The 72,089-nt window shown below is 38.8% G+C and overlaps 3 protein-coding genes across 5 annotated transcripts in view; 2 read left to right on the plus strand and 1 right to left on the minus strand.

The window, feature by feature from the left end:
• Window positions 1-22,999: 22,999 nt before the first annotated feature.
• Window positions 23,000-24,770, minus strand: LOC124258597 (DNA-directed RNA polymerase II subunit RPB1-like). The gene is made up of 2 exons (XM_046692662.1): window positions 24,642-24,770; window positions 23,000-24,547 (listed from the first exon to the last, which is right to left on the minus strand). Exons 1-2 carry the CDS (start codon window positions 24,768-24,770, stop codon window positions 23,000-23,002), a joined length of 1,677 nt encoding a protein of 558 aa, XP_046548618.1.
• Window positions 24,771-26,647: 1,877 nt separating this feature from the next.
• On the plus strand, window positions 26,648-27,139 carry LOC124258598. The gene has a single exon (XM_046692663.1). It carries the CDS (start codon window positions 26,648-26,650, stop codon window positions 27,137-27,139), a length of 492 nt encoding a protein of 163 aa, XP_046548619.1.
• A 32,797-nt stretch (window positions 27,140-59,936) lies between these two features.
• LOC124258721 (YY1-associated factor 2-like) overlaps window positions 59,937-72,089 on the plus strand; it is a 39,897-nt gene continuing 27,744 nt past the window's right edge. For all 3 annotated transcript variants that reach the window (XM_046692798.1, XM_046692799.1, XM_046692800.1), the window contains exons 1-2: window positions 59,937-60,036; window positions 60,229-60,354. In XM_046692798.1, the coding sequence (XP_046548754.1) occupies window positions 60,011-60,036; window positions 60,229-60,354 (152 nt within the window). In that variant the 5' untranslated portion in view covers window positions 59,937-60,010. The remainder of the gene's footprint in view (window positions 60,037-60,228; window positions 60,355-72,089) is intronic.

The raw sequence follows: 72,089 nt of genomic DNA on the forward strand, positions 1-72,089 counted from the left end.
ACGACAATAATAGAATAGAATTGACGAAAACGTACATTGTCAAAAAATAAATTACACGAGGAAATAACAAAAGTCTCAAAAGCTGACAGCGGCTATAAATAAACCACCCATACATTACGCGAATTCTTCAGACCGAGTTAAAACGACCGTACGATTTTTGACACGCCCCCTAGGTAATTACAGGTAGTCCAGGTGTGATACCCCGCTTTATTTAGCTATGGGTTGGTATTTGCCCGATAAATCCAAACTTCAAAGCTAATAAGTATTTCTTGAATAGACGAAACTGACACTACCACCCAAGATTCAGATGAGACTTTCATGTTAGCAATCACTTGCAACCTTAATTAATTTTGAGTGGTATAAAAGACTCAGTCACAAAACCCAGTCGCGAGTGAAATCACAACCATAAAAAGCTTAATTTTACGATGTACTATAATAAAGACGACACATTTAGCAATTTCCTCCACCTGTGCTCTTTTTCAGTCATTCATTTCAGTTGTGTGATCCATCTCAAAATGTATTAGTTCGAGGCGTGTACAAAACTCTTCATAGAAAGAAGTTCGTGATAACATACATGTAGGTATAATGTACATGTCTTTGTTAGATTTAGCAGAGCATCTGAGAAATACAGTCTCTATTAACTACCATGGGAAGTGGGGCGGTGGGGTAGCTCAGTGGTTGAGGCGTTCGCTAGTCACGCCAAAGACCCGGGTTCGATTCCCCACATGGGTACATTGTGTGAAGTCCATTTCTGGGGTCCCCCGCCGTGATATTGCTGGAATATTTCTAAAAGCGTTGTACAACTCATTCACTCACTCAAGTGTGAAGTCCGTTTCTGGGGTCTCCCGTCGTGATTTTGCTGGAATATTTCTAAAAGTGTTGTACAACTCACTCACTCACTCACTCGGCCACCCACTCACCCACCCACCAAGGGAAGTAGTCAGCATCATTGACCGGAATATCTTTCTTCATTCCAGTCTTTTCTTTTGTCTCTTTCTTTGAATGCATCATTTGAAAAAAATAAGGAACGGCGTGAACAGTCAGTGAACTGGCATTTCAACCACGTGATTCATGTAACCGCGATAAGTAATTTTATATTTTACTTCTGGGTAGGATTACTTGTGGGTAGGATCGCGGATATACATGCAACCATGTTGCAGATACACGCCAATGTTTCGTGGGACATAACACGCGCTATGAGATGTAATCTCTGTCTCACTATCGTCACATTTCACTTAAATAGAAGAACAAGATGAAAAGTTTAAAGATATTTGATCGTTTTCAATCCTTTTTAAAGACTTTTTAGAAATGTATACTCGTTGCGGAGAGTGTGGGGAATGCATGATCTGGGTAAAGGTTTACCCTTGTTTGTGTTTTTAAGAAGAAAAAGAAAAAAAGAATAGTATTTTATTAGGGTGTCACTTGTCCTATTTACTAGATATTCAACATGGAGTTAGTTTATGTCATGTATAAAAAACTCCCTAGAAAACACACTGATAGTTTAGAGGATGAGTCAGATATATATGTGTGTGCATGTTGATATTTATGTGTATGCATATACATGTATGTATGTGTGCGCATGTGTGTCTACATGTGTGTGTGTGTGTGTGCGTGTGTGTGCATGCATGTATATTTGCAGGGAGGGAGAGGGAACAAGGGAGGGATGTCATTGTTCTGTATCCGACCCTGAATGGCATCCCATTGAATGACCAGGCTTGAACCAGCATCCAATTGAATGTCCAGGATGGAACTAGCATCCCGTTAAATGACCAGGCTAGAACTGCCATCCCATTGAATGGCCAGGCTGGAACTGGCATCCTATTGAATGACCAGGCTGAAACTGGCATCCCATTGAATCTCCAGGATGAAACTGGCATCCCATTGAATGGCCAGGCTGGAATTGGTATCCCATTGAATCTTCAGGCTGGAACTAGCATCCCATTGAATGGCCAGGCTAAAAGGGGTATCCAATTGAATCTTCAGGCTGGAACTAGCATCCCATTGAATGGCCAGGCTGGAACTGACATCACATTGAATGGCCAGGCTGGAACTAGCATCCCATTGAATGTCCAGGATGGAACTAGCATCCCGTTAAATGACCAGGCTAGAACTGCCATCCCATTGAATGGCCAGGCTGGAACTGGCATCCTATTGAATGGCCAGGCTGAAACTGGCATCCCATTGAATCTCCAGGATGAAACTGGCATCCCATTGAATGGCCAGGCTGGAATTGGTATTCCATTGAATCTTCAGGCTGGAACTAGCATCCCATTGAATGGCCAGGCTGGAACTGGCATCCAATTGAATGACCAGGCTGAAACTGGCATCCCATTGAATGGCCAGGCTGGAAGTGGTATCCCATTGAATGACCAGGCTTGAACCAGCATCCCATTGAATGTCCAGGATGGAACTGGCATCCAATTGAATGACCAGGCTGAAACTGGCATCCCATTGAATGGCCAGGCTGGAAGTGGTATCCCATTGAATGACCAGGCTTGAACCAGCATCCCATTGAATGTCCAGGATGGAACTGGCATCCCATTGAATGACCAGGCTGAAACTGGCATCCCATTGAATGACCAGGCTGAAACTGGCATCCCATTGAATGGCCAGGCTGGAAGTGGTATCCCATTGAATGACCAGGCTGGAACTGGCATCCCACTGAATGGACAGACTGGAACTGGCATCCCATTGAATGACCAGGCTGGAACTGGCATCCCACTGAATGGACAGACTGGAAATGGTATCCCATTGAATCTCCAGGATGAAACTGGCCTCCCATTAAATGGTCATACTAGAACTTTCATTAGTTCATTAGTTAACTATTGACACCACTTATGGAACTAACAATACTGTGAATCAAACACGTTAGAGACCAGTATAGCTGAACTAACAATACTGTGAATCAAACACGTTAGAGACCAGTATAGCTTAGCGAAGACATTAAACTGTTTGAAATGCTTGAAAATATATTTTATAATGTTTCAGGCTGAAAACAAATATACAAATTGTCGTCCACCTAGATCCTATTGTGGAATCCTGATTAAAGAATAAGAAAACATTCAGACTCATTTTGTTGTTTTTTTAATATCTCGTTTTGTAGGGATAGTTGAAAAATATATCCAGTCTCCATACATAATCCTGCAAGCAGAATAGAGGATTTGGTGATAGCTTGTCATCGTGTCGTATACTTCAAGGAGTGAGTGAGTGAGTATGGTTTTACTCCGCTTTTAGCAATATTCCAGCAACATCACGCGGGGGACACCAGAAATTGGCTTCACACATTGTACCCATGTGAGGAACCGAACCCGGGTCTTCGGCGTGACGAGGGGACATTTTAACCACTAGGCTACTTCAAGGAAATGTGTTGATAGGCAGTTGGCACTTTCTGGTACTATATATCATTACAATTCACATCACGACCCTTGTCTTCAGCAAACAGACTAAAGGAGACTTACAGAGTCGGATTGTTCGCTGACTTGGTTAACACATGTCACCATATCCCTGTTGTGTGGGAAGACGCTCACGATATAAATCACTAGATTGTCTGGTCCAGACTCGATTTTTAACAGTCCGCCGTCATATAGCTATATGACATATTGAAGAGCGGAATAAATTTAAAACATGACAACAAAAAAACAACAACAAAAACGGAAGACAAACAAACCCAGTCACATTTACACATTCACGGTAATACGACCAGTTCAGACTTTACCCCCTTTACGCTCCCGGAGTTGAGCAAGTCACTACACACTACAACCAATCTGTCCGACTCGTACCCATCCCCGGACATAGAGGAGGATATAACCCACCGCAACACTGCTCTTGATTGGCTTAATGGAGATAAACCTGGAGGTGGCCTCTCGCCGTTTTAGAGGAAGACCGGGGAGTGATTCGAGAAAAACTTCGTTTTGATGACGTAATGATTTACTCCGAGGTATTCTTTCTTATTTAATAAGGTGTGTATACCAACGCTTAAATTTCGTCACTTAACTGAATTATTTAGCTACCCCCAGAAAAGCGGATGTGACGATATCCGCATACCGCTGGTAATGCATGCAGGCGGTTAACTGCGTGGGGTATACATACGATATGTGAGTTATGTAAATAAACACGTCCGATAGTGTTTTTTGTTCTAACAGATGTGTATGCCACGTAACAGTTACTGCAGATTGTCGACAGCAAATCTGTCAGTATCCAGATGACACTTATCCTCAATTGTGAACACGACTATTTCGTATATACACCTGGGAAAAGGTTAAGCGTTGTGTATTATACATGATTCCACATTAAACTGTATCCTTTTCAGGAGCTATGACAAAGCGCATTTCTTTGTTTACAAAATGACGTACTCGGATTGAGATGCAGAAATTGTAATCTGTTACCTGCTGTATGTATGATGTGATCAATGATGTTGATGAACTGTTTTAGGGTTGAAAGTCGCTTGCTTTATATTGTAATCATTTCTAGATATTTCTAGAGAGAGAGAGAGAGAAAGAAATATATAGAGAGAAATAGAGAGAGAGAAAGAAATAGAGAGAGAAAAATAAGAGAGAGAGTGAGAGAGAAATAGGGGAGAGAGAGGCGGGGGAGAGAGAGAGGGGGGGATATATGCAAGTGTGGGTATCGATACCCGAGAGGAACACTTGTTCTTATTGGTGTTCATATTTTCAATGTAACCTCTCCAATGTAACCTTTTCAATGTTTCCTCAGACAGTTACATGTGTTTTGCTTCTGAAAGACTTTAGTCTCTCGTGAGTTATATGGGTTGGCATAGCAAAACTCCACCTGAAATCCTGTGTTTTTGTTTCAAACATAAGGTTATATCATCAAATCGATATTTAAAGGGGCGCTAGACTCAGTGGACTGGCGGTCCCAGTCTGTTTAACTGAAGTGAGACCCCACCTTATATTGTTGCAGCTATCTAGAGTTCTAGCTCTCTTTGCTGCCTAATTACATAGAAAGGGGAATTTATCAAAATGTCTTGACCTAGGAAAACATTGCTACCGTATGTTTGGCACCAAGTTTTGGTCCTTCGTTGATTTCCTAACAGTATCGGAATTATTCTGCAGCGTGTTTCGTCCTCATCTAAATCTCACCTTTCAGGTGATTGCTTTTTCTGGTTATAAACTGGTCGTTGTTTGTCTTCAAATCCATCATTCGCGTTTCAGTAAAATTCGCTTCATCAATGTTTAATGTCATCGTGATTCATGCCGTAGCAGTCCTGTTGGCCGTTGAATGTCATGAACTCCAGCTGGCGGCTCCGGGGACATCATCCTCCAGAATGTATGCGAATATTTGTCATGTGATGCCATTACGGAATAAAACAAAAACTGTTGGACACTGGATCAACACCTCAGTTTCCAGGTTATTGTCTACCTAATACATGGACTGTGACGGAAACTGGTGGTTGTACCTGATTGTAAAACTCACTCACTCACCCACGGACAGCCAAGCTCGCTCACTCACACACATACTCACTCACTCACTCACTCTCACTCACTCACTCACTCACTCACTCACTCACTCACTCACTCATGTATATACCAATTACTTTGTAACTGCATCTTTTAATTCCGTCTGTTGCTGTCTTCGCTTTTTCCGAAACGGTCACCTCTACCGAGATGCTATCACAACTCAAACTACAGTGTTTTGTTAGCTAATACAAAGTAGCCGGAATCTGACAGCGATGAAGACGTATTGGCACCTCTGACTGTTAAATGTGTATAATAGCGAGGAGAGACCCATTGAGCCAGTTCATTCACAACTCTAAACCTGTTTCCAGGAATCAATTTCATTAACCGTAATGCATTATTTCTTAACACGATTAGCAATTCACCCTTCTTCGGAAATCTGTCATGACTTAGACTGACTTTCACACCTGTCAGCCAGAACAGAGAGCATCAACACGTCTAAGACGACAATTTCTTATAAATAATTATTCCGTAAAGGAACCCGTCTTTAACTATGTTTCAATTACGAATCTTTTCATCGTATCCCATGGTTCTCTGTGTGTTGATAGACGGCATACAGATTGCCATTTCAAGTCAATAACCCCGTGTCAGACCAACCGCCTGCCTGAAGCCCCACTTCACACCCTCAGCGTTTAGTTGACGAGGTGGCATTGTCTGTCTTTTCCCCCTATCACAATAACTCTTTATCCCGCTGTGCCATAAGCTAAGGCGATTGAGCGCAGTAAGTCGGAAAGTGTCGTATTATTCTAACACCTCGACCATTATATGAGGTGTACACTGAGTCAGTCCACCCTAGATCTCACAAATTTAAATTGTCCGAAATAAATCCTTTCTAATCCGATTTTATAGGCGGACACTCATCAGACCCATGTTAAACTATTATAGGTGTTTCGCAGGGGGACTCTCTTGGTCCCGCTGTTTTCATTGTTTTATATCGTCAACGCCGGCGGTAGAGGCAGGTAAGAGGGCCGCTCTCATAGTCCTGCCGCATGTAGTTACCAGAATCCTCCATACTTATTCATCTTGTTTCGTTCTACAGATAGTCTTAATGCTTTACATAGGAGCGCAAGGTGGAGACACTCTCCATGTTTAGAAAACAGTATATTTTATTGACATAATTTACAAGGGCCGAATTTCCAAAGCTAGGAAAAAACTCCATGGGAGGCGTATGGGCGTCAGCTTGGAAGGCGCGACTAAAATATACAGTATATTGTCTAATTATTCATTGACAGGATTGAAATTACTTCTTTGAGTCGCGTTGATTGCTTGATGACGGTGTCAGCAGCTACACTGAAACGTCGCACCCATTGCAATAAAGAAGTCGTATATCCATAAAAAATCATTCCTGTTCAGGATTGAAATTATCAAATTGAATTTTTTTCACACCACGTCTTGAAAGACGATCTTTTTACGTTTCTATAGATCATTGTAAAGATATTAACCATGTTTAGATTGGATATAGAGTCTACTTCCAACTTTCGAACATCTACATCGGGTTTTTAATTAAATAGGAATATCTACATCGGGTTTTTAATTAAATAGAAATTGTAGCATGATATTCGTTTTGATAACTATATTATGTGAGTGAGTGAGTGACGTTTTAGGCCGCTTTTAGCAATATTCCAGCAATATCACGGCGGGGGACACCAGAAATGGGTTTCACACATTGTACCGATGTGGGGAATCGAACTCGGATCTTCGACGTGACGAGCGAACGCTTTAACCATTTAGGCTTGTTATTAATTTTTGGACTCGTAGTAATATAATGATTTATTTATCATATGATCACAATACATATGTATCATGACATAACATAGGGGCACAATGTGTGCAGCTCATTTCTGGGGTTCCCCGCCGTGATATTGCTGGAATATTGCTAAAAGCGGCGTAAAACTAAACTCACTCACTCACATAATATAGGCAGTGGGTGGATCATGAGGTAATACATTGTACGTAAGTGTCAAATGTGTTATGTGTGATGTGGAGTCTGTTTATCTGTTTACGCATAACCGTTAGATGGTGTTAGAATAGGGGAAAACGGACACTGTCAACAGACTGTTGTGAGGCGATGCTAGGGCGCAAGGCCCACTGCCGATACTGTCCACACAGACTGTTGTCCTTCAGGTGTTAGGCGACTACTGTCCATAGACTTGTGAGGTGGTGTTAGGGCGCAAGGACGGTTACGGGTACTGTCCATAGGTTTCTGTAAATCGGTTGATAGAAGTTAAAGAGGTATACATTACTTTTAGAAGATGATGATTATCACAATAATAATAGTAATAATGACACTTGTAAAGCCCTAGACTCCATACACAACTGATTCAAACGTAATGACAAACTGAATGTTTTGGCTTCAAATTCAACTTTCTTTCAAAGTCACGAGATTTGGACACGTTCATAGTTCATCGGAGAAAAAATGTCATTTCAATACAGCCTGCACAACAACCAAATATTTTCAATTTCTATAAATGTGAATAGTCGGACCATATTAAAGTATTTTATGTTAATGTACCATATATTGAAAAACATATATTTTGATCATTACCAAACCAGAAACTAAATTTCAAACTATCCACTTGCTAGGTAACTGATTTAAGTCTACCGCTCCATGGTACAATGTTTACTATTGTACAAAATCGGACAGAAACTGATTGTCCTGCCAAACCTTCACAAAGAACGTGTTTTATTATACATGTGTGTGTGTCTGTGCTGCGACAACACGCCGAGAGACTGTCTACAGTGCCAAGTGATTATCAAGCAAGGGCGCGTGGTGACCCTTATGTGTTCCAAAAGCCTTTATCCCAGGATAAGTCTCATTCCGAATGGAGTTTGTAATCCCTGATCCCTTTTCAGACAAACAGCGACTCGAGAACCAACAGAAATAGGGGTGGAATTCCAAACACCAAATGAGCTCATGGCAGACACGACTCGCATGTGCCCTGTTCCATTAAAAACCAATAAAGTCATTTTGAATAAGGAACGGTGTGAATGACTTCTGAATGTAGGATTGGGGTAAACATCATTTCCCTTTCTGAATTCCGGGAGGTCCCAACGGCATCACAATACTATTGTCCAACAACAACACCCAGCCAGCGGGAGATCATTGTACCCTCAACCACATTACCGCTTCAAATGAAGGGAATTCAATTCAGAAATTACAGAATGTTCTCTCAGAGATTTTATTCTTGTGACTCTTACAGTTGTCATACAGATGTTGAAAGGGTTCGTCAACTTCTGTGGTGGTCTGCGACAAGGAGATGTTCACAGGCGTTGCCTAATCGTACCCTTGCTTCCGTAAAGGAGTTACGTGTATCTCGGCTCCCAGTGGTAGCTCCCTATTAGCTTAAGTCGTTTTAGAAGAAACACGGCTTTCAAGCATATGTGCTTATAAAAACAGCAAAAGGATTTTCTCGCTTCATAAACTCTATTACAGGTGAGACTGTATAGCTTTCTCGGCTCTCAAACCGATCCTGAAGGATGTGATGCGTTTGGGGTTGATAGCACACAGAGGGGAGATCCCTCAATGAGCAAATAAGCCAGTTAATACACGAATGAATTGGTGTAATATATGTCGCTAACAATGCCAAGCCGGAGGTTAAATTACCATGGGTTCTAAAAAGGGTGATATATAAGCCAAAACTAATTGAATGTTGTGTCATATTAAAAATATTGCGCCCTGCTCAGTGGCTTCAGGTGAGGGGTGGGTCCATTACCACCCGCCATACACAGGGTACAGGTGATGTAGCTTTCTTCTGCATCACCCCAGCCACTGGGGCCCGGGAATTACATACGACCTATTGTGTATCCCTGGGGTCGGAATATAAAGGAAGAGAAATATTTCCCCGTCGCACCTGCCTAAGTAGTGAAACGTCACCTATTGATGAGATTTAATGGTTACAAAGTATGTATCAAAGGCCTAGTCCTCGCATGCTCCTGTACTAGTAAATCAGAGAACTACACCCATTTGTATATGGTCTGTGATCCTGGTCTGTCGTATCGACTTCCTGGGGGTCCAGTGAACTGTGTCCTCTGACATATTATAACCCGACGAGACAACAACCAGGTGATCCACATGATGATTGCTGTAGCGTGCAGCACGTTGTATTTGTGTTCTTGTAACAACCCAATCACGAAAACATTCCTTGCAACAACCTTCACCTGCACATTCCTTGCAACAACCATCACCTAAATATTCCTTGCAGCAACCATCGCCTAAATAGTCCGTGCAACAACCTTCACCTACATATTCCTTGCAACAACCATCACCTAAATATTCCTTGCAACAACCTTCACCTAAATATTCCTTGCAACAACCATCACCTAAATATCCCTTGCAACAACCTTCACCTTAATATTCCTTGCAACAACCTTCATCTAAATATTCCTTGCAGCAAACATCACCTAAATATTCCTTGCAACAACCATCACCTAAATATTCCTTGCAACAACCATCACCTAAATAGTCCGTGCAACAACCTTCACCTTAATATTCCTTGCAACAACCTTCATCTAAATATTCCTTGCAGCAAACATCACCTAAATATTCCTTGCAACAACCATCACCTAAATATTCCTTGCAGCAACCATCGCCTAAATAGTCCGTGCAACAACCTTCACCTACATATTCCTTGCAACAACCATCACCTAAATATTCCTTGCAACAACCTTCACCTAAATATTCCTTGCAACAACCATCACCTAAATATCCCTTGCAACAACCATCGCCTAAATAGTCCGTGCAACAACCTTCACCTTAATATTCCTTGCAACAATCTTCATCTAAATATTCCTTGCAGCAAACATCACCTAAATATTCCTTGCAACAAACATCACCTACATATTCCTTGCAACAACCTTCACCTAACTCTTGCAACAACCATCACCTAAATATTCCTCGCAACAACCATCACCTAAATATCCCTTGCAACAACCTTCACCTAAATATCCCTTGCAACAACCTTCACCTAAATATTCCTTGCAACAAACATCACCTACATATGTCTTGCAACAACCTTCACCTAACTCTTGCAACAACCATCACCTAAATATTCCTTGCAACAACCATCACCTAAATATCCCTTGCAACCACCTTCACCTAAATATCCCTTGCAACAACCTTCACCTAAATATCCCTTGCAACAACCTTCACCTAAATATTCCTTGCAACAACCATCACCTAAATATCCCTTGCAACAAACTTCACCTAAATAGTCCTTGCAACAACCATCACCTAAATATCCCTTGCAACAACCATCACCTAAATATTCCTTGCAGCAAACATCACCTAAATATCCCTTGCAACAACCTTCACCTAAATATCCCTTGCAACAACCATCACCTAAATATTCCTTGCAGCAAACATCACCTAAATATTCCTTGCAACAACCTTCACCTAAATATTCCTTGCAACAAACATCACCTACATATTCCTTGCAACAACCTTCACCTAACTCTTGCAACAACCATCACCTAAATATCCCTTGCAACAACCATCACCTAAATATTCCTTGCAGCAAACATCACCTAAATATCCCTTGCAACAACCTTCACCTAAATATTCCTTGCAACAACCTTCACCTAAATATTCCTTGCAGCAAACATCACCTAAATATTCCTTGCAACAACCATCACCTAAATATTCCTTGCAACAACCATCGCCTAAATAGTCCGTGCAACAACCTTCACCTACATATTCCTTGCAACAACCATCACCTAAATATTCCTTGCAACAACCTTCACCTAAATATTCCTTGCAACAACCTTCACCTAACTCTTACAACAACCATCACCTAAATATTCCTCGCAACAACCATCACCTAAATATCCCTTGCAACAACCTTCACCTAAATATTCCTTGCAGCAAACATCACCTAAATATCCCTTGCAACAACCTCCACCTAAATATCCCTTGCAACAACCTTCACCTAAATATCCTCTGCAACAACCTTCATCTAAATAGTCCTTGCAACAACCTTCACCTAAATATTCCTTGCAATGACCTTAATCTAAATATTCCTTGCAACAACCATCACCTAAATATTCCTTGCAGCAAACATCACCTAAATATTCCTTGCAGCAAACATCACCTAAATATTCCTTGCAGCAAACATCACCTAAATAGTCCTTGCAACAACCTTCACCTAAATATTCCTTGCAACAACCTTCACCTAAATATTCCTTGCAACAACCATCACCTAAATATTCCTTGCAATGACCTTAATCTAAATATTCCTTGCAACAACCATCACCTAAATATTCCTTGCAGCAAACATCACCTTAATATCCCTTGCAACAACCATAACCTTAATCTCCCTTGCAACAACCTTCACCTACATATTCCTTGCAACAACCTTCACCTAAATATTCCTTGCAGCAAACATCACCTAAATATTCCTTGCAGCAAACATCACCTAAATAGTCCTTGCAACAACCTTCACCTAAATAGTCCTTGCAACAACCATCACCTAAATATTCCTTGCAATGACCTTAATCTAAATATTCCTTGCAACAACCATCACCTAAATATTCCTTGCAGCAAACATCACCTAAATATCCCTTGCAACAACCTTCACCTAAATATTCCTTGCAGCAAACATCACCTAAATATCCCTTGCAACAAACATCACCTAAATATCCCTTGCAACAACCTTCATCTAAATATTCCTTGCAGCAAACATCACCTAAATATCCCTTGCAACAACCTTCATCTAAATAGTCCTTGCAACAACCTTCACCTAAATATTCCTTGCAACAACCTTCACCTAAATATTCCTTGCAATGACCTTAATCTAAATATTCCTTGCAACAACCATCACCTAAATATTCCTTGCAGCAAACATCACCTAAATATCCCTTGCAACAACCATCACCTAAATATTCCTTGCAGCAAACATCACCTAAATATCCCTTGCAACAACCTTCACCTAAATATTCCTTGCAACAAACATCACCTAAATATCCCTTGCAACAACCTTCACCTAAATATTCCTTGCAGCAAACATCACCTAACTCTTGCAACAACCATCACCTAAATATTCCTTGCAACAACCATCACCTAAATATTCCTTGCAGCAAACATCACCTAAATATCCCTTGCAACAACCTTCACCTAAATATTCCTTGCAGCAACCATCACCTAAATATTCCTTGCAACAACCTTCACCTCTATATTCACTGCAAAAATCTTCACCTGCATGTTCCTTACCGTAACTGGATTGTTATTGGCAAAAACCGTCAGCTTGGTGGATTTTCGATCACTTTAGGTGGCAATATCCCAATGCAATCATCTATTTATCCAAATAGTATTGTCTCTTACGTGCTTTGTAACATTTTAGGAGCATTTAAGTGTTGAGTGTCAGTAACTGTCTGTGAGATTCCAACTGTCTTAAGTTACAACGAGCTCCTTTACAGTTTTACGCGAGACGCGCTGCTTGCTTCTAACGCTGCATCCACCTTGTAGGACATGTGGCGCGTTCTTAAGGGGGTAACCACCCGATAAAACTGTCTTGATGGTGACATATCCAATTGAGAATGCGATAAACGCATTGTTTCTTGTATTTTGATATAACATTTACAGTCAACAAATTAAATTGCTTCAAAAAACCACATCGCATGTCAGCTTTATCTCAAATAAGAACATAGTTCGGTGATTAGTCATTTCACATTTATTTAAGACATATGCATGACAGGTGCAGGTGACTGGAACAGCCTTCTGCTGGTCAAGTGGACGAAGGAGTCTACTGGCGGATCCAAAGGGTGTGCGTGTGTGTGCTCGCGCACGCGCGCGTGCGCGTGTGTGTGCATGCGTGCGCGCGCGCACCCCTTTTGTCCTGAAACTTTATTAAATGTGAAAAATGAACTGTCTTTCTCTCACTCTCACACACACACACGCATACACACGCACACACTCACTCACTCACTCCCCCTTCTCAAAAAGCTGCTTGTGCCCCTGGAGTACGTGGTGTCTGGTAACATATGACATATAATTGTGTAAGTCGGCTGAATTTTTTATTGCCTAGAATGACGTCTGTGGTTTTGAGACGTCTTCTATGGAAAAGTGTATGTTTAACTTGTTGGCTACAGGTTCCGGTATTATAGGGTGTTGTCAAGTCCTTCTATCGGTAATGGTTTCGAGCCTAATTCAACAAGGTCATATCTTACGTAAACTGTAACCGTTCTATTCACAGACAATAATCACAAAAGCATCAAATTAGCGCTCCGCTAACGTAGAAAGATTGTTCACTGACCAATCAAAGTTATCGAGACCTAGGCGACAACGTGAGCTGGTCGTGTCCTTTAAACCCCGTCATGCGGTGTGTCCTTTATAGCTCGTCATGCTCCATAAGTCTCTCTGACAGTCTCAGGGAAACGGCGGAGATGAAACAATATATCATTCCCTAGTCTGTCTCACAGTCCCTGAACTACATTATTTTCACTACTGCCAAGTCCTCTCTGCAGTGCTAAAGCCCTAAATAAAGCAAGTCTAGATTTCCTCAGGTTCAGGAATCTGTCGTCTCCCTGGGGCTCCTTTTCAATTTAAATGGGCTAGTTTGTTACTATCAAAATTATATATATTCAGAGACTTAGCATTAGTCTAATCATTCCCTATCATCACACTGCATGTTTCTAATACTGACCTGAAATAAACACTCAGCAGCGCTTGTGAACATTAAGCTGCTCGTGACTCATGTTTTATATCTGTTACGTCTGACCCGGGTTATTTGTGTTAATGTTTTATATGTCAAGTTTATGTGATTGCGGTTGTTCTTTTTGATTTTTTCGGTGACAGACTTTTCACTCACTCACTCACATTTGCCGAACACAAAGCAAGTCAGCGCCGTTCCAGTGTAACTCGATTTCCCGTTGTTAGCCCTAAAAAAGGCTTCCCCTTTATAGAATGCATGCCTATATTACTTTATACATGACTTAAATATAGGCTATATGTTTACACAGTCCCCACCTTCGTCAGAGTTCAAAGTTCTGGTCCCCACACGGGTTCTATACTGAGAGAAACAAATAAAGGATCACAGGAACATTCAAGTGTTCCTTAATTATGTTCCAGTTTTCATCACCAAAGCGCTATTCAAAGCTGGTGGTGGCATGTCCACTGTAATTAAATAACTGTGTTATTTATATACTGTATGATAATTTACTCATCTGATCGTAAGGCATTATATAAGTATAAAAAATATGTATAAATTCTTACAATGAAATTTTAGTGAATATCTCACCACATTACAGAATTTACTACGTTGTCTTCATGCCAAGAAGGGGACCCTACTGTTTCAACGTTAATCAACGATTTAATGCATGCAACTCAAACGCATATAAGGATCAGCTGTAGTGGTATGGAAGAAGTGGGTCGTCCTTAACATATTTTGAGCGGTATTGTAAGACATGTCGTGTGTTTCATAGATTTCATATCGTGTTCCGTGTGGCTGATGTATCATTTTTAATATTATTCACAACCTATTTTAAGTATTCTGACATTTTCAAACAGGATCATAATATTGTGTTTTTTGTTTAATAATGCTGAAATTATGTCATATTTCTGTAGTCAGAAGCTTCTGTTTCTATTTCATAATGCTAAATGATTTTATATTTTATTTTGTATCTCTGTAGTCGGTGTTTATTAGAATATCACCCCTGACATGTATATTCACCGTCGAGGATGTTGTGGACCACACCGGCGATGTGTTAGTGTAACGGTTGGGCGTAGGACCCCGCCAATAATCTCCAGGTATACTTTTGCTTGTGTGTTGGTATATAAGCTCAGCGACACATTCCCTTCAAGCGTTACGTTACCCGCTGAGATGCTAACACTTCCCTTTCTTATTCTCTATAGTATTTACCCTTTTCACCATTTAGCACTGTTGCTAGTCAATTCGCTTTAATAGCCCGACACCTACCTTCAACTGTCGGTTGCATTTTTGCCTCGGGGCTCGAGAGTTTAAGCTTCTTTGGCCGTAGTTTACGATACAAAGGTTGTGTTTGATCGAGAAATATTACGCTTACTTCCCCTTCTTTGTACAACAAGAGCAAATTAATCATATAAAGTACAACAACGCAAGCCCAAACAGAACGGGCTGTCCACGAATAGCGTGTAAAGGTTTAAAGCTTGGTGGTGGGCGCCCGTCACAATACGTACCAGTTCTTGGCCGACTCATCGTCAACTCTTCGACGTCGGAGGCAAAAATGCACATGTGTTTTTGTCCCTCCTTCAGAGAAGAGTGACAGAAGATCTCGTGATGCTGTTCCCGTCACTGTTTGTTCCGTCATGGGACAGGTGTGTTGTAGAAGCGCTGTAGACTACAGATAGCAAGGGGGGTCGGAGATGTAAGTCCTTCAGCTGCAGCTAAGTTAAAGAGTGTTTGTATTAAATACATTATGCGTGGTGTTTGTAGTGTATTATTTGTGTAAATCACCAATACGTTTCCCCGCACCTGTAACCATCTAACCGGTAGGTCTCTATTAACTTGTACCCTACTTCTAAATGGATTGAGATTTATTTAAGATGTTTTAACTAATGCTCTCCAAGGAAACGACATTATGACAAATGTAAATATTTGCATGAGCTCTTGAAAACATCAATTAAATACAGCGTGGCAATGTGTAAAGGTTGTCTGGCATACTGCAATACATTCTGCTACAGAGTCCCCGCCGTCCCGCCGAGGGAATGCACACGTTCAGATTGTAGTCATTTGGAAAGTGTTTGACCCGCTGTCAATAAATCGGGTGATATTAGTGTTTACGCTTTCTAAAAATAAATTCTTGTTATTCTAGGCACTCGAGGGTCTCATTCGCGTCTTAATTATGCATACACTGAAGTGTGTGTCGCAAAGCTTATGAGATCACACGCATTTATTAAAACAAATTCTAAAGTATGCCTTTTTTCGGGGTGTAGGAATTTCACGCGTGCATGGCATGTGGTCCTAGGTGTCTAATTAGCTTTACAACATCTGTTGTATTGACACGTGAACTACTCAATTGCAGCTTTCATCAACACTCGTAAAAGCAATTCCACTTTCAAAAAATATTTTAAATATGTTTCAAACCTTGGCCTTAATACACACTGTTTACATTGAAGGTACGTGTTACCAGAGACCCATACGTCTGGGATATTAAATTGAAGCTTACAAGGAGAAATGAGATTGGGTTTTTTCAGTCTTTGTCATCTTGTATTTTGCCTGAATTTCTATCATGATGAAAGCCCTTAACCCAGTTGCTTCCTTTCCGAAGTGATATCATTATGAATCGAACTATCAGTAACTTCCCATAAACCTCTTTCGCACATGAATATACATGTATGTTTATGTCGTATTTGTGTCGTATTCTAAACGTAGCGAACAGGCTCAGTGTAGTTTCCACTTTAGAATAGAGATAAAATACCCTGCATGGTAGGGGGTGGATCAGTAAGGTGACGTCACATCACACCATGTCCCCTTGATCAGAAAACAAAGGTGACTGGGGTTAACATTAACAACTAGCATTAGTATGATTTGTTGTATTGTAATTACAATTAAGGAATAAATATCGTCCTATCATGTTAAAGTAGGACACTAGTCTGCTCAGTGAAGGCGGTAGCTCTATGTTTATGGTAGTTTGTTGACGGTTGGAGTAGGAGAGTAGAGTAGACTCTGGTCTCAGTGTGGAGGGCGAGTAAGAGTATAAAGAGTAGACCCTGATCTTAGTGTAAAGGGCGAGTAAGAGTATATAGAGTAGACCCTGATCTTAGTGTGAAGGGTGAGTAAGAGTATATAGAGTAGACCCTGATCTTAGTGTGGAGGGCGAGTAAGAGTATATAGAGTAGACCCTGATCTTAGTGTGAAGGGTGAGTAAGAGTATAAAGAGTAGACCCTGATCTTAGTGTAAAGGGCGAGTAAGAGTATAAAGAGTAGACCCTGATCTTAGTGTGAAGGGCGACTAAGAGTATAAAGAGTAGACCCTGATCTTAGTGTGGAGGGCGAGTAAGAGTATATAGAGTAGACCCTGATCTTAGTGTGAAGGGTGAGTAAGAGTATAAAGAGTAGACCCTGCTCTTAGTGTAAAGGGTGAGTAAGAGTATAAAGAGTAGACCCTGATCTTAGTGTAAAGGGCGAGTAAGAGTATAAAGAGTAGACCCTGATCTTAGTGTAAAGGGCGAGTAAGAGTATATAGAGTAGACTCTGGTCTCAGTGTGGAGGGCGAGTAAGAGTATAAAGAGTAGACCCTGATCTTAGTGTGGAGGGCGAGTAAGAGTATAAAGAGTAGACCCTGATCTTAGTGTAAAGGGTGAGTAAGAGTATAAAGAGTAGACCCTGTAAGGGCGAGTATAAAAGAGTAGACCCTGATCTTAGTGTGGAGGGCGAGTAAGAGTATAAAGAGTAGACCCTGGTCTTAGTGTGAAGGGCGAGTAAGAGTATAAAGAGTAGACCCTGATCTTAGTGTGGAGGGCGAGTAAGAGTATAAAGAGTAGACCCTGATCTTAGTGTGAAGGGCAGTAAGAGTATAAAGAGTAGACCCTGATCTTAGTGTGAAGGGGCGAGTAAGAGTATAAAGAGTAGACCCTGATCTTAGTGTGAAGGGCGAGTAAGAGTATAAAGAGTAGACCCTGATCTTAGTGTGGAAGGGCGAGTAAGAGTATATAAAGAGTAGACCCTGATCTTAGTGTGGAAGGGAGTATAAAGAGTAGACCCTGATCTTGGTGAGTATAAAGAGTAGACCCTGATCTTAGTGTAAAGGGCAGAGTAAGAGTATAAAGAGTAGACCCTGATCTTAGTGTGAAGGGCGAGTAAGAGTATAAAGAGTAGACCCTGATCTTAGTGTGAAGGGCGAGTAAGAGTATAAAGAGTAGACCCTGATCTTAGTGTGAAGGGCGAGTAAGAGTATAAAGAGTAGACCCTGATCTTAGTGTGAAGGGCGAGTAAGAGTATAAAGAGTAGACCCTGATCTTAGTGTGAAGGGCGAGTAAGAGTATAAAGAGTAGACCCTGATCTTAGTGTGGAGGGCGAGTAAGAGTATATAGAGTAGACCCTGATCTTAGTGTGAAGGGTGAGTAAGAGTATAAAGAGTAGACCCTGATCTTAGTGTAAAGGGCGAGTAAGAGTATAAAGAGTAGACCCTGATCTTAGTGTAAAGGGCGAGTAAGAGTATATAGAGTAGACTCTGGTCTCAGTGTGGAGGGCGAGTAAGAGTATAAAGAGTAGACCCTGATCTTAGTGTGGAGGGCGAGTAAGAGTATAAAGAGTAGACCCTGATCTTAGTGTAAAGGGTGAGTAAGAGTATAAAGAGTAGACCCTGATCTTAGTGTAAAGGGCGAGTAAGAGTATAAAGAGTAGACCCTGATCTTAGTGTGGAGGGCGAGTAAGAGTATATAGAGTAGACCCTGATCTTAGTGTAAAGGGTGAGTAAGAGTATAAAGAGTAGACCCTGATCTTAGTGTGAAGGGCGAGTAAGAGTATAAAGAGTAGACCCTGATCTTAGTGTAAAGGGCGAGTAAGAGTATAAAGAGTAGACCCTGATCTTAGTGTGGAGGGCGAGTAAGAGTATAAAGAGTAGACCCTGATCTTAGTGTAAAGGGTGAGTAAGAGTATAAAGAGTAGACCCTGATCTTAGTGTAAAGGGCGACTAAGAGTATATAGAGTAGACCCTGATCTTAGTGTGGAGGGCGAGTAAGAGTATAAAGAGTAGACCCTGATCTTAGTGTAAAGGGTGAGTAAGAGTATAAAGAGTAGACCCTGATCTTAGTGTAAAGGGCGAGTAAGAGTATATAGAGTAGACCCTGGTCTCAGTGTGGAGGGCGAGTAAGAGTATAAAGAGTAGACCCTGATCTTAGTGTGAAGGGCGAGTAAGAGTATAAAGAGTAGACCCTGATCTTAGTGTGAAGGGCGAGTAAGAGTATAAAGAGTAGACCCTGATCTTAGTGTGAAGGGCGAGTAAGAGTATAAAGAGTAGACCCTGATCTTAGTGTGAAGGGCGAGTAAGAGTATAAAGAGTAGACCCTGATCTTAGTGTGAAGGGCGAGTAAGAGTATAAAGAGTAGACCCTGATCTTAGTGTGAAGGGCGAGTAAGAGTATATAGAGTAGACCCTGATCTTAGTGTGGAGGGCGAGTAAGAGTATAAAGAGTAGACCCTGATCTTAGTGTGAAGGGCGAGTAAGAGTATAAAGAGTAGACCCTGATCTTAGTGTGAAGGGTGACTAAGAGTATAAAGAGTAGACCCTGATCTTAGTGTGAAGGGCGAGTAAGAGTATTTTGAGTAGACCCTGATCTTAGTGTGGAGGGCGAGTAAGAGTATAAAGAGTAGACCCTGATCTTAGTGTGAAGGGCGAGTAAGAGTATAAAGAGTAGACCCTGATCTTAGTGTAAAGGGCGAGTAAGAGTATAAAGAGTAGACTCTGGTCTCAGTGTGAAGGGCGAGTAAGAGTATAAAGAGTAGACCCTGATCTTAGTGTGAAGGGCGAGTAAGAGTATAAAGAGTAGACCCTGATCTTAGTGTGAAGGGCGAGTAAGAGTATAAAGAGTAGACCCTGATCTTAGTGTGGAGGGCGAGTAAGAGTATAAAGAGTAGACCCTGATCTTAGTGTGAAGGGTGACTAAGAGTATAAAGAGTAGACCCTGATCTTAGTGTGAAGGGCGAGTAAGAGTATAAAGAGTAGACCCTGATCTTAGTGTGGAGGGCGAGTAAGAGTATCAAGAGTAGACCCTGATCTTAGTGTGAAGGGCGAGTAAGAGTATAAAGAGTAGACCCTGATCTTAGTGTAAAGGGCGAGTAAGAGTATAAAGAGTAGACCCTGATCTTAGTGTGAAGGGTGAGTAAGAGTATCAAGAGTAGACCCTGATCTTAGTGTGAAGGGTGAGTAAGAGTATATAGAGTAGACCCTGATCTTAGTGTAAAGGGCGAGTAAGAGTATAAAGAGTAGACCCTGATCTTAGTGCAAAGGGTGAGTAAGAGTATAAAGAGTAGACCCTGATCTTAGTGTAAAGGGCGAGTAAGAGTATATAGAGTAGACCCTGATCTTAGTGTAAAGGGCGAGTAAGAGTATAAAGAGTAGACCCTGATCTTAGTGCAAAGGGTGAGTAAGAGTATATAGAGTAGACCCTGATCTTAGTGTGAAGGGTGACTAAGAGTATAAAGAGTAGACCCTGATCTTAGTGTAAAGGGCGACTAAGAGTATAAAGAGTAGACCCTGATCTTAGTGTAAAGGGCGAGTAAGAGTATATAGAGTAGACCCTGATCTTAGTGTGAAGGGCGACTAAGAGTATAAAGAGTAGACCCTGATCTTAGTGTAAAGGGTGAGTAAGAGTATGAAGAGTAGACCCTGATCTTAGTGTGAAGGGTGAGTAAGAGTATATAGAGTAGACCCTGATCTTAGTGTGAAGGGCGAGTAAGAGTATAAAGAGTAGACCCTGATCTTAGTGTGAAGGGTGACTAAGAGTATAAAGAGTAGACCCTGATCTTAGTGTGAAGGGTGAGTAAGAGTATATAGAGTAGACCCTGATCTTAGTGTAAAGGGCGAGTAAGAGTATAAAGAGTAGACCCTGATCTTAGTGCAAAGGGTGAGTAAGAGTATATAGAGTAGACCCTGATCTTAGTGTGAAGGGTGAGTAAGAGTATATAGAGTAGACCCTGATCTTAGTGTAAAGGGCGACTAAGAGTATAAAGAGTAGACCCTGATCTTAGTGTGGAGGGCGAGTAAGAGTATATAGAGTAGACCCTGATCTTAGTGTGAAGGGCGACTAAGAGTATAAAGAGTAGACCCTGATCTTAGTGTAAAGGGTGAGTAAGAGTATGAAGAGTAGACCCTGATCTTAGTGTGAAGGGTGAGTAAGAGTATATAGAGTAGACCCTGATCTTAGTGTGAAGGGCGAGTAAGAGTATAAAGAGTAGACCCTGATCTTAGTGTGAAGGGTGACTAAGAGTATAAAGAGTAGACCCTGATCTTAGTGTGAAGGGTGAGTAAGAGTATATAGAGTAGACCCTGATCTTAGTGTAAAGGGCGAGTAAGAGTATGAAGAGTAGACCCTGATCTTAGTGCAAAGGGTGAGTAAGAGTATATAGAGTAGACCCTGATCTTAGTGTGAAGGGTGAGTAAGAGTATCAAGAGTAGACCCTGATCTTAGTGTAAAGGGCGACTAAGAGTATAAAGAGTAGACCCTGATCTTAGTGTAAAGGGCGAGTAAGAGTATATAGAGTAGACCCTGATCTTAGTGTGAAGGGCGACTAAGAGTATAAAGAGTATACCCTGATCTTAGTGTAAAGGGTGAGTAAGAGTATAAAGAGTAGACCCTGATCTTAGTGTGAAGGGCGAGTAAGAGTATCAAGAGTAGACCCTGATCTTACTGTAAAGGGCGAGTAAGAGTATGAAGAGTAGACCCTGATCTTAGTGTGAAGGGTGAGTAAGAGTATATAGAGTAGACCCTGATCTTAGTGTGAAGGGCGAGTAAGAGTATATAGAGTAGACCCTGATCTTAGTGTGAAGGGCGAGTAAGTATAAAGAGTAGACCCTCCTCGTCTTAGTGTTGAGGGCGAGTAGACTCCATAGAGTGGACCCTAGTCTAAGTGTGGAGGGCGAGATCTCTAGAAATATCAGGGAATATCAAATCAGACCTTTGTGTTAATGTGGATGGCGAGTGGGAGAACATATAGCAGACCATGGTCAACGAATGCATCTGTTCTATGGACGAGACGGGAACATATGCTATTTCCCCCACTATGACAACTCGTCCCACAATGAACAGCGCACCTGCAGGCAATATCAAACTATCAAACTAAACAAAATATAAAACAATTGTATTCGTGAATCAATCTAAGCCAACAGATTGACAGAGCTGAAAAAACTGATGCGACACAAAAATGTGAGGGATGTGATTGCCGACGAATCACACAACAAGTACTCAGCGCAAACACTAGTCTTCCAGTTCAGTGTTTACAAGAGTTTTCGTTTTTAATCTAGGGTTTTGACCTACTTGTAGGCCGTCTATACTTACTGGTGTAGCCTTGAATTCCTCGGCATAATTAGGACAATTACACACCCCGCGCACATCCTACATAGGTATGCGTTTACCTACCTGGAGGCCCGACGATATCGGACCGTCGCTCGATGGGGCAGACAGAAGCTGGCGAGAGTCAATAGACGCTCGTCATCAACATGTACTTTCAACCTCAACAAGCCGTTTGCTGTGTTTGAATATAATTTGGGGGTAGCAAGAAACACTCTTGAGAAAATTGCTTGTAAAAGAACCGTTTTGTAGTTTTGTTCACCCACTGTGTATTTGAGAATAAGATCGCACACCTTAATTTCTGTAACGTGAGGAGACCGACCTACTATTGTGTGACATTTGCATGTGCAGACAATGGAGGGTAAAAGTGAAAATAAGTTGCAGATAGAAACAGAACATTAAACTTTATCTGTTCAATAAAATAATTTCAAATCATCATATCTGAATGACGGACATCAGGAGCGTAGACGGAACACTTCTTTCTTATCCAGATGAAGAAATATTGGTTTTACAAGAGAGGGTTATGTAGAGATAATGTTCACAGATTAAGCGATAAGTTTGTAATACGTTGATTTGTAACCCAAACTTGAACCAGTCGTATTTAAATATGGTCGAACTGGACGACCAGCTTCTAAGGGGAAACTGGGCTGCAGAACTAGATACGGTGGGGACACTGGGTTGCAGAACTGGATACGGTGGGGACACCGGGCTGCAGAACTGGATACGGTGGGGACACTGGGTTGCAGAACTAAATACGGTGGGGACACTGGGCTGGAAGACTGGATACGGTGGGGACTCTGGGCTGCAGGACTGGATACGGTGGGGACTCCGGGCTGGAAGACTGGATACGGTGTGGACACTGGGCTGCAGGACTGGATACGGTGGGGACACTGGGCTGCAGGACTGGATACGGTGGGGACACCGGGCTGGAAGACTGGATACGGTGGGGACACCGGGCTGGAAGACTGGATACGGTGGGGACACTGGGCTGCAGGACTGGATACGGTGGGGACACTGGGCTGGAAGACTGGATACGGTGGGGACACTTGTCTGGAAGACTGGATACGGTGGGGACACTGGGCTGCAGGACTGGATACGGTGGGGACACTTGTCTGGAAGACTGGATACGGTGGGGACACCGGGCTGCAGGACTGGATACGGTGGGGACACTTGTCTGGAAGACTGGATACGGTGGGGACACTTGTCTGGAAGACTGGATACGGTGGGGACACTGGGCTGCAGGACTGGATACGGTGGGGACACTTGTCTGGAAGACAGGATACGGTGGGGACACTGGGCTGCAGGACTGGATACGGTGGGGACACTTGTCTGGAAGACTGGAAACGGTGGGGACACCGGGCTGCAGAACTGGATACGGTGGGGACACTGGGTTGCAGAACTAAATACGGTGGGGACACTTGTCTGGAGGACTGGATACGGTGGGGACACCGGGCTGGAAGACTGGATACGGTGGGGAACACTGGGCTGCAGGACTGGATACGGTGGGGACACTTGTCTGGAAGACTGGATACGGTGGGGACACTGGGCTGCAGGACTGGATACGGTGGGGACACCGGGCTGGAAGACTGGATACGGTTGGGACACTTGTCTGGAAGACTGGATACGGTGGGGACACTGGGCTGCAGGACTGGATACGGTGGGGACACCGGGCTGGAAGACTGGATACGGTGGGGACACTTGTCTGGAAGACTGGATACGGTGGGGACACTGGGCTGCAGGACTGGATACAGTGGGGACACTTGTCTGGAAGACTGGATACGGTGGGGACACCGGGCTGGGACTGGATACGGTGGGGACACTGGGCTGCAGGACTGGATACGGTGGGGACACTGGGCTGCAGGACTGGATACGGTGGGGACACTTGTCTGGAAGACTTGATACGGTGGGGACACTTGTCTGGAAGACTGGATACGGTGGGGACACTGGGCTGCAGGACTGGATACGGTTGGGACACTGGGCTGCAGGACTGGATACGGTGGGGACACTTGTCTGGAAGACTGGATACGGAGGGGACACTGATGAGGTTGAGAGGGGAGATTGACTAGTGAGGGGAGGTTGAGAGGGGAGTCTGACTAGTGAGGGGAGGTTGAGAGGGGAGACTGACTAGTGAGGGGAGGTTGAGAGGGGAGACTGACTAGTGAGGGGAGGTTGAGTGGGGAGACTGACTAGTGAGGGTAGATTGAGGGGAATATTGACCACCATGGGAAAATTGGCAATTGTGGGGAGGTTCAGTGTGAAGACTACTGAAGGTGCTTGAATGTCGGAGGATGGCCAGTAGTCTGTAGAGCTCACCATGTTGGTATCTAAAGAAACATTTACAACAAGCCTCGGACATCGTGCACCTGACAGGTTTCATTGTATACCATATAGCCATGTAACTGTACCTTGTCACAAACAAGGGTATTACCTGTAAACTCTATGAGTAAATTCAACGTTTTAATACTTTACAGTGTGCCGCTTCGCAAAGCAATAGTAGCTCTACGACGGCCTTAAGTCAGTGTTAGAGCGATGCTATTATGTGAGCTACGATAGTCGTAACGCTACGTTCGCTTTGTGAAGTGGGCCCCAGGCATTTCTGATCTGATGCACCTAACTCTCCTCGACAGGAGGTAATCTTACTCAGCATCATATAATCGTGTAAAGATGCTCGCTAAGCTTCGTAAAACAATTATTCAGTGTCGTTGGATACGCGGTTCAATATTTTTTGTTGTTGTGTAGCTACCTATTACTTTGTTTCAACACACTGCAGGATCTAGGGAATTTCACAAGGTCAGAGGTAAATATATTTCAACTATAAACAAGTGTCTACGTGATTTACAACATGTACAACACACGCCCATTCCAGTAGTGTCCAACATGTAGTAGTCAGTGATGATTACGTCAGTCGGGAATAACACATGACATTATTATCAATAACACACCACAACACGGGGATGTTATTATGATCATAAGCCTAATAAGGTATTTGGGGGGTAATTGTCTGAGAACCTAAGCTGGTTTCACTGACAATCATATGTATGTCGCTATGCCCTACTTTTGACGGTGAAGTAAAACGTTGTCATCAATATTTGAAACCAGGGCTTATGACTGTGCTGTGATCATTGCTGGTGAAAGTAGGCTTAATGACAAATTTACTGTGAGAACCCATGCGAACAATGTCGGACAGAACGTCCTAATGGCTTCCCAATACTCAGAACATTCAGTTTCAAGTCATAAATCTTGAACTGTCCTCCGTATCATGTACATCAGCGCGATGAAGGCAGAATTCGGGATCCACGGCGATATAAGAGATACAGGCCAATACACCTTAACAGCGAATTCCAAACAGATGTTTCCATAATGCAACGTGATGGTGTTGATAGGTCAACCAACAGACCACCTAGCGTATGATCTGGTCTCAAGTGTAGTGTGTGCAGGGACCAGAAGGGTATGACAGGGGTACTGCACTAGTATGGGCTACTGCAAGGGTGTTGTGAGATCAGGCAAGGGTGTTGTGAGATCAGGCAAGGGTGTTGTGAGATCAGGCAAGGGTGTTGTGAGATCAGGCAAGGGTGTTGTGAGATCAGGCAAGGGTGTTGTGAGATCAGGCAAGGATGTTGTGAGATCAGGCAAGGGTGTTGTGAGATCAGGCAAGGGTGTTGTGAGATCAGGCAAGGGTGTTGTGAGATCAGGCAAGGATCAGGCAAGGATGAAATCAGGCAAGGGTGTTGTGAGATCAGGCAAGGATGTTGTGGGATCAGGCAAGGGTGTTGTGAGATCAGGCAAGGGTGTTGTGAGATCAGGCAAGGGTGTTGTGAGATCAGGCAAGGGTGATGTGAGATCAGGCAAGGGTGTTGTAGGGATGTTGTAACGGTGTTGGTGAAGCATGTCAGTGTGTTCATACGTTCGGCAATGGTATTGAGTTGTACTGGATTGGTATTTTGCTGTACTGTAAGGGATTTGTGATGTACTGCGAGGTACATGCAGGGGTATTACGGGGAACTGCAAGGGTATTACGGGGAACTGCAAGGGTATTACGGGGAACTGCAAGGGTATTACGGAGAACTGCAAGGGTATTACGGGGAACTGCAAAGGTATTACGGGGAACTGCAAGGGTATTACGGGGAACTGCAAGGACAATTTGAGGAACTTCGGGGTACTGCAAGAGATTACAGGGAACTTGCCAGGATATTATGGGCAACTACAGTGGTATTATGGGGAACCACAAGGGTATTATGGGGAACCACATGGGTATTATGGGGAACTGCAGGGGTATTGTGGGGAACTGCAGGGGTATTATGGGGAACCACATGGGTATTATTGGGAGCCACAAGGGTATTACGGGGAACCACAAGGGAATTTTGGGGAACTGCAGGGGTATTGTGGGGAACTGCAGGGGTATTATGGGGAACCACATGGGTATTATGAGGAACCACAAGGGAATTTTGGGGAACTGCAGGGGTATTGTGGGGAACTGCAGGGGTATTATGGGGAACCACATGGGTATTATGAGGAACCACAAGGGAATTTTGGGGAACTGCAGGGGTATTGTGGGGAACTGCAGGGGTATTATGGGGAACTGCCTGGATATTATAGGGAGCTGCATGGGTATTGGGGGAAACTGCAAGAGTATCTGGGGGAACTGTTGGGAGTTGCAGGGGTATTATAGGGTGCTGCATGGGTAATGGGGGAAACTGCAAGAGTATCTGGTGGAGCGAGCTATTGGGAACTGCATGGTCATCGTGGTTTAAGCGCAGGTACCAAATGCATCGTATTGTATAGTGCACGCATGTCAATAATTATAACAGTTATATACAACAGGGTATATATTTCGGGTGTGGTAGACAGGCGTATTGAAGTTGTATAGTAGAGGAGTAATACCAGATAAATCTAGGACATTGAATGTCATGTGTATAGATGGCGTGTTCAAGGCTATTGGATGATACGTGTTGCAGCTGGTCGTCGGCGTTGTTGGGACTCCCTCTGTGACGTCCCCCCACCCCAACTCCCCCCTCACAAGCCTGCTACAGTCAGGGATGCCACCCAAATATGTCAGCTATGCGATGTACAGCAGTGGTAGACCTACTATTCAAAACATGGACGCTGAACATTTCAATATTTTGCTTCTGGCTTTAACGTTTCCCGGCATTATTTGACATGGTGTGACATTTGACACTATTTGGTGGCACCATTTGTGACTTCATCATTCAGACAAACACATATGACGGATTATCCTTCACTAGTGGTTCCATTACAAGTGACCATGTCGACACGAGAATGTGACCCCTGAACCTTGACCTCGAACAACACGACACACCTGGGTAGCTGGTTTCACCTCTGACACTTTTAATGTCTACGCACATCTACTGACAGCCTTGAAAAAATCATTTCAAGGACAGCGTCATTATTAAATAGAAATAGCCTCGACTGATTTCGAAAGGGGGTGATGTGAGCATAATCTCGTCACGCCACTGATCTTGAAATCCTATGCATGTAAAATATACGGGATAGAAGCAGCTCAACTAATGATTGTTGCAATTGAGATTCACAATGGCCAACATGATTATACATTTACTGTGTTGATGAAATTATGAAACGATAAGAAGGCAATATTTACGTAACAAATTGAAGTCAACCTGCATATTGCATGAAACGTCGTAAAAACTCACTCACTTCAAAAAAGAAAGCAAATACCCATTAAAGGTAACCTGAAGAGACCATTGCGCTTTGGTTTCGTGTGTGTAGTCTCAAGTGAAGGTCTAGAATGAATTGGCTGTCTGAAAGATTGAACATTAAAAGGGTTGTCCAATTAAATAAAAACTTATAAAAGCGTTCATCGAGCATGTATTTGTGTCTATATGAACATCAGCATGCCCGGTGTTCCGTCAAAAGTCCTTCCTACGTAACACATAAAACACAAGTGTCCTCATCAAAGCGGTTCTAGATAATCTCAAGGTACGATTTAGGAGCACTGCGTGTGTGGATGTGTTAGATTTACCCCTTACAAGACTATTACCCCACCATACCCGCAACTCTAAATCAGCCCTCCAGACAAGCACTCAAACGACGCAAATCCCGTCTAGTCGAATTCTCTCACGTGCTGATTGCTCTGTGCTGTTTAGCCTGAGCGGGTAAAGCGCGAGTATTTGGCCCCACTTAACGTGCACTCAACTCTGACGGTATATGGCCTTTGAGCCTTACTACTGGGGTGGATGTGACGAGGCTGAATTGAATTATTAAGTACCAATTGGTTTTGCATTTGGGGCATTTGTTGTTATGTAATCGTTTGACAGTACATCTTAAGAAGACCTTTCACTGCCATCCAAATCAGGTCAGAACATGATGTTTATCGACGGGTTCACATGGAAAATATCTACTGAAACAAACGGTTTTGATATGGCGGACATGTAGCTTAAGACTGCAGCTTGTTCCAAAAACAAACCTACAGTTATCTTTGTATGGAATCCTATCAGGGCCAAAGTCTAAAATATATTTTATCTACCTAGAAGTAGAGTATCACCTACGTAGATTTAAGTATTTTCTACCTAAATGTAAGTATTTTGTATCCAAATGTTAGTATCATCTACGCAGAGGTAAGTATTTTCTACCTAAATGTAAGTATTTTCTACCTAAATGTAAGTATTTTCTACGTAGATGTAAGTATTTTCTACGTAGATGTAAGCATCATCTACATAAATGTAAGTATTTTCTATTGAAATGTAAGTATTTTCAACTAAAACGTAAGTATTTTCTACGCAGTTCTACCATCTCCGTAGTTGTATCATCTATCTAAATGTATTTTCTATCTAAATGTAAGTATTTTCTACGTAAATGTAAGTATTTTCTATGTTGTTGTAAGTATAATTTACGTAAATGTAAGTATTTTTTACTAAAATGTAGGTATTTTCTACTAAAATGTAAGTATTTACTACGCAGTTCTACCATCTCCGTAGTTGTATCATCTATCTAAATGTATTTTCTATCTAAATATAAGTATTTTCTACTTAAATGTAAGTATTTCCTAGGTTGTTGTAAGTATAATTTACATAGATGTAAGTATTTTTTACTAAAATGTAGGTATTTTCTACTTAAATGAAAGTATTTTCTACGCAGTTTTATCTTCTACGTAGATGTTATTTGTTTTAGATTGTGGCACTTCATTTTTTACGCTTCCATATGTTTGGCTGCAATTCACAAGGAACCTTTACGCAAAGACCGTCATATATATATATATAGTTTAACATAGACTTAAGACTGTCATTCGCTGTACGAACGGTTTATGGATCGGTGTGGATCAACGAGGAACGTTTTCAATACCCAACATGCTACCTTGCCCTCATACTTGTATATGTGTACCAGTATTTTGGGGTATCTTCTGTCGGTTAGTAGGTGCAGCGTGTACTCTTCGTCGTTCCAGGTTTGGATCACCATGTGGGTACAATGTGTGAAGCCCATTCCTGAGTGACCCACTTAGCTATTGCTTGAATATTGTTTATAGCGTCTTAAAAGTACATTCACTCATTCACACACTCACTCATTCCAACATGTCGTTACCAACTAGGTTTACCATTCAGCAGCTGTAAAACAATTACCTGGTTAATTGTCTACAGCTGCAGTTGTGTTGTATTCACAGCTGGTTCGTCAACAAAGCGACTCTAGTTCCGACTCTGTTACATTAACGACATTAAGACTGAACGTTAACATTTTGTTATATTTCAATCCAGCCGTTAGGTTAATGAAAATTCTTTAAAACGCATATCTTTCAAGTACATCATTACCTATTTCATGGTGAGATAGCCTAGTTTGATAAATTAGTTCGTATGTCTCAGTAAAGGGCTGGGTTCGATTCCCATATGGGTTTGATGAGTGAAGTCTAGTTCTGGGGTTTTCCGCTGATAGCTTGGAGTATTGCAGAAAACAGCATACAGCCCAGCTCACTCACTCACTCACTCACTCACACTCACACTCACTCACACTCACTCACTCACTCACCAACTCCATTCTAAGCCAGTGAGAAACATGAACACATATGGTGCGCTCTTGTACTAGTCCGGACGTATGTCGGTTTCACTGTGCTAACCCTCTGATGTATAATCTTGTAGTATGATATGGATATGCTTCTGAGAAAGAGTTTACCGACTCCGACCAGTCCTTGTTTTATTCTCTTAGTGCCGCGCGCCAGGCAGGGAAACAACAAATATCATCTGTCAGCTTCTTTTGGTTTCGCTCGACCAGGAATCGAACCCCAAACCGCTCACGGGACTTTCCACTAGACCAAGGAGCAATCCCATAAACACGTGTAGTACATATATATCCTGTTCTATACAGTGTGTGTTATACAGCTATCGTCCTGGGCGACTGTTAGGCCAAGATGTCGCCTGTACCTTTAGGCAGACTTGTATTATCTCCGGGTCGGATTAAATGAGCGCCTATTTTTCGATACCTCGAATAACATTCTATATTGAAGCACTTTAGTGACTGTTACCTTCAGATCTGTCTACAATTGTCAAGGGAACCAGACCGACAACCCTTTCTCCTCAGCGTTATTGAAATGTTTTAGTAGGAATGTTACGTATGTCTGTGTAGATGTTGTTATTGCCGTCGGCATTGAAATAGCTCACCTGACCATAGAGGTCGCCACGAGTCGTGTCAATGGCTGTTGCTCTGCCTATCAAAACTAGTCTATATCTTCGTCAAATTATTTTCACATTTGTAAGAATTTCTATTCACCCAAGATTTCGCTTATTTTGTAAATGTAGGTTTTTATTTCACTTTAATAAAAGTTCGGATATGAACAATATTTCTGACAATTGAAGCGCCCGTGACTCCCCATTAAGCGACACAAAGTAGACTGCTCTTCAATGAATGTTTTCAGTCACTTAGTGATGCAATGGCAGGGTAGAATTAGTTGCCCCTGAAATGTAACATCGTCAGGATGAATAGTAGACATTTCCGCACGACTAATTCGCAATACAATTTGACGACGCATGCCTTCAGACGAACAGTGGGTTGTACATAACAAGAAAAATCATTTGAATTTAGATAGTACGTCACCTTCTAATTATCTCGACATAATATGTACCTCTCTTCGCCCACAGGAACGCTCAGCCTCGCGATCAGAACAAGAGGAGCTTACGTCAGATTGTAAACAATAATTTCCGCATATACATAATGGCAATGATATTTACTGACGGTTACGAGGAAAGTTTAGGAATATTACATTGCTATTATCTAAATGGTAGAATAATTACAATGAATTGTGATATACATGTATATATGGAAGGCACTGACTGCTGACTAGTCTCCAACAATGATTCTCATCAGGGAGCGAGTGAGGGAGCGAGTGAACGGGGGATGAGTCGGATTTGAGTGGGTGGATGGGTGGATGGATGGATGGGTAAGCGGGGTTTGAGCGAGTGAGTAAGTGGGATTTGTGTGAGTGGGTGGGTGGGTGGATGGATGGGTGGATGGGTAAGTTGGGTTTGAGCGAGTGAAGGAGCGAGTGAGTGGGTGGATAAGTGGACGGATGGGTAAGTGGGGTTTGGGTGAATGCGGGAACGAGTGAGTGGGTGGGTGGATGGGTAAGTTGGGTTAGAGTGAGTAAGTGGGATTTGAGTGAGTGAGTGAGTGAGTGAGTGTGGAGTGGGTGAGTGGGTGGATGGGTAAGTGGGGTTGGGTGAGTGAGTGGGTAAGTGGGATTTGAGTGAGTGAGTGGGTTTGGATGAGTGAGTGGGTAAGTGGGATTTGAGTGAGTGAGGGTGATTTCACAGTATCCCAGTGATGTTAAAGCGTGTCGGCTTGATGCGGGAGACAAGCCGGAAGTGATGCAGGCCTGAGACCTTTACCAATTTGATGGAACCCACGAACACAGGTACGGTGCAGGCAAATCTTGGAACATATTCAGTGCCAATCGAGGTTCGCATCCAAGGTCATATGTTTCTGACTTTCCCAAAGGCCTCACCTACGAGGAGTTAGACGATTACACCAGGTATGCCCGTCCCAATATGACATATGGCATTTGAATCTTATAAACATGCCGTGTTAATTCAAAGGGGCGCTATGTATGGACTCACTGGCTGTGACATTAGTGGAAGACTGTTAAACGCGTTTTTCAACACAACTCACTGATATTTGAAAACAAAATAAACGAATATATCCTCTTAATACAATGGATGTATCGGTTATACGGAAATTCAACAGAAGAAAGCACGACAAAGAAACCGGAAGTGGGCTATTATGACATAACCCATAAAATAATACTTTGAAGACATTTTCAATTCCTGTGTGTGAGCTGAAATCCCTTTCATATCGTTAGGCCAGCCTGGGTTATATTAAGCAGGACTGTTAAAGGCGGAGTCCTCTGTGGCGACTGAATGCGTGTCTGGCACTGTCTCTGCAGGTAGAACTAATGCATAACAGTAGAGGCTGCACAGGATACATTCAATACAGCACAGGATACATTCAATACAGCACAGGATACATTCAATACAGGAACATCCAGCAACAGATGACCTATCTGTCTAATGATCTGCTGTTGGGTGAGTAGAGTTCCGTCCCTTGGCGGTGCCAGGATATGCTGGTGTGTACTCGAGACACAATTCCGATCAGGAACTTTGGTATGTCAAACCAGTGGTATCTTCTTACATTCACCTGGCAGGCCTTCGCTTGTTATTGATGTATTCTTCAGAGCGGGGCGGTGGGGGAGCTTAGTGCTTAAAGCGTTCGCTCGTCACGCCGAAGGCCGGGGTTCGAATCCTCACATGGGTACATTGAGTGAAGCCCATTTCTGGTGTCCCCCGCCGTGATACTGCTGGAATATTGCTAAAAGCGGCGTAAATCAATACTCACTCACTATTCTTCAAAGCGGCGAACAGTTCCGGAGGGTCACATGTCTGCACTGTAAGCAAAACTGGTGACATGAGAGTGAGTGAGTGAGTGAGTATCGAACCCGGATCTTCAGCGGACGCTTTAACAATTAGACTACCCCATCGCCCCCGAAACGAAAGAAGAGTGAATAGACAATGTAGGCACAAACAGAAGGAGTAATGAAAGAATAAACGTATACAAGGAAATTGCATATCACCTGAAAATAAAGATGAATTGCATTTTATTCACAAAACAGAAAGCTCGTTCTTTCACTCTATCTCCATATTTGAATTGTTTATTTACAAGACAACAACCACCCCTCAGACATGAGTGAGGACAAGATTCAACAATATGACGACTGGGAACACCAGACGTGGGCTGTTCCCATGTGGAGAGTCGAACTTGGGTGTTTGGCGTGGTGAGAGACTTCAACAAGCAGACTACCCCACCGCCCTTCTGAGAATACGAGCGCCTTCACTGAGACATAGACACAGACAGGGTGGCCACCTCCAACCCCTCTACTTAGCTTGGTGGTGTATGGGGGACGTTGAGGGAGACAAACTGCATCCTATCTGAGCCTCCAACAATTACCCGGCTAATTTGTCTACTGTTGACTTGAGCACGCCGCTGTAATGGCCAATTCAACACCTACAAAGGTCTTTGCCTATTACATGACACTTTTTTGTTCTATCTTAATTGATGTCAGAAAATGTCCGTATAAAACGTGAAGTCGCATGCTCTGGCCGACTCGTTATCAAAGCGGTTCCTTTATATAGATGGGCGTTACTGGCCACGTGACACCACGAGACATGAATACGTAGTATGTCACGATAAACTCACGTCTTTTAACTTAACCATTCAAGTACATAATGAGCAACCATTGTTTTTTGTTCGGAATATATTTGTTTATTGTTTCGTAAATGTGTTGAATGTATCTGTCTATTTTGCGAAAGAACATTTTGCAATAGATGAATAGATTGAACTATATATATATGAAATAACTTGATTCAATCCCAGACCGGTATGGGCTTGAAGGGTGGTTAAAGCTCGCTCACTTATTCACTCACTCACCCACTCAAGTTCCAGGACATGAATTCCACAGCTGTCCGAGTGAAGTTCCAGGACATGAACACCACAGCTGTATGAGTGAAGCCCCGGGACTAGAACACCACAGCTGTATGAGTGAAGCTCCGGGACATGAACACCACAGCTGTATGAGTGAAGCCCCGGGACTAGAACACCACAGCTGTATGAGTGAAGCTCCGGAACATGAACACCACAGCTGTATGGGTGAAGCTCCGGGACATGAACACCACAGCTGTATGGGTGAAGCTCCGGGACATGAACACCACAGCTGTATGGGTGAAGCTCCGGGACATGAACACCACAGCTGTATGAGTGAAGCTCCGGGACATGAACACCACAGCTGTATGGGTGAAGCTCAGGAACATGAACACCACAGCTGTATGAGTGAAGCCCCGGGACATGAACACAGCTGTATGAGTGAAGCTCCGGGACATGAACACCACAGCTGTATGATTGAAGCTCCGGGACATGAACACCACAGCTGTATGATTGAAGCTCAGGAACATGAACACCACAGCTGTATGGTCGAAGCTGAATGAACACCACAGCTGTATGACTGAAGCCCCGGGACATGAACACAGCTGTATGAGTGAAGCTCCGGGACATGAACACCACAGCTGTATGAGTGAATGTTCAGTATATGTGTTGATCTCTGTCAACCATATTGAGCTGTATACCGAGGATGTCCAGGATATGTGTTGATCTCTGTCAACCATATTGAGCTGTATACCGAGGATGTCCAGGATATGTGTTGATCTCTGTCAACCATATTGAGCTGTATACCGAGGATGTCCAGGATATGTGTTGATCTCTGTCAACCTTATTGAGCTGTATACCGAGGATGTCCAGGATCTGTGTTGAACTTCGAGGATCAAAGTCAGTGTTTGCCCTTAATGCCGAGAAGCTGCAGGCCCTAAGGACCCAGAACCATATAAAGCTGTGGGTCCTGACCAGAATGTGTAGGCCCTATATATTGATATGGAAATAATACTCTTAGTTATTGGGGATGAAAAAGCTGTCGGCCATAAGGACCAGCAGAAAACAAAAGCTGTGGGTCCGAGTGGTTTTCAGTCGGCTTCGGGCATAAGGACCGATATTAATTCGAACGCTGATCAAAATTAAATCATAAATGTTATCGGTACGTAAAAATCAATTTTATTGATAAAGAATTCCCTTGTTTTTTGATGACCTTGAAACAACCACGAGGTAGCTGCTGATAAGCATGGGAAGTATGGTATCCAAACCGTGGGATTCATCCACAATTGCTCCTACCAGCTCCACTCTCGCCAAACACGTCACAGTGGCAGACTGACGACAGTCGGAAGCCAGCACATAGTTAAAGCAGCACCGTTTTTGTTACCTACAACAATCAGGTGGCCTCCTTGTTAAATCGGTCGCTCATCTTGCCGAAGACGTGGTTCTACTCCCCACAACGGGAACAACTCGTGGAGTCACCCGTTGCGGTATACGTGAAATAAATCTAAAAAATATGAAAAATTTCTCTTTTTACGAAAGCATCAAGCTACACACCCACACATTCCTCTCAACCTGCATGTCACCATAGTTACGGGTGGCACCTCCATTAGATATGTGACGCGTGCAAGGTTTTATGTAGGAAGACCGCCTGAGGCAAAAGCAATTATATCTGATAAGTCAGTTCAGTTTCACAGTAGAGAACAAAAGAGACAATGTCATTTTCATTTCTAGCGTCGCACATAAACAAGTTTCAGTTTTAAATCATATCTAAAATTCTTTTAAATTAACTCTTTCAAAAGAGCACATCTGTCCCCAAAGAGTCAAAAAGAGAGAAAGCTGGCCGTAAGCCGATATTAGGAATACTTCATAAACTTTTAACGGTGTAATACATCAAAATGGAGATACGGAACTGAATGGGTATTAACTATGCACAAAGAGGGCAGACTGTATATCAACAGAGGTGTTATCATGAGGGCTGAATTTACTTCAAATATCCACAGAAAAAAAAGTGAGTTAGAGTACTTATGATTTAACACCCATTTTAAAGGTTTTACATTTAAATCAGGGCGACATTTTGTAGTTATACCATGGAGTGCGAGAGGGAAGTAGCAGAGACGCCGAGCGTCCGTTTCTTGTAGGCAGGTCACGCCCAGGCTTGAAATACCGGCCCGTCTTTCAGACTGTGGTTGTTGGGGTCTTCTGGTCAAGAGTGAGTGAGTTTAGTTTTACGCCGCTTTTAGCAATATCACGACTGGGGGCACCAGAAACAGGCTTCAGACAATGTGTTCATTCAGCGTGACAAAGTTAGTTTTATTATCGCATTTCAGGGAGAATGAATAAATTTCAAAGTGACAAAAATTGACTCGAGTGACACCCGTGAGTGTATGTTGACCTCTTCCTATCCAGGTCCGTGTTCGGCAATTCTCCCGAAATGCATGTCCAGTTTTCAGTCAATAGTGTCCCTCTTATAACTCTCAGCGGTTACACGTGAGTAGGCCCACGAGCGGCAGGGGCCAAGGTTGGAAATGGTCACGTACGATCTGGAATGTGTTTAGATGAGTCAATCCACGGTGAGTCTATGTTTTCGGCTGCAGATGTGCACACGCAGGGGTTGATATGATCCGTCAGTCACTCGCTCTGAATGTGATGACGGCAAAACAAAGGACTGTCTTGTCCACTGATATATGTGTCACATTAGCCCGTGACCTAGAATAGAACTCGTTCCAATACTCATCGTGTACACATCATGCGTGTTTGCACATCTAGCACCTGCAAGGTGTCATGCCACCCTCAGCCATATTTAAGCAATATTAAGATGGAAACAGAAGGTCGACATAATTGGGGTGTGGGGTGGGGTGGGGTGCGTGCGTGCGTGCATGCGCGCGCGCGTGTGTGTGTGTGTGTGGCGGCGGGGTAGCCTAGTGGTTAAAGCGTTCGCTCGTCACGCACGCCGAAGGCCCGGGCTCGATTCCCCACATGGGCACAATGTGTGAAGCCCATTTCTGGTGTCCCCCGCCCTGATGTTGCTGGAATATTGCTAAAAGCGGCGTAAAACCAAAACTCAGTCAGTCAGTCAGTCATTTCTGGTGTCCCCCTCCATGATATTGCTGGAATATTGCTAAAAGCCGCGGCATCAAACCCAACTCACTCACTCGACATTATGCCTGAAGAGGCCCGTTGATCTCGGGTTCGAATCCCAGATTTGATCTGTTATTACTGTCCCGTGCTCGTGGGTTCCATCACAGAACTGGACGTCATATAACCCGTAATGAGGTAAAACGTTGTATGGGTAAAACATACACTAAACGCAAAACAAACGTTAACCTCCTTCCTTAATGGCGGAGGTACCTATCTTCAACTGGCGTTGTGATGTGTGGATTTCCACTTCTTGGTCTGTCTACGGTGACCCCAGTCTGTCTGAAGCCCTGAATAAGTCTTATAACCGTGATACGGCGGCATCCGAGGGCGTTGGCAACAGCATTGTACGTCGACCCCATCTGCACCATCCCAATGGCACTTTCTCTCTCTTCAGCTGTTAATCGTGGCATATTTCTCGTACTTTTGTATCATATCATGTTTTTTAGGCTCTCTTCATATCCTATAGAATCATTCCACAAGTGAAATGGATGCGAATACTGCTTGAATATTGCTGCGTTTGGGCGATTGATATTGCTCTGTGTAAACAGAAAATGGAAAAATGTTACTTTGAAAGCAAAAATGTCAACAAAGATCATTGTAGATGTTCCTTAACATTTTTTCACAATATCAAAGACACGTTTTACTTGTTTTCACTAACGCAAATCAGCAGAAAATATTTTAAAAGACTGAAATCATGGGAATGATTATTTTACAATTTTACACACTCTACAACAGTTGTTGTAATGGTGACTTTAAATGGTTTATCTTTATCCCAAAGCAGAATTTTGTTTCAACCTTTCTTTTGGACATCTAAACCACTGTTATTGGTTTATTTCGGCATGGATGAAAATAGGACAATTTAACTCTTCTGACAAAAGATGCATTTCGCCTAAATATGAATGCATTTGTGAATATATTTTTCGTGATTTGCATAAAGCTGTGTTGTTAAGCTTTCTTGTAAACTAATGCCTTCTAACATATCTTTGATAGTTTTTAAGTAATTCATAAAGGTAGGAGGGTAACGTTTCTTTTGGCGTTTAGTGTACTGCTCAAACACTCGTGTATTTAATGCATATGACAATACATGATTACCTGCAAGGTAATTCTTTGTACAAATGAAAGCGCTAACAGACAAGCACGTGTATCCCACAGTAGAGCAATGGAGAAATTATTGATATTGCATGGTGTTCTAAGGGGGTGTGAACCGCATCCTCGAGATACTGCTGAGGGAGGTTGTCATGGTAATTGCGTCCTCCTCACGCAACCATTTGGTCATGGCACTGAGCTGTTGTTGCATCGCACTACCTCTGCAGGAACCCGTGAAGATCCAGGTTAGAATGCTTGTGAGAGGCGAGTAACGGGATCGGGTGATCAGACTCGCTGACTTTGTTGACACGTCATCGTATCCCAATTGCGTATATCGATGCTCATACTATCGATCACTGGATTGTCTAGTCCAGGCTTGATTATTTACAGACCGCCGCCATGTATCTGGAATATTGTTGAGTGCGGCGTAAACAACGAACAAACCTCTGCAAGACAATTGATGCTTACTTGGCCGAGGTGTGTGGACTGCCATATACAAATTATTATTACGATAGTCCATCTTAGGTTTTACCGCTGATATATGTATTAATATTGAGCAATGGATTCCTACAGAGTATATAACACAATCGTATTTAGGAGGTAATGCACAGGCGAGAGAAAGCATGTTCATCTTCATTCCTTCACAAATTGCTTAATTTTTACGTCTATATAATAACTCGACTGTCTGACTGACTGAGTTTGGTTTTACGCCGCTTTTAGCAATATTCCAGCAACATCACAGTGGAGGACACAAGAAATGGGCTTCACACATTGTGCCCATGTGGGGATTCGAACCCGGGTCTTCGGCGTGACGAGCCAACGCTTTAACCATTAGGCTACCCCACCGCCCTATAATAACTCGATGAAACAGGGCGAATACTGCATGGATGCTCTTGTGTAACGTCATATTTATTTTTTTAAATTTTTATTTAGGATATTTATATAGCGCACATATCCATGCAACTCGTACAATCTCAAGGCGATGGTATGTTTTTCCTCGATCATTGGATGTCAATCTCAACAGGACATCATCGTATTATCAATCTCAACTCCCTGGGGAGTATACAACTCTTGCAGCCACTAGGCGCCCTACTATAGTGCTTATAATCAGCTGGTTACTTGGTTAGCAATAGTTTATACATTACGTCATTATTAACATTGCAATGTTTGTGCGTCGTTGTTTATTTTAGGATATGCTGCATGTATATTTCCAAAACAATAATGCAATGCTTGCAAAAAATCAACATGGTGGTATATACACGGCGCTCTTGACAGGATATAGTGTGAGAGGAAATGGAGCTTATCATCGTGCTCCAGATTTCTGCGTTTATTGAATGACGTTCATGCACACGTGTACTACTCCGAGATAAAGTGAGTGAGTCGGGTTTTACGCCGCTTTTAACAATATTCCAGCAATATCACGTAAGGGGACACCAGAAATGGGCTTCACGCACACTGCACGAATGTAGTAAATTATCGCTCCAGTCAAATGAAATACCATGCCACAGTTTTAGCATAGAAATCCCACTCAGACACTTGCATACTCCCAGCCGTTGTCATCCCCGTATAAGTTAAATGCCGAGCGCCACGCAGGCAGTGCAACAACCAGTAGCGTTTTACCGTAAGTTGGTATATGACGCGCCTGCGGGATTGAACCACAGACTTTCGCACTCCGGGCAGATGTTCTGTCCACAAGACCACAGAGGAGATCGTAATGGCAGTGATACGAAATAACGGTCTGTACACAACGTTCGTGCAACCATGCGTAACACTGGTCTTTGCGAAACATCCGTGCAGTTATGCGTGATAATGGTCTGACTGTGAAATAACACGTTGAAATGGTCTATAAAATGTGCTAGAAACGATATCAAAATAATTACGATCTATATAAAGGTTCTGGCAATAATACTTAGTAATGATCCATACATACCGACTGTGCAACGTTGCGTAAAAATGGTATATACGTAACAACCGTGCAATGATACATAATAATGATCTATAAGACCTTCTCACAATGATACGTAATAATGATCTATAAAACCTCACAATGATACGTAATAATGATCTATAAAACCTCACAATGATACGTAATAATGATCTATAAAACCTTCTCACAATGATACGTAATAATGATCTATAAAACCTTCTCACGATGATACGTAATAATGATCTATAAAACCTTCTCACAATGATACGTAATAATGATCTATAAAACCTTCTCACAATGATACGTAATAATAATCTATAAAACCTACTCACAATGATACGTAATAATGATCTATAAAACCTTCTCACAATGATACATAATAATGATCTATAAAACCTTCTCACAATGATACGTAATAATGATCTATAAAACCTTCTCACAATGATACGTAATAATGATCTATAAAACCTTCTCACAATGATACATAATAATGATCTATAAAACCTTCTCACAATGATACGTAATAATGATCTATAAAACCTTCTCACAATGATACGTAATAATGATCTATAAAACCTCACAATGATACGTAATAATGATCTATAAAACCTCACAATGATACGTAATAATGATCTATAAAACCTTCTCACAATGATACGTAATAATGATCTATAAAACCTTCTCACAATGATACATAATAATGATCTATAAAACCTTCTCACAATGATACGTAATAATGATCTATAAACCTTCTCACAATGATACGTAATAATGATCTATAAAACCTTCTCACAATGATACGTAATAATGATCTATAAAACCTTCTCACAATGATACGTAATAATGATCTATAAAACCTTCTCACAGATGATACGTAATAATGATCTATAAAACCTTCTCACAATGATACGTAATAATGATCTATAAAACCTTCTCACAATGATACGTAATAATGATCTATAAAACCTTCTCACAATGATACATAATAATGATCTATAAAACCTTCTCACAATGATACGTAATAATGATCTATAAAACCTTTCTCACAATGATACGTAATAATGATCTATAAAACCTTCTCACAATGATACGTAATAATGATCTATAAAACCTTCTCACAATGATACGTAATAATGATCTATAAAACCTTCTCACAATGATACGTAATAATGATCTATAAAACCTCACAATGATACGTAATAATGATCTATAAAACCTTCTCACAATGATACGTAATAATGATCTATAAAACCTTCTCACAATGATACGTAATAATGATCTATAAAACCTTCTCACAATGATACACAATGATACATAAATAATGATCTATAAAACCTTCTCACAATGATACGTAATAATGATCTATAAAACCTTCTCACAATGATACGTAATAATGATCTATAAAACCTTCTCAATAATGATACGTAATAATGATCTATAAAACCTTCTCACAATGATACGTAATAATGATCTATAAAACCTTCTCACAATGATACGTAATAATGATCTATAAACCTTCTCACAATGATACGTAATAATGATCTATAAAACCTTCTCACAATGATACGTAATAATGATCTATAAAACCTTCTCACAATGATACGTAATAATGATCTATAAAACCTTCTCACAATGATACGTAATAATGATCTATAAAACCTTCTCACAATGATACGTAATAATGATCTATAAAACCTTCTCACAATGATACGTAATAATGATCTATAAAACCTTCTCACAATGATACGTAATAATGATCTATAAAACCTCACAATGATACGTAATAATGATCTATAAAACCTTCTCACAATGATACGTAATAATGATCTATAAAACCTTCTCACAATGATACATAATAATGATCTATAAAACCTTCTCACAATGATACGTAATAATGATCTATAAAACCTTCTCACAATGATACGTAATAATGATCTATAAAACCTTCTCACAATGATACGTAATAATGATCTATAAAACCTTCTCACAATGATACATAATAATGATCTATAAAACCTTCTCACAATGATACGTAATAATGATCTATAAAACCTCACAATGATACGTAATAATGATCTATAAAACCTTCTCACAATGATACGTAATAATGATCTATAAAACCTTCTCACAATGATACATAATAATGATCTATAAAACCTTCTCACAATGATACGTAATAATGATCTATAAAACCTTCTCACAATGATACGTAATAATGATCTATAAAACCTTCTCACAATGATACGTAATAATGATCTATAAAACCTTCTCACAATGATACGTAATAATGATCTATAAAACCTTCTCACAATGATACGTAATAATGATCTATAAAACCTCACAATGATACGTAATAATGATCTATAAAACCTTCTCACAATGATACATAATAATGATCTATAAAACCTTCTCACAATGATACGTAATAATGATCTATAAACCTTCTCACAATGATACGTAATAATGATCTATAAAACCTTCTCACAATGATACATAATAATGATCTATAAAACCTTCTCACAATGATACGTAATAATGATCTATAAAACCTTCTCACAATGATACGTAATAATGATCTATAAAACCTTCTCACAATGATACGTAATAATGATCTATAAAACCTTCTCACAATGATACGTAATAATGATCTATAAAACCTTCTCACAATGATACGTAATAATGATCTATAAAACCTTCTCACAATGATACATAATAATGATCTATAAAACCTTCTCACAATGATACGTAATAATGATCTATAAAACCTTCTCACAATGATACGTAATAATGATCTATAAAACCTTCTCACAATGATACGTAATAATGATCTATAAAACCTTCTCACAATGATACGTAATAATGATCTATAAACCTTCTCACAATGATACGTAATAATGATCTATAAAACCTTCTCACAATGATACGTAATAATGATCTATAAAACCTTCTCACAATGATACGTAATAATGATCTATAAAACCTTCTCACAATGATACGTAATAATGATCTATAAAACCTTCTCACAATGATACGTAATAATGATCTATAAAACCTTCTCACAATGATACGTAATAATGATCTATAAAACCTTCTCACAATGATACGTAATAATGATCTATAAAACCTTCTCACAATGATACGTAATAATGATCTATAAAACCTTCTCACAATGATACATAATAATGATCTATAAAACCTTCTCACAATGATACGTAATAATGATCTATAAAACCTTCTCACAATGATACGTAATAATGATCTATAAAACCTTCTCACAATGATACGTAATAATGATCTATAAAACCTTCTCACAATGATACGTAATAATGATCTATAAAACCTTCTCACAATGATGCGTAATAATGATCTATAAAACCTTCTCACAATGATACGTAATAATGATCTATAAAACCTCACACAATGATACGTAATAATGATCTATAAAACCTTCTCACAATGATACGTAATAATGATCTATAAAACCTTCTCACAATGATACGTAATAATGATCTATAAAACCTTCTCACAATGATACGTAATAATGATCTATAAAACCTTCTCACAATGATACGTAATAATGATCTATAAAACCTTCTCACAATGATACGTAATAATGATCTATAAAACCTTCTCACAATGATACGTAATAATGATCTATAAAACCTTCTCACAATGATACGTAATAATGATCTATAAAACCTTCTCACAATGATACGTAATAATGATCTATAAAACCTTCTCACAATGATACGTAATAATGATCTATAAAACCTTCTCACAATGATACGTAATAATGATCTATAAAACCTTCTCACAATGATACGTAATAATGATCTATAAAACCTCACAATGATACGTAATAATGATCTATAAAACCTTCTCACAATGATACGTAATAATGATCTATAAAACCTTCTCACAATGATACGTAATATGATCTATAAAACCTGATGATACGTAATAATGATCTATAAAACCTTCTCACAATGATACGTAATAATGATCTATAAAACCTTCTCACAATGATACGTAATAATGATCTATAAAACCTTCTCACAATGATACGTAATAATGATCTATAAAACCTTCTCACAATGATACGTAATAATGATCTATAAAACCTTCTCACAATGATACGTAATAATGATCTATAAAACCTTCTCACAATGATACGTAATAATGATCTATAAAACCTTCTCACAATGATACGTAATAATGATCTATAAAACCTTCTCACAATGATACGTAATAATGATCTATAAAACCTTCTCACAATGATACGTAATAATGATCTATAAACCTTCTCACAATGATACGTAATAATAATCTATAAAAAAACTTCTCACAATGATACATAATAATGATCTATAAAACCTTCTCACAATGATACGTAATAATGATCTATAAAACCTTCTCACAATGATACGTAATAATGATCTATAAAACCTTCTCACAATGATACGTAATAATGATCTATAAAACCTTCTCACAATGATACGTAATAATGATCTATAAAACCTTCTCACAATGATACGTAATAATGATCACAATGATACGTATAATGATCTATAAAACCTTCTCACAATGATACGTAATAATGATCTATAAAACCTTCTCACAATGATACGTAATAATGATCTATAAAACCTTCTCACAATGATACGTAATAATGATCTATAAAACCTTCTCACAATGATACGTAATAATGATCTATAAAACCTTCTCACAATGATACGTAATAATGATCTATAAAACCTTCTCACAATGATACGTAATAATGATCTATAAAACCTTCTCACAATGATACGTAATAATGATCTATAAAACCTTCTCACAATGATACGTAATAATGATCTATAAAACCTTCTCACAATGATACGTAATAATGATCTATAAAACCTTCTCACAATGATACGTAATAATGATCTATAAAACCTTCTCACAATGATACGTAATAATGATCTATAAACCTTCTCACAATGATACGTAATAATAATGATCTATAAAACCTTCTCACAATGATACGTAATAATGATCTATAAAACCTCACAATGATACGTAATAATGATCTATAAAACCTTCTCACAATGATACGTAATAATGATCTATAAAACCTTCTCACAATGATACGTAATAATGATCTATAAAACCTTCTCACAATGATACGTAATAATGATCTATAAAACCTTCTCACAATGATACGTAATAATGATCTATAAAACCTTCTCACAATGATACGTAATAATGATCTATAAAACCTTCTCACAATGATACGTAATAATGATCTATAAAACCTTCTCACAATGATACGTAATAATGATCTATAAAACCTTCTCACAATGATACGTAATAATGATCTATAAAACCTTCTCACAATGATACGTAATAATGATCTATAAAACCTTCTCACAATGATACGTAATAATGATCTATAAAACCTTCTCACAATGATACGTAATAATGATCTATAAAACCTCTCACAATGATACGTAATAATGATCTATTAAACCTTCTCACAATGATACGTAATAATGATCTATAAAACCTTCTCACAATGATACGTAATAATGATCTATAAAACCTTCTCACAATGATACGTAATAATGATCTATAAAACCTTCTCACAATGATACGTAATAATGATCTATAAAACCTTCTCACAATGATACGTAATAATGATCTATAAAACCTTCTCACAATGATACGTAATAATGATCTATAAAACCTTCTCACAATGATACGTAATAATGATCTATAAAACCTAATCACAATGATACGTAATAATGATCTATAAAATCTCTCACAATGATACAATAATAATGATCTATAAAACCTTCTCACAATGATACGTAATAATGATCTATAAAACCTTCTCACAATGATACGTAATAATGATCTATAAAACTTCTCACAATGATACGTAATAATGATCTATAAAACCTTCTCACAATGATACGTAATAATGATCTATAAAACCTCTCACAATGATACGTAATAATGATCTATAAAACCTTCTCACAATGATACGTAATAATGATCTATAAAACCTTCTCACAATGATACGTAATAATGATCTATAAAACCTTCTCACAATGATACGTAATAATGATCTATAAAACCTTCTCACAATGATACGTAATAATGATCTATAAAACCTTCTCACAATGATACGTAATAATGATCTATAAAACCTTCTCACAATGATACGTAATAATGATCTATAAAACCTTCACAATGATACGTAATAATGATCTATAAAACCTTCTCACAATGATACGTAATAATGATCTATAAAACCTTCTCACAATGATACGTAATAATGATCTATAAAACCTTCTCACAATGATACGTAATAATGATCTATAAAACCTCACAATGATACGTAATAATGATCTATAAAACCTTCTCACAATGATACGTAATAATGATCTATAAAACCTTCTCACAATGATACGTAATAATGATCTATAAAACCTTCTCACAATGATACATAATAATGATCTATAAAACCTCACAATGATACGTAATAATGATCTATAAAACCTTCTCACAATGATACGTAATAATGATCTATAAAACCTTCTCACAATGATACGTAATAATGATCTATAAAACCTTCTCACAATGATACGTAATAATGATCTATAAAACCTTCTCACAATGATACGTAATAATGATCTATAAAACCTCACAATGATACGTAATAATGATCTATAAAACCCTCACAATGATACGTAATAATGATCTATAAAACCTTCTCACAATGATACATAATAATGATCTATAAAACCTTCTCACAATGATACATAATAATGATCTATAAAACCTTCTCACAATGATACGTAATAATGATCTATAAAACCTTCTCACAATGATACGTAATAATGATCTATAAAACCTTCTCACAATGATACGTAATAATGATCTATAAAACCTTCTCACAATGATACGTAATAATGATCTATAAAACCTGATACGTACAATGATACGTAATAATGATCTATAAAACCTTCTCACAATGATACGTAATAATGATCTATAAAACCTTCTCACAATGATACGTAATAATGATCTATAAAACCTTCTCACAATGATACGTAATAATGATCTATAAAACCTTCTCACAATGATACGTAATAATGATCTATAAAACCTTCTCACAATGATACGTAATAATGATCTATAAAACCTTCTCACAATGATACGTAATAATGATCTATAAAACCTCTCACAATGATACGTAATAATGATCTATAAAACCTTCTCACAATGATACGTAATAATGATCTATAAAACCTTCTCACAATGATACGTAATAATGATCTATAAAACCTTCTCACAATGATACATAATAATGATCTATAAAACCTTCTCACAATGATACGTAATAATGATCTATAAACCCTTCTCACAATGATACGTAATAATGATCTATAAAACCTTCTCACAATGATACGTAATAATGATCTATAAAACCTTCTCACAATGATACGTAATAATGATCTATAAAACCTTCTCACAATGATACGTAATAATGATCTATAAACCTTCTCACAATGATACGTAATAATGATCTATAAAACCTTCTCACAATGATACGTAATAATGATCTATAAAACCTTCTCACAATGATACGTAATAATGATCTATAAAACCTTCTCACGATGATACGTAATAATGATCTATAAAACCTTCTCACAATGATACGTAATAATGATCTATAAAACCTTCTCACAATGATACGTAATAATGATCTATAAAACCTTCTCACAATGATACGTAATAATGATCTATAAAACCTTCTCACAATGATACGTAATAATGATCTATAAAACCTTCTCACAATGATACGTAATAATGATCTATAAAACCTTCTCACAATGATACATAATAATGATCTATAAAACCTTCTCACAATGATACGTAATAATGATCTATAAAACCTTCTCACAATGATACGTAATAATGATCTATAAAACCTTCTCACAATGATACGTAATAATGATCTATAAAACCTTCTCACAATGATACGTAATAATGATCTATAAACCTTCTCACAATGATACGTAATAATGATCTATAAAACCTTCTCACAATGATACGTAATAATGATCTATAAAACCTTCTCACAATGATACGTAATAATGATCTATAAAACCTTCTCACAATGATACGTAATAATGATCTATAAAACCTAATGATACGTAATAATGATCTATAAAACCTTCTCACAATGATACGTAATAATGATCTATAAAACCTCACAATGATACGTAATAATGATCTATAAAACCTCTCACAATGATACGTAATAATGATCTATAAAACCTTCTCACAATGATACGTAATAATGATCTATAAAACCTTCTCACAATGATACGTAATAATGATCTATAAAACCTTCTCACAATGATACGTAATAATGATCTATAAAACCTTCTCACAATGATACGTAATAATGATCTATAAAACCTTCTCACAATGATACGTAATAATGATCTATAAATCTACCTTCTCACAATGATACGTAATAATGATCTATAAAACCTTCTCACAATGATACGTAATAATGATCTATAAAACCTTCTCACAATGATACGTAATAATGATCTATAAACCTCACAATGATACGTAATAATGATCTATAAACCTTCTCACAATGATACGTAATAATGATCTATAAAACCTTCTCACAATGATACATATGAACCTTCTCACGTGATACGTAATAATGATCTATAAAACCTTCTCACAATGATACGTAATAATGATCTATAAAACCTTCTCACAATGATACGTAATAATGATCTATAAAACCTTCTCACAATGATACATAATAATGATCTATAAAACCTTCTCACAATGATACGTAATAATGATCTATAAAACCTTCTCACAATGATACGTAATAATGATCTATAAAACCTTCTCACCTTCTCACAATGATACGTAATAATGATCTATAAAACCTTCTCACAATGATACGTAATAATGATCTATAAAACCTCACACAATGATACGTAATACAATGATCTATAAAATCTATAAAACCTTCTCACAATGATACGTAATAATGATCTATAAAACCTTCTCACAATGATACATAATAATGATCTATAAAACCTTCTCACAATGATACGTAATAATGATCTATAAAACCTTCTCACAATGATACGTAATAATGATCTATAAACCTTCACAATGATACGTAATAATAATCTATCTAAAACTATAAAACTTCACAATGATACGTAATAATGATCTATAAACCTTCTCACAATGATACGTAATAATGATCTATAAAACCTTCTCACAATGATACGTAATAATGATCTATACAATGAATACCCTTCTCACAATGATACGTAATAATGATCTATAAACCTTCTCACAATGATACGTAATAATGATCTATAAAACCTTCTCACAATGATACGTAATAATGATCTATAAAACCTTCTCACAATGATACATGATACGATCTATAATAATGATCTATAAAACCTTATAAAACCTTCACAATGATACGTAATAATGATCTATAAAACCTTCTCACAATGATACGTAATAATGATCTATAAAACCTTCTCACAATGATACGTAATAATGATCTATAAAACCTTCTCACAATGATACGTAATAATGATCTATAAAACCTTCACAATGATACGTAATAATGATCTATAAAACCTTCTCACAATGATACGTAATAATGATCTATAAAACCTTCTCACAATGATACGTAATAATGATCTATAAAACCTTCTCACAATGATACGTAATAATGATCTATAAACCTTCTCACAATGATACGTAATAATGATCTATAAAACCTTCTCACAATGATACGTAATAATGATCTATAAAACCTTCTCACAATGATACGTAATAATGATCTATAAAACCTTCACAATGATACGTAATAATGATCTATAAAACCTTCTCACAATGATACGTAATAATGATCTATAAAACCTTCTCACAATGATACGTAATAATGATCTATAAAACCTTCTCACAATGATACGTAATAATGATCTATAAAACCTTCTCACAATGATACGTAATAATGATCTATAAAACCTTCTCACAATGATACGTAATAATGATCTATAAAACCTTCTCACAATGATACGTAATAATGATCTATAAACCCTTCTCACAATGATACATAATAATGATCTATAAAACCTTCTCACAATGATACGTAATAATGATCTATAAACCTTCTCACAATGATACGTAATAATGATCTATAAAACCTTCTCACAATGATACGTAATAATCTATAAAACCTTCTCACAATGATACGTAATAATGATCTATAAAACCTTCACAATGATACGTAATAATGATCTATAAAACCTTCTCACAATGATACGTAATAATGATCTATAAAACCTTCTCACAATGATACGTAATAATGATCTATAAAACCTTCTCACAATGATACGTAATAATGATCTATAAAACCTTCTCACAATGATACGTAATAATGATCTATAAAACCTTCTCACAATGATACGTAATAATGATCTATAAAACCTTCTCACAATGATACGTAATAATGATCTATAAAACCTTCTCACAATGATACGTAATAATGATCTATAAAACCTTCTCACAATGATACGTAATAATGATCTATAAAACCTTCTCACAATGATACGTAATAATGATCTATAAATGATACATAATAATGATCCCTTCTCACAATGATACGTAATAATGATCTATAAAACCTTCTCACAATGATACGTAATAATGATCTATAAAACCTTCTCACAATGATACGTAATAATGATCTATAAAACCTTCTCACAATGATACGTAATAATGATCTATAAAACCTTCTCACAATGATACGTAATAATGATCTATAAAACCTTCTCACAATGATACGTAATAATGATCTATAAAACCTTCTCACAATGATACGTAATAATGATCTATAAAACCTTCTCACAATGATACGTAATAATGATCTATAAAACCTTCTCACAATGATACGTAATAATGATCTATAAAACCTTCTCACAATGATACGTAATAATGATCTATAAAACCTTCTCACAATGATACGTAATAATGATCTATAAAACCTTCTCACAATGATACGTAATAATGATCTATAAAACCTTCTCACAATGATACGTAATAATGATCTATAAAACCTTCTCACAATGATACGTAATAATGATCTATAAAACCTTCTCACAATGATACGTAATAATGATCTATAAAACCTTCTCACAATGATACGTAATAATGATCTATAAAACCTTCTCACAATGATACGTAATAATGATCTATAAAACCTTCTCACAATGATACGTAATAATGATCTATAAAACCTTCTCACAATGATACGTAATAATGATCTATAAAACCTTCTCACAATGATACGTAATAATGATCTATAAAACCTTCTCACAATGATACGTAATAATGATCTATAAAACCTTCTCACAATGATACATAATAATGATCTATAAAACCTTCTCACAATGATACGTAATAATGATCTATAAAACCTTCTCACAATGATACGTAATAATGATCTATAAAACCTTCTCACAATGATACGTAATAATGATCTATAAAACCTTCTCACAATGATACGTAATAATGATCTATAAAACCTTCTCACAATGATACGTAATAATGATCTATAAAACCTTCTCACAATGATACGTAATAATGATCTATAAAACCTTCTCACAATGATACGTAATAATGATCTATAAAACCTTCTCACAATGATACGTAATAATGATCTATAAAACCTTCTCACAATGATACGTAATAATGATCTATAAAACCTTCTCACAATGATACGTAATAATGATCTATAAAACCTTCTCACAATGATACGTAATAATGATCTATAAAACCTTCTCACAATGATACGTAATAATGATCTATAAAACCTTCTCACAATGATACGTAATAATGATCTATAAAACCTTCTCACAATGATACGTAATGATGATCTATAAAACCTTCTCACAATGATACGTAATAATGATCTATAAAACCTTCTCACAATGATACGTAATAATGATCTATAAAACCTTCACAATGATACGTAATAATGATCTATAAAACCTTCTCACAATGATACGTAATAATGATCTATAAAACCTTCTCACAATGATACGTAATAATGATCTATAAAACCTTCTCACAATGATACGTAATAATGATCTATAAAACCTTCTCACAATGATACGTAATAATGATCTATAAAACCTTCTCACAATGATACGTAATAATGATCTATAAAACCTTCTCACAATGATACGTAATAATGATCTATAAAACCTTCTCACAATGATGCGTAATAATGATCTATAAAACCTTCTCACAATGATACGTAATAATGATCTATAAACCTTCTCACAATGATACGTAATAATGATCTATAAAACCTTCTCACAATGATACGTAATAATGATCTATAAAACCTTCTCACAATGATACGTAATAATGATCTATAAAACCTTCTCACAATGATACGTAATAATGATCTATAAAACCTTCTCACAATGATGCGTAATAATGATCTATAAAACCTTCTCACAATGATACGTAATAATGATCTATAAAACCTACTCACAATGATGCATAATAATGATCTATAAAACCTTCTCACAATGATGCGTAATAATGATCTATAAAACCTTCTCACAATGATGCGTAATAATGATCTATAAAACCTTCTCACAATGATGCGTAATAATGATCTATAAAGAACCTTCTCACAATGATGCGTAATAATGATCTATAAAACCTTCTCACAATGATACGATAAAAGAACTATACGTGTCAAATGATCTAATAAAACCTTCTCACAATGATACGTAATAATGATCTATAAAACCTTCTCACAATGATGATATCTATAAAACCTTCTCACAATGATACGTAATGATCTATAAAACCTCTCACAATGATACGTAATAATGATCTATAAAACCTTCTCACAATGATGCGTAATAATGATCTATAAAACCTTCTCACAATGATGCGTAATAATGATCTATAAAACCTTCTCACAATGATACGTAATAATGATCTATAAAACCTTCTCACAATGATACGTAATAATGATCTATAAAACTTCTCATAATGATGTAATGATCGTAATACGTAATAATGATCTATAAAACCTCTCACAATGATGCGTAATAATGATCTATAAAACCTTCTCACAATGATACGTAATAATGATCTATAAAACCTTCTCACAATGATACGTAATAATGATCTATAAAACCTTCTCACAATGATACGTAATAATGATCTATAAACCTTCTCACAATGATGCGTAATAATGATCTATAAAACCTTCTCACAATGATACGTAATAATGATCTATAAAACCTTCTCACAATGATACGTAATAATGATCTATAAAACCTTCTCACAATGATACGTAATAATGATCTATAAAACCTTCTCACAATGATACGTAATAATGATCTATAAAACCTTCTCACAATGATACGTAATAATGATCTATAAAACCTTCTCACAATGATGCGTAATAATGATCTATAAAACCTTCTCACAATGATACGTAATAATGATCTATAAAACCTTCTCACAATGATGCGTAATAATGATCTATAAAAACCTTCTCACAATGATGCGTAATAATGATCTATAAACCTTCTCACAATGATACGTAATAATGATCTATAAAACCTTCTCACAATGATACGTAATAATGATCTATAAAACTTCTCACAATGATACGTAATAATGATCTATAAAACCTTCTCACAATGATACGTAATAATGATCTATAAAACCTTCTCACAATGATACGTAATAATGATCTATAAAACCTTCTCACAATGATGCGTAATAATGATCTATAAAACCTTCTCACAATGATACGTAATAATGATCTATAAAACCTTCTCACAATGATACGTAATAATGATCTATAAAACCTTCTCACAATGATGCGTAATAATGATCTATAAAACCTTCTCACAATGATACGTAATAATGATCTATAAAACACAATGATACGTAATAATGATCTATAAAGACCTTCTCACAATGATACGTAATAATGATCTATAAAACCTTCTCACAATGATACGTAATAATGATCTATAAAACCTTCTCACAATGATACGTAATAATGATCTATAAACCTTCTCACAATGATACGTAATAATGATCTATAAAACCTCACAATGATACGTAATAATGATCTATAAAACCTTCTCACAATGATACGTAATAATGATCTATAAAACCTTCTCACAATGATACGTAATAATGATCTATAAACCTTCTCACAATGATACGTAATAATGATCTATAAACCTTCTCACAATGATACGTAATAATGATCTATAAAACCTTCTCACAATGATACGTAATAATGATCTATAAAACCTTCTCACAATGATACGTAATAATGATCTATAAACCTTCTCACAATGATACGTAATAATGATCTATAAACCTTCTCACAATGATACGTAATAATGATCTATAAACCTTCTCACAATGATACGTAATAATGATCTATAAACCTTCTCACAATGATACGTAATAATGATCTACAAACCTTCTCATAATGATACGTAATAATGATCTATAAAACCTTCTCACAATGATACGTAATAATGATCTATAAACCTTCTCACAATGATACGTAATAATGATCTATAAACCTTCTCACAATGATACGTAATAATGATCTACAAACCTTCTCATAATGATACGTAATAATGATCTACAAACCTTCTCACAATGATACGTAATAATGATCTACAAACCTTCTCACAATGATACGTAATAATGATCTACAAACCTTCTCACAATGATACGTAATAATGATCTACAAACCTTCTCATAATGATACGTAATAATGATCTACAAACCTTCTCACAATGATACGTAATAATGATCTACAAACCTTCTCACAATGATACGTAATAATGATCTACAAACCTTCTCTGCAAATGATACGTAATAATGATCTACAAACCTTCTCACAATGATACGTAATAATGATCTACAAACCTTCTCACAATGATACGTAATAATGATCTACAAACCTTCTCATAATGATACGTAATAATGATCTACAAACCTTCTCACAATGATACGTAATAATGATCTACAAACCTTCTCACAATGATAACAACAAACAAGCTTGGCAAATTATGGTATACTTGTGACATCCATGTAATAATACGTAACGGCCGGGCAGTGATATTGATAGTGGACGGTCAATACATGCATAACCTCCGTGCAATGATATTGAAAGTGGACGGTCTATGCATGACGTCCGTGCAATGATATTAATAGTGGACGGTCTATGCATGACGTCCTTGCAATGATATTGATAGTGGACGGTCAATACATGCATAACCTCCGTGCAATGATATTGAAAGTGGACGGTCTATGCATGACGTCCGTGCAATGATATTAATAGTGGACGGTCTATGCATGACGTCCGTGCAATGATATTGATAGTGGGCAATGATATTGATCCGTGCAATGGTCAAAAGTGGATGGATGCATAACCTCCGTGCAATGATATTAATAGTGGGCCGGTCTATGCATGACATCCTTATTATTGATAGTGGGCCGGTCAATACATACATAACCCCGTGCAATGATATTAATAGTGGGCCGGTCTATGCATGACGTCCGTGCAATGATATTGATAGTGGGCCGGTCAATGCATGCGTCCTTGCAATATATTGATAGTGGGCCTACATGCATAACCTCCGTGCAATGATATTGAAAGTGGACGGTCTATGCATGACGTCCGTGCAATGATATTAATAGTGGACGGTCTATGCATGACGTCCTTGCAATGATATTGATAGTGGACGGTCAATACATGCATAACCTCCGTGCAATGATATTGAAAGTGGACGATCTATGCATGACGTCCGTGCAATAATATTAATAGTGGACGGTCTATGAGTATGACGTCCGTGCAATGATATTGATAGTGGACGGTCAATACATAACGTCCGTGCAATGATATTGATTGTGGACGGTCAATACATAACCTCCGTGCAATGATATTGATAGTGGACGGTCTATGCATGACGTCCGTGCAATGATTTAATAGTGGACGGTCTATACATAACGTCCATGCAACGATATTAATAGTGGACGGTCTATGCATGACGTCCGTGCAAATATATTAATAGTGGACGGTCAATACATAACGTCCGTGCAATAATATTAATAGTGGACGGACTATGCATGCATAACATCCGTGCAATGATATTAATAGTGGACGGTCAATACATATCGTCCGTGCAGTGATATTAATAGTGGACGGTCTATGCATGCATAACGTCCGTGCAATGATATTAATAGTGGATGGTCTATGCATGCATAACCTCCGTGCAATGATATTGAAAGTGGACGGTCTATGCATGACGTCCGTGCAATGATATTAATAGTGGACGGTCTATGCATGACGTCCTTGCAATGATATTGATAGTGGACGGTCAATACATAACCCCCGTGCAATGATATTAATAGTGGACGATCTATGCATGCATAACGTCCGTGCAATGATATTAATAGTGGACGGTCTATACATAACGTCCGTGCAATGATTTTAATAGTGGACGGTCAATACATAACGTCCGTGCAATGATATTAATAGTGGAAGGTCTATACATAACGTCCGTGCAATGATATTAATAGTGGAAGGTCTATACATAACGTCCGTGCAATGATATTAATAATGCGGGCTACATAACGTCCGTGCAATGATATTAATAGTGGACACGGTCAATGCACATAACGTCCGTGCAATGATGTTAATAATGCGACGGTCTATACATAACGTCCGTGCAATGATATTAATAGTGCACGGTCAATGCATAACGTCCATGCAATGATGTTAATAATGCACGGTCTACACATAACGTCCGTGCAATGATGTTAATAATGCACGGTCTACACATAACGTCCATGCAATGATGTTAATAATGCACGTGCTACACATAACGTCCGTGCAATGATGTTAATAATGCACGTGCTACACATAACGTCCGTGCAATGATGTTAATAATGCACGGCCTACACATAACGTCCATGCAATGATTTTAATAGTGCACGGTCAATACATAACGTCCGTGCAATGATGTTAATAATGCACGGTCTACACATAACGTCCATGCAATGATGTTAATAATGCACGGTCTACACATAACGTCCGTGCAATGAGTTTTAATAATAGTGCGGTCAATACATAACGTCCGTGCAATGATGTTAATAATGCACGGTCTACACATAACGTCCATGCAATGATGTTAATAATGCACGTGCTACACATAACGTCCGTGCAATGATTTTAATAGTGCACGGTCAATACATAACGTCCGTGCAATGATGTTAATAATGCACGGTCTACACATAACGTCCATGCAATGATGTTAATAATGCACGTGCTACACATAACGTCTGTGCAATGATTTTAATAGTGCACGGTCAATACATAACGTCCGTGCAATGATGTTAATAATGCACGGTCTACACATAACGTCCATGCAATGATGTTAATAATGCACGTACTACACATAACGTCTGTGCAATGATATTAATAGTGCACGGTCAATGCATAACGTCCGTGCAATGATGTTAATAATGCACGTGCTACACATAACGTCCGTGCAATGATATAAATAGTGCACGGTCAATGCATAACGTCCATGCAATGATGTTAATAGTGCACGGTCAATGCATAACCTCCGTGCAATGATGTTAATAATGCACGTGCTACACATAACGTCCATGCAATGATGTTAATAATGCACGTACTACACATAACGTCTGTGCAATGATATTAATAGTGCACGGTCAATGCATAACGTCCGTGCAATGATGTGAATAATGCACGTGCTACACATAACGTCCGTGCAATGATATAAATAGTGCACGGTCAATGCATAACGTCCATGCAATGATGTTAATAGTGCACGGTCAATGCATAACGTCCATGCAATGATGTTAATAGTGCACGGTCTACACATAACGTCCATGCAATGATGTTAATAATGCACGTGCTACACATAACGTCCGTGCAATGACGAATAGCGTGGTCGTGAAGAAGGTCCTGACTTCTGATTGGTTATACCACCCCGTTATCTCCACCGATCCCATCATCAAACAACTCAACTGTTTCCATTAACTATTTTATCACCTCAGTTGTGACATGTTCTTTCATCTTAAATTTTTGTGTCGAAATAACAACCGACGTTAATTAAATTTCTGGTATATTTTGTATCCTGTACAGAAGTGTGGCACGGGGTGATACGACGGTGCGAAAGGCAGTTACGCAACCTTATCGGTGTCACAGTCATTGACACAGGTGTGATAGACACAAACACTACAACATACAGGGGTGGGACACACCTCATTCGCATTAACTTGTCACCGATGGCGTTTGCTTGTTTACCTTGATAAACAACTTCAGCCTTGACAGATACAGCACACCTTCAGCTTTGTGTGGCCGGGATTATTACGGTTGTGAAATTAAATGACCTCGAATATTGAAAGGTTTAAATTCCAGTACATTTTTTTAAATGAAATAATCAAATATTGTGTCATTGCGAGCTGTCGTCGAACTATATATATATGTACATGTACGTGTGGCGGTGAAAGGGTAAATCATGTTTGCGTAGCTAGCGATATTTTCGGTAACATGTCCAACCTATCCTGAAGTATGTCACTCTTTGATCATATTGAAGCAGCTTCTGGTGAAATTTATACTAGAGAGAGAAAAAAAAATAATTCGCGATCCGGGAATGGATGTGTGTTACATAACGACGAGAAAAACAGTTACTGTCAAAACACGTAAGCTTTTAATATTTCTTGCCTTTGCAGATATATCTCTACAAATAGACCTACATGTATATGATATAGGTGCCACTGGCAGGGGACATGTCAAAATATATGACGACCAGGTGTCTTTAATGACATTGTATTTAAGATTACAAGGTCAAACATTATCAATAGCATGTTGGACAAATTCTCGATATTATTTTTTCGAGAAATGTCCTCTTCATTAATATGATAAAAATATACACGTTTAAAATATACACACAATGATGGAAACATTGTGACACAATCCCTGATGTGTGTCCTATCGTGATAAAATCTTTCTGTGTTCTCTACAATTTGGAGAATATCTTCCCTCTAAACATAAATTGTCGCATTAGTGGGTAATTGTATGGAAAACACTTCTTTTTATGAAAAGAAAATCAAACTTCAACTAGAATATACCAAGCAGGTGTCCGTTCGTAAAATGGTATTTCGCGCGACATGACGTTGCCGTCAAGCCTGTAAATAAAGATGTTGATTGGTTGAAAACGGTCACGTGCCGACTCTGTCCGCCATCTTGGACGGAACTGAGACGGCTTGGTTGTACACTGAAAGAAATTTTGTTTGAAATAAGCAAATCGAAGCCTCCATGGAGGAAAAACGGAGCTCAAGCAGGTAGCCCAGATCTTCAATTATACTTCTGCCAAATTACAACGTCGAAGTATATTTCTAAAGTCACTAAAACACCGATAACACTCTCGCATCGCGTTGGTTTTGTTCCTATACATAAACTATGGTTGACCTCGCGAATGAAAATAACTTGCGTCTGTTGACAATCATTATAAACAATGTCCCATGGTCTTGCAGATCAAAACGCCAGTCTAAGTCTGCCCCAGACGAAGGATTCTGGGACTGCAGTGTTTGCACGTACAAAAACTCCCCCGAAGCCTATAAGTGTGAAATGTGCGATGTCAGGAAAGGCACTTCTACCAGGTAAGGTGTTAGACGATATTACGACAGTCGCGTGCAGCTTGTCGTTAACATAAACAGTGTCTGTATCACAAACCTTCCCAACACCTACCAAGTGAGAATGCACGACATTACGGATCTACTGCGTTTTAGGAAGGTGTACAGAAAGCGTACCATACGCTTGTTTACCATTGTTTACACCAGGTAGGCAGTCCATTGCCAATAACATCTTACCAGCTGATCTAGACAGTGTGACCTACTTACCCACATCTTCTGACTAATCTGACCTACATATAGATTTTACAACTATGGCAGTGGTTGCCCTTAGTGTAACATTATATTAAGATTTCCTATATTTCCAAGGGAAATACGACATTGTTATATTTTTCAAAAGCTTATTTTTTGTGTACATATGTTTATCATTTCCAAAACCTGGAGGCTATTTAAATAAACTAATAATGTTGCAAATATATTAACATTTGTTGCGTGACTGACCACATGTTAGGTATAATTCAAATATAGGGTATTTGATTTCATTGTTTTCTCCACTCATCTGTTAAGAAAATTGTTTGTGAAACCAACTTAAATGTCACTAGTATTAGTAGTAACATTTGATCTCTGATACCAACTAACATGTATGACGGGGTATGTATGACGGTGCGATCCATTTCTTCACGCGGTTGTATGTTAAGAACAAAGGTGTATATGTAATACCTGAGAAAATTTGGCTTCCTGGATTGCACAAGTGATAGATCTAGGATATCAAAGATGATTTAGGACATTTGAACCTATCAGTTAAACAATCATGGAACATTCATCTAAAACAGGTGGACCAAATCCATTTTTGATAGTCTTGGAGAAGAATAAAGAACACATAAAACTTTAATAAAGCCTGACCTTTTATTTGTGATGTCACAAACCTTTCATGATTGGCTGCATTGCTTATACCAGTGCATTTTTGTCTTGTTCTGAAACATGCTGCTTAAAACATTTGTTGCATATTCTTAGCAGATGAACTTGTTTTAACAGCATCAATATGTACATGACGTCCATCATGGCAAATCTGTGTTGATGCCCCAAATCTGACATTCTGTCTATGAATGCGTTCTATTTTCTTTGTTCTATGCATCGTTTGCATTGCATCAAACCAATTTACATAACATTTCTGCAGCCAAACTGTTTGAAATCAACATTTTCTTTGGTGTTTCCTCATCTGATCAGGATGCCTTGTTGCTTGTCATGTACTTTACAAACAAATAATATTACTGGCTTAAAAAATTAGTTTAAAATTACACATATTTCAGCCAATCAAAATGGCTAGTAAAAATCCAGTCGGGCCAGTAAATCTCCACAAATTGTCACTGGTCCAACTGGCTAGTGGGGTCATTTTGTAAATATATCACTCTCTCCGACTTGTTAAGTTATAATACACTTTTAAATCATGCAAGATTATGGCCTGATATTAGTGATAAAAATGTCCATCATATTAGCAGCTTAATTACAAAACCTGTGTCATGCCGACACTATCTTTTTCTCATCTATTTTTGTAATCTTTTGCTTAGCTAACACATTCATAATTTGGACTAGTGAATTATTTTGTGAGCTAGTAATGTTCAGGCATAGCTAGCCTGAGTGGCTAGCGAAACTATTTCGCATACTGGCAGTGGGAGTGAAACAGACAGGACATATGAGATTTCTGTTCGTCACTAGCGTTAAAGCACTATGTAGATTCGTCACTGATAACATCAGGTACTTATCAACCATTTCAGTTACTGATGCCTACTTATTAGTGAAATGTTCTGGGGTCCCCTTCTGTGATATTGATGGAATATTGCTAAAAGTGGCATAAGACCATACTCACTCACTCACTTATAGTCGCCACCAGAACTACACACAACACCACAACAGATATACCTCACTGTTTTCTGCATGTACACTGTCATCCAGAACACATCAAACCACATTCTCTTGTGGTGAACCTACTGCTAATATGTCTTCTCATTTATTGTGATTGGTGCATCGTGCACCTTTTGCCAACCATTTTCACTATTTTGTTTACATTATATTATCATTTCTGTTTTCTCATCAATGAAAACTTCTTATGTTTGTGGGGACGTTAGGGTAGCCTAGTGGTTAAGGCATTGGCTCATCATGCCAAAGACCCAGGTTCAATTCCCCACATGGGTACAACTGGTGTCCCCCGCTGTGATATTGCTGGAATATTGTAAAACTAAATTCACTCACGCTATTGCTAATGTGTGATTGTCTATTAATTCTATGACCCAAGTGGATTTTTTGTGGTTAACATTAGTTTCAAACAACCTATGATGATAGACCCAGTAGATCTCATGGCCAGGTTTAGTGACTCGGTTGAATGTATCATGTCAAACCACGGCAGAATTGATTATTGTTTACGTATTTGATCCATGGTTTATCTGGTCCAAATTACTTGTGGTTGTCTATTGGATGGAATGGTATCTGCAACAGCGAAACAAACATTAATATTCCGTTTCCATCTCTACGTAAAAAGGATCGACAGTCATTTGTTTGCTGTTCTCTTGACTCGTACATCGGAAAGTGACTATTTGTGAAGCATTAGTCTGAAATTGAGTTTCTGGAATATTTCGGTTTATTTGGTGTTTACTCTGTGACATCACTGCCTTCATACTCAGCATAAACCCACATATCCTTTAGATCAATCCTCATCTGAACTGCACAGTGTTAAACCATCGTACGTCACCATGGTGACGGAAAGGGGACACCACTCTCACACATTTGTGACTGCTTGACAGTTGTACACTTTATGGAAGCCAGTGCAGTGGATGGTGGATCTATTTACTCTATTAATAACACATAATCCCCTGGTTGAAGTATTTTTGTATATTTAGCTCAGATTTTACTTGATATTTACTGGAAGCTGTTAAACTTTGAGTGAGGTTCTGATCTTGCCTGTGACAAGTCCCCGACGAAAAACTTCATCATAAATAACTGCCCTGGACAGCTGAAGAAAATCAGTCCTTTGAACATGCTCCGATCAATAGGCTCCTGGGTCCTTATTTTGCTGAATGCTTATCAGTTTTGACAATTCTTGTGCTGATGAAAATCAATGCAGATGAATCTGCTCTTGGGCTGTTAATGTCTGTAAATATATTGAACAGAACAGAACAGACAAGGTCACATGTATTGTCCACGGAACTGAAAGATAATTGACAATAAGTTGAAACCTTTCATATGTCTTGGTTTACCCTTTTTGTGAAAATCCTGATTTTGTCACTGCAGGGTTCATGCTTGTTGACAAGACGTAAAGATTCTTCATATCAGGCAATTTAGTGACACCAAGTAGGGGTCATTTTGAAAAGGGGGGTGTCGCTTTCGAAACTAGAGCTTCAGACTACATGTTGATACTATAGAAATGAAAAGGAGTGAGTGAGTTTAGTTTTACACCGCACTCAGCAATATTCCAGCTATATGGCGGCGATCTGTAATTAATCGAGTCTGGACAAGACAATCCAGTGATCAACAGCATGAACATCGATCTGCGCAATTGGGAACCGATGACATGTGTCAACCAAGTCAGCGCGCCTGACCACACCCGATCCCGTTAGTTGCCTCTTACGACAAGCATAGTCGCCTTTTGTGGCAAGCGTGGGTTGCTGAAGACCAATTCTACCCCGGATCTTCACGGGCCAAATTGAAAAGGAGCCCCAGTGAGTGAGATTCAGAACCTGAAGAAGTCTAGAAATAAGATATATACATTTACATATGGATCAAGCGTAATGAGATATATACATTTACATATGGGTCAAGCGTAATGAGATATATACATTTACATATGGGTCAAGCGTAATGAGATATATACATTTACATATGGATCAAGCGTAATGAGATATATACATTTACATATGGGTCAAGCGTAATGAGATATATACATTTACATATGGATCAAGCGTATTGAGATATATACATTTCCATATGGATCAAGCGTAATGAGATATATACATTTACATATGGATCAAGCGTAATGAGATATATACATTTCCATATGGATCAAGCGTAATGAGATATATACATTTCCATATGGATCAAGCGTATTGAGATATATACATTTACATATGGATCAAGCGTAATGAGATATATACATTTACATATGGATCAAGCGTAATGAGATATATACATTTACATATGGGTCAAGCGTAATGAGATATATACATTTACATATGGATCAAGTGTAATGAGATATATACATTTCCATATGGATCAAGCGTAATGAGATATATACATTTACATATGGGTCAAGCGTAATGAGATATATACATTTACATATGGATCAAGCGTATTGAGATATATACATTTACATATGGATCAAGCGTAATGAGATATATACATTTCCATATGGATCAAGCGTAATGAGATATATACATTTACATATGGGTCAAGCGTAATGAGATATATACATTTACATATGGATCAAGCGTAATGAGATATGTACATTTACATATGGATAACGCGTCATGATAATACATGTACATTTGAATCAATAGTAATTCATATATGCATCTAGACTTGTTTCATTTTGGGGTTTAGCATTGCAGAAAGGACTGGAAGGAAGGGAAAGTGATGGGGTTCAGGGACAGAGAAACAGATTAACTACATGGTCCTTTCAGAATGGCTGGTGTACGAAGTTTTTCCAGTATTCAAAACTAAGAAAATTTGGAATTTATATTAAATTGTTGAATCATTGCTCGGTGAAATACAAGTCACCTGGCATGAATGAATTCAACTCTAGTTATTGCTATAGAACATGAATTGGGAATATTGTAATTCAAATATTGGTTCTTTTATTGAAATGTGCTGCAAATTCAGAGCTGAATATCATACTTTGAATCAAGGTAAGTTCCAGGATAATATAATATCATAAGGGCTTTATCTCGGGTTCCCAACACAGCCAGAGACTTAAGGCCGATCTCTTCTCTTGTAAAAAGTTGTTGGTCGAGGACCAGTGTGACAGTTGAGCTGCCATCATCTTGCCCTAAAATTTGGTGTTTCGTTGAGGATTTCCAATTTCTGAAGGGACAGTTGGTAGCCTAGTGATTAAAGTGCTTGTCTCATCATGCAAAAGACCAGGATTTGATTCCCCACATGGGTGCAATGGTGTCCACAGTTATGACATTGCTGGTATATTGTTAAAAGTGGTGTGTAAAACTGAACTCAATCCAATGTTCTGCTTCTTCCGCATCTAGATTCCCACCACCCCCCGATGAACTGTGAACCAAAAATAGCAACCTTTATACAACATTTTGTGTATTACAGCAAAACTCGTAGCAGTGATACCTCACTTCATTTCATAAACCGCTAACTCAGATTCCAAAATTGGCGTCATTTGGTAGCAGACGTCATGTGGTTTTTGACACTCCCAGGTCAGATATATGTGTCTGATGGTTTGATTTGATATGTGTGATGGCTGGTCATATATTTCAGTGGCATTCCTTCTAGGAAAAGGTTTTCTTCACACTGAAGGATGTATGTCTCAAGGTCAAGTACCTTGTTGACAGAAGCATGAAGTAATTAGTATTCGTCTTTACAACATCACTTAATTAATGAGGGGTGGTATAGAAAGGATTATGACATTTTTGTGATGGAAATAAAGGGCATCTTATAGCCACTCACAAGGAACTTAGCACTGAAAATTATGTAAATGGAAGTATTAAAGCGTCTGCTCGTGATGCCGAAGGCCTGTGTTCAATTTCCCACATGGGTACAGGGATGGAAATAACCCACACCCGACGTCCGAGTCCAGTGTTTTTTTCTGTGGGGCAAGCAAATTCGTATATCACGCTGTACCGGTGTCCGGTTGACTTTCCAATGTTAATTGTGTTGTTTACTTTAAAAATCAACAAGGAAATCAGACGGTATAGTGGGAAAATTATCAGGGCAAGTGATTTTACATGTGCCACTGTACCAAAGTACACTAGCAATTTTAAAGTTATTTCCACCCCTGGGGTACAATGTGTGATGCCCATTTCTGGTGTCATTGTGATGTTGCTGAAACTTTATAGCGGCATAAAACACAATTCACTGTCTCAGTGAGGACATTGCATGCTTTAGAAAAGGGTAAGCGTGTCATGTCCAACCTGCTAGATATTTATGGCTTCACAGCGGTGGTCTTGTTGACCCGTCTTCACATGGAGAAATGTATGATAATTCGAGACGTTTACGTAATTGTCGTTTATGAAGGATGTATAAGTGAGACTTGTCATGTTGATATTATAACCGAGATGCCTCAGTTTGCATGTGGTGTATATTCCAGTGTCAGAATTGCCCAAGACTTTATTGACAAATGGCTGTTCAATTTGGATGTGACAATATTGCAATGTAAATATGCATGAGAATCAGCTTCCTTCAGCAAGCATGGTCGAGCAAACACACAAACAACCATTTCCATTACCTGTAGAAGCAGCAAGATCAGCGCTTTTGTTAGGCACGCTTGACCTGGACTCTGTTTTACTGAATATTTTAATAGTTCTAAATGTTCGATTGTCACTACACCAATGGTGAAGGTTTTGGTGGACCCTAGCCCTAAATACTGAAGAAAGAAAGGACATGTCTAAGGTGCAGCAGTGATCTGTAAAATGGATAAAATATTCCATTTTTAACAAAACAAACATTCCCAATGCTAAATGATTGTCCCTATGAAGAATTACACACACAGAAAATGACTTTATGTGTACTTTACAATGACAACTTTGCTAGCTTGTGACTTAACATTTGCTTCGATTCGCTCATGGTCATACATATATAATCTGCTCACACTCACGCCTGATGTGGTCTAATCGATAGAGCACCTGTCCAGAAGAAGGGTGGTCTGATTCTGTCCCTACCTGAGTCACGCCAAAGATGTACTTGTTGTTACTCTGTCTGGTGGTGAGCATTAAGAGAATGAAACTAAGACTGGTTGACTCATGCCGGATATGAATCAGCTGACCATGCTTATATGGGGTATTCTTGTTTTCTTCAGTATGGTATCCAGCATGTGCTGGCGCTTTAGAACTGGCGCTATAGACCTGGTACAAGAGCTACACATGCATGTCTGTCTATATGTTGGTGCAATAATCTTGACATTAAAACCCATTTCACCTGACGTCACACCCAGGAGCCTCACTAGCCAACAGAATGAGATAGACTAAGGATTCATCTCTGAATATTTATAATTTTGATTGTAATGAATAAACCCATTTAAATTGAAAAGGAGCCCCAGGGAGACCAGAGAACCTGGGGAAATCTAGATTGGCTTCATTTAGGACGTTAGCATTTGCTGGGAAGGCTAGGCTGTAGGGAAAATGATGTGGTTCAGAGACTGAGACAGGCTAGCAAGGATTATACATGGAGACCTGTGTTTGAGGGTCCCTGGGACTCATACTCTCAATATTCAGGGGTCCTGGTCAACAAAATGGGGGTCCCAGACACTTAAATATTATTATTAATACTGTTATTGTATTGTGTATCATGGTCAGCACATTGTTACAGTAATTAAATTGCAAATAATACCATAACCCAGCTAGTAGCAAGCTCAGTGATAACTTATTGTGACTTGATTGGAAGTTTTACAAAAAGTATTTAGACTTTTTCTGAGTCCCTGTGGATGTGCTGATAAATTTTGTTGCATCTATTGTCAATTTTTATGCATATAGGACGCAGAAATTCACGTCCTGTAAATCCCTGGGCTAGCCAACAGAGTCTATGTTTTGTTACTTCCTTTAACATGGTGCATATGTTGATGCAGTGATATTCTTCTGATGGGATTTTGATACATGCCCAGTGTGGTTACATGAGCTGAACCACTTGAAGCCATACATTTCATGGAAGGTTATCTTGACCAGTGGTCAGTAGTACCTTGTGAAACGTAATCCAATCAGCTGCTTGTATTATGAAGTACACTTTTTGATTGGAGGATATTTTTGAAGAGAATGTTCGGCTCCTGATTATTGAAGTAGGGGCTTTAAAACAATTTGGTTATGAGAAGTTTATGTAGAAATGAAATGGTAAAACCCATTATTAAAAATATAAAATGATTTCAGTAAAGGGACTGTTTTAGTCCAGATTTATGCCATGTTGACTTGAACTTTATCTGAATGTGAAGATGTTTTGAAACTATTCATTATGCTAACCATTGTTCAAAATTATCTATGTAAAAGGTTGAAAGTCAGAGGTTCCTTGTTCAAACCCTATTGTTTAATGTTAAAGATTTAAGTTGTCCCAACATTTAAATACTAAGTTGTGCAAATTTTGTAGATACTGCTTAATAGCTGTACTGCTAACTTGGCCTTTTCTGGCATTCAACATGTAAATATAAAGATTAGAATGATTAAAATATTAGTTTACTCTGTCTTTATTATAGAGATTTGTACTTATATTATTGTATTTAGAATATTGGCCTTCAGTAACCCATGAGGCGACTAACGGGATTGGGTGGTCAGGTTAGCTGGCTTGGTTGACACATGTAATCGGTTCCGAATTGTGCAGATCAATGCACATGCTGTTGATCACTGGATCACTGGACTCGATTATTTACAGACTGCCACCATATAGCTGGAATATTGCTGAGTGCGGCGTAAAACTAAACTCACTCACTCACTACTGCTGTTCCCCAAGAAGACATGCAGTCTGGGTGATGTAGCCAGACTCACTGACTTAGTTAATTCTATGTTATTGTACCCAGACTGGGTGGACGGTTGCTTATATTCAATGAGGGGGCGGTGGGGTAGCCTAGTGGTTAAGGCGTTCACTTGTCACGCCGAGGACTCAGGTTTGATTCCCCACGTGTACAATGTGTGAAGCCCATTTCTGGTGTGCCCCACAGTGATATTGCTGGAATTCAGTGAGGCTGCAATGAATACACTATGAGTATGAGGTGAATACAGTATATTCTACAAATAAATGGTAATGAATATGAATATTTATTCATGGATATTTTATGTTTAATATGAAGGAATTATTATAACAAAAATGTCATATAATTGCTTAAGTTGAAACCTATAAATGATATTTTCTGTAAAACAAAAAAGCACTCTGAACAATGTTGCTCATAGCCTAATGACAGTGCTGTAAGTGGCGTTGGTGAAATAACACAAGTTGCACTACTGCATGGATTGGATATATTCCATTTTGCCATTTTGCATATCTCACATAGATAAACAGTAAACAAGTTCTAGGTAAAATAACTCTCTTAAAAATATTCGTTACTGTAGTGTTTCGTTAGAGACCACAAATAATTAATTAAATTCATGAAGGAATATGGTTCGATTCACTGAATGAGCGAGTGAATCGTAACAGGACTAATATTCAGTCACTAGTTTGTTTGGTCCATACTTTGATTAATTAACGGTCATGGTGATATTGCTTTACTATTTCGCTGTGCAAATATAAGAAGTAAAATAAAACTGAAAACAATAAAGCAGATTATTTTCTCAGTTGATCTTCTTCATGTTTGTATCATGGAGAAATGGCACCGTTTTTCTTTGTGATAGGGCATTGTCCGAGGAACCTCTCCCTGTGTACCGTGTAACATGGGAACACCTTGATGTGGGTAGCCTCCTCCTGTTGTGGTGGGATCACACCCATTGAACTCTACAGCATGGCTGAATGTCTCCTTTACCCTAATGGCAGCTGACAGACACAACAGGAGAGACAGTAATCGGCATCAGAGGAAGATCACGTTTCCTGGGATAGTCAGCCACATTGCAGCACCCCATAGAACTGGGCAGGCATGGCTTGTGTCCTACAGCTGTCTTGCCCAACCTACAGTTCCAACATGGTATCACCCGGTCTGTGATATGGGCCAGTTCATGTTGAGTTGTGGGTGGGAAGGGTTGTGTGCCTCCAGATGTTCCTGTAACACTTGTTTGATCTATCTTGTGATTTGTTCCCCATTTGTCTGCAGCTACTGTGAAGGAGACTTGTCATAGGGGGGATCGGAAAAGGGGATTTAGTTCACGATTAGTTCACTTCCTGTAACCTTAAATTAGATAAGTGGACTTGGGTTTGACAAGTTTAATCCCAGCAGTTTTTATAATACCGAGAAAACAGAGCAACCAAAATCAATGATTATCAACTGTATAAAAAATATAGTGAGTAAGTATCATGTTTTTGGTGTTTGCAATTTGATAAGATAATATTTCATAACACCATGCAATGGGTTAATCTCAGTGATATGTCAAGCATAATGGTTGATGCTGGACTGCGAGACAAGATGACGTTCGTGAAGAGTTAGAAGATCGTTTGTGAATTGCGAATAACTCAGCAGGTGGTAGCTCAGGGAGACCTCTTTTAATATTGCGTGGCAGTTTGTCGAAACAAATTTATTTTCTGTCTGATTACTGAGTGAAACCCCTCCCACCCACTTCGCAGAGTTGTAAATTGAAATATGTGGACGAGAAGGGAATCTCATCTCTGTCTAGACCACAGAAATGAAGATACCCTCTTTCATGTGGAAGCAAAAGTCTCATCAAATCATTGCAAGTACCTTTTTTACATTAATAATAGGGAGGCAGAAAAATATTTTCTTTCAGAACTAATATCGTAAGATTTTATGTAACGTTAAGATGAAGCGCAAGTATACTATTGAGGCATCTGTGAAGTAGAACACTTTAGGACATTATCTTAGGTGTACTTTTAGGCATGAGAAGAGCATTCCCTAGCATCAATGGCTGCATATCAGTGGGATGGCATCACTCGGGTCATTAGTCTTCAGACATCAACAGATCACCCCCAGCTGTGGAGCACATCCAGGCATCAATTGAGTACCCCCCATGCATCAGTGGATCACCCGCAAGGTATCAGTGGAGCACATCCAAGCCTATGTGAAGCACATCCAGGCATTATTGGATCACCCACAAGGTATCAGTGGAGCACATCCAAGCCTATGTGAAGCACATCCAGGCATTATTGGATCACCTGCAAGGTATCAGTGGAGCACATCCAAGCCTATGTGAAGCACATCCAGGCATTATTGGATCACCTGCAAGGTATCAGTGGAGCACATCCAAGCCTATGTGAAGCACATCCAGGCATTATTGGATCACCTGCAAGGTATCAGTGGAGCACATCCACGACCTATGTGAAGCACATCCAGGCATTATTGGATCACCCGCAAGGTATCAGTGGAGCACATCCAAGCCTATGTGAAGCACATCCAGGCATTATTGGATCACCTGCAAGGTATCAGTGGAGCACATCCACGCCTATGTGAAGCACATCTAGGCATCAGTGGATAACCATGACATGTCGATATATTCCCAATTTAGCCCCATGTAAGCATCAAATGTCAGTACAAATAAACACATTCTATTTACAGGGAATATTTGCTTCATCCAAACAATTTCTCGAATCTATGTAATATATGATTAGGAATCAACACTCCAAATCATTAAATATACTAATAAGGGGTTATTGTATTGAAGGAATACACCACCATGTAGCAGGTTACACGCTCCCTCTACCCAGCCTTTCACCACTCACCACAGTCTACGTACATCTGCCGGTGGAACTGTTTCTTGTATGCTGTTACATTTATGTAGCTTATCTCATCATGTATCAAATATCTGTACGTATCAGTCACTGGTATTACAATATATCGCAATATATTAGCAAATATCTACATCTGGCATTGATCTTGTTTTAATATGTGTCTGAGATACCATGAAACATGCTGAAATATTTGCAGAAAAAGGTCAAGAACACTGTAGGTTCTCCAGAGACACATG

The sequence above is a fragment of the Haliotis rubra genome, unplaced genomic scaffold (assembly GCF_003918875.1).
Source record: "Haliotis rubra isolate DU_JTF1 unplaced genomic scaffold, ASM391887v1 Scf7, whole genome shotgun sequence".
NCBI classification, from domain to species: Eukaryota; Metazoa; Mollusca; class Gastropoda; order Lepetellida; family Haliotidae; genus Haliotis; species Haliotis rubra.

What these genes read in the sequence shown, in the direction of transcription:
- LOC124258598 (XM_046692663.1), top strand. Translation starts at nt 26,648, where the DNA reads ATGGGCAACTACAGTGGTATTATGGGGAACCACAAGGGTATTATGGGG.
- LOC124258597 (XM_046692662.1), bottom strand. Translation starts at nt 24,770, where the DNA reads ATGGTGAGCTCTACAGACTACTGGCCATCCTCCGACATTCAAGCACCT. An exon ending in CCCTCAATCTACCCTCACTA is followed by an intron (nt 24,548 to 24,641) that starts GTCAGTCTCCCC and finishes TCCCCTCACTAG; the next exon opens with TCAGACTCCCCTCTCAACCT.